The following is a 72,089-nucleotide window of genomic DNA, read 5'->3' on the forward strand; positions in this document are numbered from 1 at the left end:
GGCTTTGATGCCTCCTCCTGTGGCACCCGCACCCACACCAGTATTAAAAATAAAAGATTTACAAGATGCTTTACAAGATGCCTTAAAAACACAATCCCAACAAATAGCTGAACTTATTGAAGAGAAGAATACTGAAATAAGAGCAGACATCTTGGCTGCATTTCAAGGGCTTGCAGTTTGTACTGAGCGTTTGGATGAACGCGTGGAAGAGCTCAGTCAAAACAATATGAGATGCTAAAATGTTGGATGCTGAAAATGTGATGGAAAAGATTGATGATGATGTAGTTATGATACAATATAGGGATATAGAGTTTGCTGTGAGGATTAGAGGTTTTAAAGAAGATCCTAAGGAAGATTTGAAAGAATTATTGGCACAAGCCCTTGAACCGGTTTTGGAGCATCCAGCAGAAGATATTATGGGGGATATAGACAAAATATTTCATGTTAATTCTTGGATTGCAAGACAAAGAAAGTTACCTAGAGATGTGGTGGTTTATTTTACAAATAGATCAATTAGAAATGTGGTCATCCAAGCTTTTTATAACAACAGATTTACAGTTGCTGAGCAAGAAGTTTTAATTGTGAAAGAGATTCCTCCAAGAATTTTACGGAAAAGAAAAGATTTGCTTTCTTGGCAGATGAATTAAAGAAACGGCAGATTCAGTTTAGATGGGAGATTCCAGCAGGCATGGCGGTGATGTATGCAGGCACGAGATATCGTCTTAACACAGTTTTGCAGGCACGAGATTTTTACTCTAATATTTTGAAGGCAGGCTCTCCGCCATCTTCAGAATTTAAAGGAAGGAATGGTGAAGGAGAGCGTCAGTCACGTATGGAGAGTATACAAGGAGCTGAAGGAGCTACTCTGCAGAAGGATAAAGAATCCCAGCAAACTACAGGAGTGGATCAGACCCAGGTGCCAATAGAAGAGGTTAGAGAACAAAGAATGACACGGGCGGCAATGAGACGAATGAGACAAGAACAAGAACAACAGAAAGCTACAATTATATCTCAAAAACCTTCTTACAGTGAAGCAGTGGGAGGAGCGAAACCGAAGAGGTGCAGGTGGTTTTGGAAGAAGCGCTCCGAAAGCTTCAGGTCGCAAAAGATGGCAACAAAGTTTCTAACTTGGAATGTAAATGGATTAAACTCTCCGCACAAGAGAAAGAAAGTATTTCAGTATTTAAAACAATTTAGAAATGACTTCCGGTGGCGGCGCGGCGCCGGAGACAGCCGTTTTCGGGCTGCCCGCTGCTCAGCTGTGTTTTTTCACCCGAAACAGCGCCGATCAGCTCTTCGGGTGGATTTGAAGCCCCCTCCTCGGGAGAAGAGGAGGGGGTGAGGCCCCAGGTAGGGGTTGAGTTCTCCGGGGCCGCCTGAGCTTGAAGCTTGGGCGGCTGAAGGATTGAACTCCCCCGCAGCCTGGGTTGCTCCCAGCTGTTCAGCGTCTCTGCTCCGGGATTCTTGGAGCAGAGCCAGGCGTTTGCGACCACCCCTGCCAGAAGGAAAGACCCTGGAATAAAAGGAGCAGGCAGAGCAGTGCAGGAGGCCAAGGTGAAGAGGACTTTTATTTTTACTCTCTAGCTCAATGGACTTTATAAACTTAAAGTGAAAGTGCGCAACAAGTGAAAGTGAAAAGATGGCGGCTAAACCTCCCTCAAAAACTCTTCGGAGTGCTGGAACTTCCCCGGTGCTACAGACATCGTTGCAAGCTTTGCTTCCTCCTGCTGCATTGACATCGAAGGATTTAGAAGATGCTTTGGAAAAACAATCCCAGGTAATATCAGAAATACTGGGTGACAAGTTGGCAAAGGTGGAGGACAAATTGGAGGAGAAATTGGAGAAATTGGAGGAGAGGATGGAAGAGAAGTTTAGTGCGATGAGGGTAGACATTTTGTCCACAGTGCAAAGCGTGGCTGAATGTGTGCAAAGTTTGGATGAAAAAGTGGAGGACCTGAGTCAAAAGAATGCTATATTAGAAGTAAAGGTACTGGAGAATGAAGATTTAAGGGATAGAATGGACGGAGAATTGAGTCTTGTTCAGTATTACCAGATGTAGTATGCTATCAGAATAAGAGGTTTAAAAGAGAATTCTAAAGAAGATCTAAAGCAGCTGATTTCTGAGGCTCTGGAAGCAGTATTGGATCAGTCAGCATCTGAAATAAAGGGATGCATGGATAAAGTTTTTCGTGTTAACTCATGGATTGCCAGACAGAGAAAGCTACCTAGAGATGTGGTGGTTTATTTCACAAAGAGAGAAACCAGAGATGAAGTTATACAAGCCGCTTATGATACTAAAGTTGTGATTGCTGACCAAGAAGTTTTGGTTTTAAAAGAAATTCCTCCAAAGATTTTAAGAAGAAGGAAGGATTTTGCATTTCTGGTGCAAGAACTTAAGCAACGTGAAATAAAGTTTAGATGGGAGATCCCTGTAGGATTGGTGATGATGTATGAAGGTAAAAGATACCGTCTGGTTACGGTGACACAGGCGCGTGATTTCTACAATAATGTTTTAAAAGCGACCCCACTATCACTTTTGGAAGCTGTAAAGGGATTTGGAGAAGCGAAATCTCAAGAGGCTGAAGGTGGACAGAAAGTGGAGAATGGTGCTGGAGGGGATCAAATTATAACCTCGTCGGCTGCTGCTGGAGAGCAGAGGGTGACACGTGCCGCTTTAAAACGAGCAAAACAATTAAAAGAGCAAGATCAACAGAAGTTTATGGAATTCTCAAAGCGTACATACAGCGAGGCAGTGGGAGGAGCAAGGCCCAAAGAAGATAGAGGGGCTATTAAAGATCTGCTCCAACAGCTTCGGGATGCCATGCATGGCGACTAAATTTCTAACTTGGAATGTTAATGGACTAAATTCACCACAGAAGAGAAAGAAAGTTTTTCAATATATAAAACAATTCAAGATTGATGTTATATGTTTGCAAGAAACGCATATTAGGACTATGGACCAAAAGTATTTATCCAACTCAAGATTGGGTACGCAATTTGTTGCTTCTGCGATGAATAAGAAAAATGGAGTGGTTGTTTATGTTAAAAGTGCTTTATCAGCGGAACTAATTGAAGCAGACAAGCATGGTAGATATGTTATGATAGATTTGCTGCTAGAAGGTAAAAAAACGCTTTTAGTTGGATTATATGCTCCTAATCAACAGCAAGCTGATTTTTTTACCTTACTTCATACAAAGCTTACTCAACTGGATTACAAATCGTTTATTTTTATGGGGGATTGGAATGGTGTTTTGGATGTACAGATGGATAAGGCTGGTCTTTTTAAACGCTCACCGAGTCATGCCAGATTGCCTAAATCTTTTTTTGAAATGAAGGATGATTTGGAACTGCGAGATATTTGGCGTGACACTCACCTGCATGAAAAGGATTATACTTTTTTTTCTGATAGACATCAATCTTTTTCCAGGATTGACTTTATTTTGTTGACTAACGACTTTTTTTCTAGGGTTAAGAAGGTAAAGATTTGTGCAAGAGCTATCTCTGACCATAGCCCAGTTTGGTTAGAGATCAATAAGGACAATAGAGATAGGCGCTCGTGGCACATAAATGAGAACTTGTTTAGAAATCAGAGAAATGTGGAAGAATGTAAACAGCGGATGAAGGATTTTTTTGAAATTAATATGAATAAGGATACTTCTATGGACATGGTTTGGGATGCTAGCAAGGCATACATGAGAGGGGTGTTGATTTATATGAATAATAAACATAGACGTACTTTGGAAGCCAGAAGGAAAGAATTGGAGAATGAAATTAGGGAAAAAGAAAAGGCCTTGATCTTGAACCCATTGGATGTGAAGACTAAGGAGGTTATTAAGCTGTTAAGAGGACAATTTGATAAATTAATGGCTGATCAAGTGGCAACTAATTTGCGGTTTGCTAGGCATAACACTTTTTGCAACGCCAATAAACCAGGTAGATGGCTAGCTTACAGACTAAGGAAGAAGCAAAGGGCTTCTAATATAGATAAAATTGAACATAAGGGAAAGGTTGTGTTTCAACAGGATTTTATCAAGGAAGCCTTTTTGGACTTTTATTCTAAATTATATGCTAAGGAGAAGATTAATGAAAAAGATATTGATGTATATTTGGAGAATGCTAGCATCCCGGTTCTTACGCAGGTACAAAAAGAGGAGATTAACCAATTGATAACAGAAGAAGAAATTCTTACAGCAATTAAGGAATTGAAGTTGGATAAAGCGCCAGGTACAGATGGTTTGACTGCGGTCTATTACAAAAATTTACAAATGGAGTTGATAAAGCCGTTAAAGGAACTGTTTCAGATAATTCAGAGAGGGGGAAAGGTGCCTCCATCTTGGAGAACTGCTTTTATCTCTTTGATTCCGAAGGAAGACCAAGATGCTACTTAAGTAAAAAATTATAGACCGATATCGCTTTTAAATACAGATTACAAGATATTTGCTAAGGTGTTGGCTAATAGACTGATGAGGGTTCTGCAACAGGTGATTCATGGGGATCAAACTGGGTTTATTAGTGGCAGGCAAATGAAGAATAATGTGAGGCATATAGTTGATGTGTTAGAGTTCTTGGAAAGGAACAACCAGATCTCTGCGGCGCTAATCTTTTTAGATGCTGAAAAAGCCTTTGATCAATTGAATTGGCAATTTTTGATGAAAGTTTTAGATAAAATGAACTCTGGGGATAACTTTGTGCAACCAATTAGGGCATTATATCAAAAACAAACTGCCCGAATAATAGTTAACAATAGTTTGACTGAAGCTTGTAATATTGAGAAGGGCACAAGGCAAGGGTGTCCGTTATCGCCTTTGTTATTTGTGTTAACATTGGAGATATTATTGATAAAAATACGGAATTCGGAAAGAATTAAGGGTATACAAATTAGAGATCAGGATTATAGATTGAGAGCGTTCGCAGATGATCTGGTTGTTACGGTGACCCAGCCGGAGAACTCTGTTGTGGACCTGATGGAGATAATAATGCAATATGGGAAGGTTTCTGGATTTAAAGTTAATGCACAAAAAACTAAAATTCTAGCCAAAAATATGACAGCATCGCAAAAGGCCCTTTTAGAAGAATTAACTGGATTTGAGACTGTTAAAAGGGTCAAATATTTGGGGGTGTTTTTGTCACCCTCTAATACAAAGTTGTATAAAAATAACTATGAAAGATTATGGGGAAAAATTCAAAAAGAAATGGAAAGCTGGGAAAAATTGCAATTGTCTTTGTTGGGGCGAATCGCAGCAGTGAAAATGAATGTCCTGCCTAAATTTTTATTCTTATTCCAAATGATACCGGTTCTTAAGAAAGACTCTAATCTGGAGGAATGGCAACGAGGTATCAACAAATTTGTCTGGGCAGGGAAAAGGCCGCGAGTTAAACTTAAGATTATGCAGGATACTCGTGAAAGAGGTGGTCTTAAAATGCCCAATCTTAAATTATATTATGAAGCTGCTGCGTTAGCAGGAATAAGTGATTGGATTAATTTGACACAAGAGAGATTATTAAATCTTGAGGGCCACGACTTGTTGTTTGGTTGGCATGCATATTTGTTGTATGATAAGAAGGTAGATAATGTGTTTAAAGTGCATATTTTAAGACAGGCATTGTTGAGAGTCTGGAAGAAGTATAGACATAAGTTAGACTGTAAGATACCATTGTGGGAAATCCCAAAACACGCAATAGAAAATATACATGCTGGTTTTAAACATGATGTGACTACGTATAAAGAGATTTTAAGTTTGGAAAGAAATGTTTGGTGTCTGAAACCGTACAGCCTCTTGCGAGATGAGAAGATTATTCAAACTTGGTTTCAATATATTCAGCTACGGGCCAGGTGGAAAGAAGATCAGAAAACTGGCTTCACAATGACTGATGAAAATCTGATAAAGCAAATTAGAAATCAGGGTCCGGCACATATCAAACGGATATATCTTGCATTGATAGAAATTGACTCAGAAACAGAGCTTGTTAAAGATTGTATGATAAAATGGGCCCAAAATATTCAAGAAGTTATTACAATGGACACGTGGGAAAAGATTTGGGTGAGGAATGTAAAATTTACACAAGCTCAAAACTTAAGAGAGAACTTTTATAAAATGTTTTATAGATGGCATTTAGATCCTAAAAAGCTGGCAAGTATGTACCCGAACTATCAGCCTAAATGTTGGAGGTGCGGTGATGAAGATGCAACATATTTTCATATATGGTGGACTTGTAAAAAGGTTAAGGCTTTTTGGATAAAAATTTGGTGGAACATGCAGAAGATCTTTAAGCAAAAGATAAAGTTTTGTCCGCAATTCTTTTTGTTGGGTATAATTACAGAAGCTACTGTTGTGGACACTAAGTTGATGTTGAATTTAATTACAGCAGCAAGACTTCTAATAGGTCAGTATTGGAAGAAGGAGGAATTGCCGACTATAGAGGAATGGACTTTAAAGGTTTCTGACCTGGCAGAAATGGCAAAGATCTCGGCTTATTTGAAAGATCACTCGCAAGAACGCTATATTATGGAGTGGAAAAAATGGATTGAATATATCCAGAAGAAATATGGGACTAAAAAGTTTCACTTAGCATTTGAATGAATCTTCCTTTCTTTTTTTTCTTTTTTTTCTTTTTATATGTAATATTAATATTGTTTGTAGTTATTTTATATGAGTTAGAGGGCGATAGATTTAAGAGTTTATTGTTGTTAGCATATGGATGTTTATGATTGTTTTCTGTTTTTATACCTTGTACTTAGCTCTGGGAAGTCGGGGGGGAGAGGGGGGAGGGGTAGGGAGGGATAGGTAGGGGAGGGGGAGGGAGGGATTGTTAAAGATAAAATGTATTTTAAAACTTTTCAATAAAAAAAACAATTTAGAAATGATGTTATTTGTCTACAGGAAACGCATATTCGAGCAGCTGATCAAAAATATTTGATAAATTTTAGGCTGGGTACACAGTTTATTGCGTCTGCTCCTGACAAGAAAAATGGAGTAGTTATTTACGTTAAGAATAACTGAACAGCTAATTTAATTGAAACAGATAAACAAGGAAGATATATTATAATTGGACTATTAATAGAAGGCAAGAAAATACTTTTGGTTGGATTATACGCTCCTAATCAACAGCAAGGAGAATTTTATAAACTATTACATAGCAAGATAACTCAATGGGATTATAAATCTTGTATTTTTATGGGAGACTGGAATGGTGTTTTGGATGTACAAATGGACAAAAAAGGCCTTTTTAGAAGTATACCAAGTCATGCCAGATTGCCTAAATCTTTTTTTGAGATGAACGACGATTTGGAATTGAGAGATGTTTGGAGAGAAAGAAATTTGCAAGAAAAAGACTTTACTTTTTTTCCCGATAGGCATCAATCTTTTTCCAGGATTCATTTTGTATTAATTACTAATGATCTTTTTTCTAGGATTAAGAAGATTAAGATATGTCCAAGAACTATATCAGATCATAGTCCAGTATGGTTGGAAATAGAAAAAGACAATGGAGACAGGCGATCTTGCAGACTAAATGAAAATTTGTTTAGATATCAAGAAAATATGGAAGAGTGTAAAAAACAGATGAAAGAATTCTTTTATATGAATATGTACAAGGGTACTTCTATTGAAATGGTTTGGGATGCAAGCAAAGCTTATATGAGAGGAGTGTTAATATATTTGAATAATAAGCATAGATGCAAACTGGAACATAGGCGAAAAGAATTAGAGGAGGAAATTAAGAGGAAAGAGAAGGCTTTAATTTTGAATCCATCTGATGGGAAGATTAAAGAGATAATTACTTTATTAAGAGGTCAGTTTGATATGTTGATGGCAGATCAAGTGGCAACCAATTTGCGGTATGCTAAACATAACACTTTTTGTAATGCTAATAAGCCGGGTAGGTGGTTAGCTTACTTGTTAAGGAAGAAACAAAGGTCACGTAATATAGATAGAATAGATTACAAGGGTAAAGTGGTGTTTCAGCAGAATCTTATTAAAAAGGCCTTTGCTGATTTTTATTCTAAGTTGTATCTCAGGGACAAGATTCAAGATGTAGATATAGATAGATATTTACGAGAAGTTAATATCCCTGTTCTTACACAAGAGCAAAGGGAAGGGATGAATCAATTGATAAATGATGAAGGAATTATTTTAGTAATTAAGCAATTAAAGGTGGGGAAAGCTCCAGGAACAGATGGTTTGACTGCCATCTATTATAAAGATTTACAGTCAGAAATGGTGGAACCTTTAAGAGAATTGTTTAGGACAATTCAATTGGGAGGAGAAGTGCCTCCATCATGGAAAACAGCCTTTATATCGCTGATTCCGAAGGAAGATCAAGATATTACTCAAGCCAAAAATTATAGGCCAATATCGCTTTTAAACACTGATTACAAGATATTTGCAAAACTTTTAGCAAATAGATTAATGAAGGTAATGCAGCAAATGATTCATAGTGACCAAACTGGATTTATAAGTGGTAGACAAATGAAGAATAATGTGAGACATATTGTAGATTTATTGGAATTTTTGGTAGAAATAACCAGGTTTCTGCAGCGCTGATCTTTTTGGATGCTGAAAAAGCCTTTGATCAATTGGATTGGCAATTTTTATTTAAGGCATTGGAGAAAATGGAGTTTGGGGAAAAAATTTTTACAACCTATTAGGGCAATATATCAGAAGCAAACAGCTCAAATAATAGTTAATGGTAGTTTGACAGAAACATGTAATATTGAAAAGGGTACAAGACAGGGGTGTCCGTTGTCACCTTTGCTGTTTGTTTTAACGTTGGAAATATTATTGATTAAAATACGAGATTCAAATAAAATTAAGGGAATTAAAATAAGAGATCAAGATTATAGATTGAGAGCGTTTGCGGATGACCTGGTTATTACAGTAAGTCAACCGACTTACTCAGTTGTAGAATTGATGGAGATAATAACGTCATATGGGAAAGTTTCTGGATTTAAGATAAACACGCAAAAAACTAAAATATTGTCTAAAAATATGACTATAGAACAAAAGGTTGTTTTAGAAGAGTTAACGGGATTTGAAATAGTTAAAAAGATTAAATATTTGGGGATATATCTTTCAGCTTCAAACGTAAAATTATACAAAAATAATTATGAACTGTTATGGTTAAAAATACAAAAAGAGTTAGATGGTTGGAAAAAATTACAATTATCCTTATTGGGAAGAATTGCAGCAATAAAAATGAATGTTTTGCCAAAATTTTTATTTTTGTTTCAAATGATACCTATACTTAAAAAGGATTCAAATTTGGAGGAATGGCAGAAAGGTATTAATAAATTTGTTTGGGCAGGGAAAAAACCACGAGTTAAATTTAAGATAATGCAAGACATACGTGAAAGAGGTGGTTTTAAAATGCCTAATCTTAAATTATATTATGAGGCTGCTGCTTTATCATCAATTAGTGATTGGTTTTATTTAACACAAAGGAGATTATTAAATCTTGAGGGTTATGATTTGTTATTTGGTTGGCATGCATATTTATTGTATGATAAGAAGGTGGATAATATTTTTAAGATACATATATTAAGGTATGCTCTTTTGCGAGTATGGAAAAAATATAGACATAAGTTAAATTATAAAATACCAATTTGGGCAATACCTAAACATGCAATAGAAAATATAAATGTTGGATTTAAACATGATGTGATTACATACAAAGAAATTTTAAGGATGGAAAGGAATGTATGGCAATTAAAGCCATATAATATTTTAAAAGAAGAAAAGATTGTACAAACTTGGTTTCAGTATGGGCAGTTATTAGCAAGATGGAAAGAAGATCAGAAAGTTGGTATTTCGATAACTTATGGAAATTTGGTAAAACAAATTAGAGATCAAGGCCAAGCTCATATAAGAAGGATATATAATGCACTGATAGAAATTGACTCAGAAATGGAACTTGTTAAAGATTGTATGATAAAGTGGGCTCAGAACTTTCAGGAGGTTATAACAATGGATACTTGGGAAAAGATTTGGGTCAGAAATGTAAAATTCACACAGGCTCAAAATTTAAGAGAGAATTTTTATAAAATGTTTTATAGGTGGCATTTAGACCCTAAAAAATTAGCAAGTATGTATCCGAATTGCCAGCCTAAATATTGGAGGTGTGGTTGTGAGGATGCAACTTATTATCATATATGGTGGACTTGTAAAAAAGTTAAAGCTTTTTGGATTAAAATTTGGTGGAACATGCAGAAGATATTTAAGAAAAAGATAAGTTTTTCTCCACAGTTGTTTTTGTTGGGTATTCTTACAGATTTTACGGTCAGAGATACTAAATTGATGTTGAATCTAATTACGGCAGCAAGACTTTTAGTAGCGCAATATTGGAAGAAGGAGGAACTGCCTACTATAGAAGAGTAGACTTTGAAAGTTTCTAACTTGGCGGAAATGGCAAAGATTTCAGCATTTTTGAAAGAACAATTGCAACAGAGATATATTGTGGAATGGAAAAGATGGATCAAATATATTCAGAATAAATATGGGACTAAAAAGTTTCATTTAGCATTTGAATAAGTATTGGTTTTATATGATGTATTATTAGTTATTTGTTATTTGTTAGTAATATAGTTATGTTTAAGGGGAGTTAAAGTGCGATAGAATTTAATGTTTTATTTTAGCTTGTTAGCATATTTTAGCTTAGGTTTGTAAAGTTTATACCCTGTATTCAGCTCTGGGAAGTCAGGGGGGGAAGGGGAGGGTAAGGGAGGGGAGGGGGGGAGGGGAGGGGAGAGGGGAGGGGGAGGGAGGGAGTTTTTCTTTTTAAAAAATGTACTGTAAAACTTTTCAATAAAAAAGGAGATATGGTAAATTTCTGTTGCTTTGTTTGGTGGGAGAATGAGAAAGTAGAGTGGCCGCGAATGGGAACTAACGATTATTTCGCGTGCCAAAATTTATATGATTATGTGCAGAGAAAAGTGTGCAAGTCATTAGATAATGAGTTGGATTATGCTTTAACTTGGAATCCAGATAAATGGATCTCTGGGATAGATGGAAACAACGCCCCAAGAATCAGTTTTGTACAGGAGCCATTAAAGGCATCTGAAGTATGGGCCTTTAAAAAGGAATTGAAAAATCTAATTGAGGACCCGCTGGGGCCTGCTGAACAGTTGTATAACTAACATTTATACCTGGGATGAACTGACGGCTATTTTAAATGCTTTATTTTCGGCCTAAGAAAAAGAATTAATTAGAACTGCAGCAGCAGCAATTTGGACTAGGGAACACGCGAATGGGGCGGGGCCAGCGGCAGACGTAAAACTTCCTCTGGCCAGACCAAATTGGGGTAACAATGATTTGGCCGAAAGACAAAATATGGAAGACATGAGAAATCTTATAATTAGAGGAATGAAAGAAGCTGTACCAAAAGCTCAAAACATGACCAGGGCATTGCAGGTAGAACAAAAGAAGGACGAAACCCCAGCTGCCTTCTTACAAAGACTAAAAGATGATATGCATAAATATACAGGGATGGATCCAGATGCTGCTGCCAATGTACCACTGGTCAGAGTTCAATTTGTTACTAAATCCTGGCCTGATATAAATAAAAGGTTGCAGAGATTGGATGATTGCATAACCAAACCAGTAAATGATTTGTTGAAAGAGGCTCAGAAAGTGTATGTTCAGAGGGATGCAGAGAAAGTAAGGCAGAAAAGTAAGATGATGGTAGCAACAGTACAGCAAGTGATGAAGCAGGAAAAACCTCCTAGAAGAGAGTTTGGGGATAAGCAAAGTCCCTTTGAGACAAGATATAGGAGGGATGAAAGGAACCAGTACGTTAATGGGGGTAGAGGAAGAGGATTTGGAGGATATCGGGGTGGATACCAGAATAGGGAGAGAACATCCTTTGGATGTGGAATGAAGGGCCACTTTAAAAAGGATTGCCCTAAACTCCAGAGAGAGCAGCAAGTTTACACAGTGGTGGAAGAAGAAGATAGTTTCTACTAGGGTTGTGAGGGGCAGTTTATTTTTAGGTCCCACAACGAGCCCTTGATAAATTTAGAAGTGGGACCCGAGAAGGAAGAGGTAGTGTTCTTAATTGATACTGGGGCAGCGCACACCTTAGTGTCAACATTAACACCTACTATGAAGATTAGTCAAAATCAAATTAGAGTGTCAGGAGTGAAGGGAGAGGGATTTTATGTAAAAGAATTGGAGGAAATTCAAATTGGGCAAGAAAATGGAGAAAATATAAGGGCAAAATTATTGTATATACCGAAGGCAGGTGTGAATTTGCTAGGGAGAGATGTGTTAGGAAAATTGGGACTTACAATTACATTTAAGAAAGAAAGAAATCCTCTTTTTGTATTAACAGAAGAAGATGAAAAGAGGCTAAACCCAAAGGTGTGGGTTGGAGAAGGAAACGGGAGGTTTGCAAATTGTACCCCTAAAAATAGAATTAACAAGTCCAGATAAAGTAGTAAGACAGAGACAATATGCATTTTCAATGGAGGGCTGGAAAGGCCTACAACCTGTAATTGATGGACTAGTAAAAGATGGGTTATTAGAACCTCCCATGTCACCGTTTAATACACCTATGCTTCCTGAAAAGAAAACGGATGGAACGTATAGGTTGGTGCACAATCTTAGGCTTTTAAACAAAATTGTGAGGACTAGACACCCTGTAGTCCCAAACCCATATACTTTGATGGGACACATTCCACCTGAACACCAGTGGTTCAGTGTGGTAGACTTAAAAGATGCATTTTGGGCTTGCCCCTTAGCAGAGGAATCTTGCCCATTATTTGCCTTTGAATGGGAGAATCCCTTTACAGGAAGGAAACAACAATATCAATGGCCTGTGCTTCCTCAGGGATTTACGGAATCTCCAAATATGTTTGGACAAGTGTTGGAACAGGTATTGGAACAGTTCCAGGTCCCTGGAGAAACATACATGATACAATATGTAGATGATTTATTAATCTCAGGAAAGAAACAACATCAAGTAAAGGAGGCAACTGATAAATTGTTAGTATTTTTTGGGGGGGGAAGGGTTGAGGGTTTCTAAGAAGAAATTACAATATGTTGAAAAAGAGGTGAAGTATTTGGGACATTTAATAAGTAAAGGCAGTAGAAAAATAACACTGGATAGAATTGAAGGGGTGGTTAAACAGCCTCTTCCTAAAGATAAAAAGGAGTTGAGAAAATTCCTAGGTTTGGTAGGCTATTGTAGGTTATGGATTTACAACTATGCTAGTCTAACTAAACCTTTATATGCTAAATTGATTGAATCTAAACCATGGGATTTGGAGTGGGAGAATCAGGAAAAAGAAGATTTTAAACAAATTAAAGAAGCTTTGACCCAAGCTCCTGTGTTGAGTCTTCCGAATCTAGACAAATATGGACGATCAACAGTAAAGGGAAAAAAACTAGTACATGAAGAATTAATTAAGCAAGTGTTAATGTCCTTAGAACAACCTAAAAGAATTGCAGTAGTACATGTTAATGCACACCAAAAAGGAAATTCTTTTGCAATAATTGGAAATTGATTGGCTGATGAGGAAGCTAAATTAGGAAGCAATGAAGTTATTATGAACACATTGATACCAGAAGTTAAAACCAAGATTGAAGTCCCAATATTTAATGATAAAGAAAAAAAGCGAATATGACAAGAGGGGAAAGATGGTGTTTGGCATCTACTGGATGGCAGACAAATATTTAATAAAGTGATTGCTAAAGAATTAATAGCATATTTGCATGAAGGAAGCCATTGGAGAACACAGGCTCTAGTAGATTGTATTCTGAAATTGTATGCTTTGGGATTTATACAGTTGCAGCACAAGTGGTGGAATCATGTTTAGTCTGTAAGAAAATAAACAAACAAGCTTTAAGAAACCAACCAGCAGGGGGAAGACCTCCAACATTTAAACCATTTCAGTGTGTACAAATAGACTATACTGAACTACCTAAAGTGGGTAGCTATAAATATTTCCTTGTAATCATTGATCATTTAACAGGATGGATAGAGGCTTTTCCCACCGTGAATGCTACAGCTAAAACAGTTACTAGAATCCTATTGGAACAAATTATTCCAAGATAGGGACACGGTGGCTCAGTGGGTTAGGACGCTGAGCTTTGTCGATCAGAAGGTCGGCAGTTTGGCGGGTCGAATCCCGAGTGCCGCATAACAGAGTGAGCGCCTGTTACTCGTCCCAGCTTCTGCCAACCTAGCAGTTCGAAAGCACGTAAAAATGCAAGTAGAAAAATAGGGACCACTACGGTGGGAAGGTAACAGCGTTCCGTGTGCCTTTGGCGTCTAGTCATGCCGGCCACATGACCACGGAGACATCCTTGGACAAGGGCTGGCTCTTAGGCTTTGAAACGGAGATGAGCACTGGCCCCTAGAGTTGGAAACGACTAGCAAGCATGTGCGGGGGAACCTTTACCTTTACTTTACCTTATTCCAAGATATGGATTGGTAACCCAAATTGATAGTGATCAAGGTAGTCATTTCACTGGGAAAATCCTACAAAATATTGGGGAAGCATTGGGAATAAACTGGAAGTTTCACATACCTTGGCATCCGCCCTCTAGTGGTAAAGTGGAAAGGGCTAATGGAAAACTAAAAGAAGGAATCAATAAACTAATCTTGGAAACAAAAATGCCCTGGATCAAGTGTTTACCTTTGGCTCTTCTAAGAATTAGGACTCAGCCAAGGAAAGACATAGGACTATCACTGTTATATGGAGTGGGATTCCCACCTGGAGAAGTCTGTATGGATTCATTATGTACTAAAGATGAAGTGATGAGAAATTATGTGCATAAACTGTCCCAGTATCTTGATCATTGCAGGAAGCAAGGATTGCTGGCGCAGACGCCGCCTCTGGAGTTTCCTGTCCATAAGATCTGTGTGGGGAATTGGGTCCTGATCCGCAGTTGGAAGGAGGAAAAATTACAACCTAAGTGTGATGGGCCATTCCAAGTGTTTCTGACCTCTGAAACCGCAGTCCGGATGGCAGAAAAAGGGTGGACCCACCACACACGAGTGAAGGGACCAGTAGCTGAACCAAAAGAACAGTGGACCTGTGTTCCAAATCCAGAACCTTTAAAGATCACTCTCAAGCGACAGTAACCAAATGTCCAAACCAGATTTATATGACTGGGTGGGACTAGGGTTTGCTATCTTTCTTTGTCTCGTAGGAGCCGTAATTGCATGCCAGACCAGGAACGAATTTACATCCATATTGTGCCCGGAATCCCAACGGCCTCGAGAGATTCAAGAACTTAATCTTTTACCTGATGTGTTGGTTTTGTGATTGCAAATGTCATTGTGATTGTTGTTGTTCTCATTGTATCAATTGTGTTAGATGTACAGGATGCAAAATAGAATGTGATATCAAAATTATAGAACAGTTACTACAACCTTATGAGGTAGAGGGTCGTGGTGATACTTTCTATTATACTCTAAAAACTTGTCCAACAACTCAAGAAATTTATGATAGACAGAAACAAGAGGGAAGGTCTGGAAATTTGTTGGAAACATGGGAAGACTTATATTCATATATGTGTACCACTTGTACTTGGTTACAGGAGCCAGTGCTGAATTGGCAGGACAGAATCAGATTACACAGTGTACAACTTGCATCAGCCAGACCAGGACGGGAAACCAAGTAGGACAAACTCTGATATATCATACAGAATATCATTGCACCGATACCATAGGCCAGTGTATTTTTAATGGTACTCAGTACCAAACATGTACTAATAAAAATAAAAAGGTGATTTGTTATGATCCAAGAGAAGATCCACGGAGATGGGCTTTACAAATTAAAACACATAAATCAAACGGACACGAACGAAACCAAATAATATTAGGGACTTCCCAATGGAAGAAATCCTTGACTGAGTCCTTTGCTGTGACATTTGATGTATGTAAAGCTGCCAATCATTGGGCAGCGGTAGATGGTTGGGGAATCAGTTGGGTTCATACATATGCATCAAACCATAAATATCTTTGTCGTCCAGATGAATGTACTGTATCAACTATACGATGTAAATGGTGGTCCTGTATAAAATGGAACACTGAAAGTCCAAAAGAATATTTGAATATTCAACTCTTAAAAGTACCCACAAAAACAACCACTTGTGGAAGTGATAACTGTAACCTAGTAAATCTGACTATCAGCAATGGCAGTTGGTACATGCAACAAACTGAATGGAAAAATAAAAATTGGATGCTTGGCGTAGGAATAAATGGAAAAGAAGCAGACCCATTGTCTGAAGTAGAAATACAGATCATACCTAAACCTCTACAACCTAAGAAACAGTCCTTATTTTACTCCTTTTACAAGGAAATGGAAAAGAACAAGGATAAAGGAGTCACTCAATTAACTACAAACCTTTTTATTGATTTAGCTGAACGAATTGCCTCTACCTTGGGAGTCAAAAATTGTTATGTATGTATGGGTACCAATATGGGAGAGCAGTGACCCTGGGAATCAAAAGAAGTAGTAATAACTAATACTAATGTAACCAAGAACTGGACCCGAGTGGAACAGACAGAAAATGGGCCTTGGCAACATCGATTATAGGTCATAATTGTTTTCATAAACCATGTGAAAAGAACCAATTGTCTAAAGGTGATCTGGTGTGTGAAGGCCAAAGAATATATAACACCAGTAGAATAGATAATTGGGGTACAATGGAAAACATTTCAAGCAATCCTTTTGAAAATACTATTATAAAGAAATATTGGTATAATACTAGTATCGATTGGCCTGCTCCAGAAAGGTTTTACTGGATATGTGGTAAATATGCATATACAAAATTACCCAAAGGTTGGTGTGGATCATGTGTATTAGGCAATATCAAACCCAGAGTTTTTCCTATTACCAATAAAACTGGAGAAAAATTGGGATTAATGGTCTATAAAGAGAAAGGGAGGGATAAGGGAACAAAAGGTCAATAACAATTTCTACAAAACAGTTTTGGAAAGATGATGAATGGCCCCCAGAGAGAATAATACAGGTATATGGACCAGTTACATGGGCTGAAGATGGAACTTGGGGTTACAGAACACCAATCTACAGTATATGTTAAATCGTATTATTCGTCTACAGGCTGTAGTAGAGATAATCACTAATGAAACATCACTAGCTTTGAATTGATTGGCAAAACAAAATAAATGAGGCCAGCAATATATCAGAATAGTTTAGCACTAGATTATTTGTTGGCAGAAGAAGGAGGTGTGCATGCAAAATTTAAATGTTGTTTGCAAATAGATGATAATGGAAAAGTTATAGAAGAAATTATTGACAGAATGCAAAAATTAGCACATGTCCCTGTACAAACCTGGACTGGAATATTGGATGATAATGGATTTTTAGGGGGAATTTTTAGAAATTGGAAGCAAGCTTTATTTATGCTTGTAATAATCATTATGGGATTAATGTTTTTACCTTGTCTCATCCCTCTCATTAAGAATATTGTTCAGAGTACTGTGGAAGGAATAATACAAATTAATCAGATAGCGGTTTGTGTGGGGTTTTTTTATGGTAGAAAACCAAGGAGTATACGAAATCCCATGCACCACCTGCCCCACCACATACATCGGACAGACCAACAGAAGAATAAGTGCACGCATTGAAGAGCACAGGAACTCACTCAGAAAGGGAGAACAAACTTCATCCCTGTTCCAACACTTTAAAGCCATGGGACATGAAATTGACTTTAAAAAAACCAAAACTATCGCCAAAATTGAACATTTTAACAACAGAATAATCAGAGAAGCCATTGAGATAGAAAAACACCCCCACAGCATGAACAAACGAGATGATACCTCTCGCCTACCAGCCATTTGGAAACCCGCCTTGATTGACAGACGAGTCCCAACCACCAAGAATGATACCAGACCCAAACTCATGATAACATCACATGACATCACCACCACACAACCATTCAAAAAGCAAATCCGAACCCACAACGATAACAACACACAACCACAAAACAGAAACCTAACCACAGCTGCAACATCAGCCACTTTAAACCCCTCCAAACCACACAATAAGCAAACTGACACCCACTATAAAAACATGGCACCACCACAAACACGGAGCCGAACAAAAGCAGCACAACTCACCAGTTCAGGTCTAAGGCTGGCAGCTGAGACCAGCCCATCCACTCAAAACACACCCCCATCCAATCAGAACACAGCCCCCATTCAAAACACACCCCCACCCAATCAGAACACAGCTAACCCCCCACCCAATCAGAGCACACCTCCACCCACAGAACACACCCCCTCTGGCAGTTTAAAAAAGAGGAACAAACAGCCACTACCACACACTTCTCCCAGAAGAACGAAGCTGAAGCCACCAGCTTGAGGATGACGGATGAGATTTTGTCGAAACGTTGCTTCAATTCTACGTGGGAAACAACCCGAATGACCAAAGATCCATATATACATATATAGTATATATGTGTGTGTGTGTGTGTGTGTGTGTGTGTGTTTTCTGAGGTTTTCGCGGGTGTTTGTATGTAGATCTTTGGTCATGCTTTTAGTATTATAATATAATCATTGTTATATTTTATAATTATTATTTTATAATCAATGGCCTGAGTAGATGCTTTGACTATATGAGGAAAATGCAAGCCTCAAGTAGAGGGAGGGGGAGAACAGGAGTTACAATGGGGCCCAGTGTGAGTCACCATCTAGGAATTGTTTTTAAGTACCTTCTGGTGCCTGGTACCCCTACTTAATCTGACAGGTGTGAACGATGGAAGACATCTCTCCTTTAGGATTGATAAGCATGTACATATATGTTCTGAGTAAACAGGATAGTAGGGGAGGGATCTTATTAGTATAATGTAAGCAAACAGGGGCGGAGATAATGTATTCTGTTTAGGCGCTTCTGATAGATTGTAACCTCCAAAGCCTAAGCCAATGGGGCCATGGGGGAGGGAATGTGGCGTCGCGATAGGATGTATAATAATATGTGATTTTGAAACTTGGGGTCTGGTTCAGTGATTGGCTACATTGCATTGTTTGCCTTCCTGAATCCACCACGCTTTGCAAACCGTTACTTTCTAGGCTTTGTTGTGAAGTCTAATAAACTTCTTTTCTATTTGTAACTCAAACAGAGTGGATTTCAATTTGTGTCTATTTTGTGTCCAACAATTTGCTAGTCAGAGTAGCTATGGCTTTGCTGCTTGATCTTTTGAGCTAGCTGGCCAGTGTATTTGCTTCCTTGCCTGTTATTCTTTTTCTGCTCTTTCCCAAGACAAAAGGTATTGTTGAAAGAAAAATCTTCATCAGGGTCCAGTCCAAGCCGAGAATAAACAAAATGGAGACTACTTTAGAAAGAAGGTTGTAGTTTATTGAAGAGCAGAACCACAAGACATGACCACATGTAGCTGGGAGTGGTGGGTTTTTATACCTTCTTGGGCTTTTGTGTTTGGAGTTGTTACCTGTTCCTGTGGCTTTGTATTTCCTTTTTTAATTTTTTTAATTTTTATTTTTTACAAATTTTATTGATTTTCTAATATTCCATTAACATATTTGAAAAGCAATGTGGTGACTGAGTATTAGTAATTCAATTACATACAGATATCATTATTACAGATTTCAAATTTCTACCATAAACATTTCCTCTCTTTTTCCCTTCATATATACTGTCTATTTGTAGATTTAAAGACAAGTTTTATCCTATCAATCACATAGAAAGTAACTTTCTTACATATATACATAGTTTTTAGTTTACACATATTCTAATTGTTTTAACATACAATCTTTTAGACAATCAATGACCTAATAGATTTTTCAATTTTAATTTCCACTAACACAGGGCTTTTCAACCGGTGGTACATGTACTACTAGTGGTACGTGAGCACCTGGCTGGTGATACGCGTAGGACAGGTTGAACAGTACTGTAAAAAAAATGTAAAAAACCCCCTTTTTTACTAACCTGCTTTCAGCTGCATTCCGTTGCTCCATTCACTTCTCAGCCTTCACCACGCATTTGTGGGACAAACAAAAAAAGTTCCATGAGACTTTCTAACTTCTCGCGAGATCTCGCGAGAAGTTAGAAAGTCTCATGGAACTTTTTTTCTTTTTTACCGATAGTCCCAAAAACACGCGGCGAAGGCAGACAAGCAAAAAGAGAAACGGAATGCAGCTAAAAGACAGGTAAGCAAAAAAACGCTTGTGGGAGGTGAGGGCATCTGGGCAGGGGTGGGAACCTTACCCTGCATGGTGGCAGGAGGGTTAACGGGTGTGGGGGACCCAGGAGGAGCAGCGCAAAGCAGGTGGAGGGGAGGCTGGGCAGATTGCGGGCGCCGTGTTCATCCCTGTGCGCGAGCACGCCCCCGCCCTGCCAGACAAGCAGAGCCACGGCGCTCTTCAGCAGGCACGAGCAGCCCCAATCCCAGCACAGCCCCTCCCCACTCTCCTCCTCCTCCCCTCGGAAGAGCTGCAGGGCTCAGGAGCTTCCCCCCATGCCCCCCCACACATGAGGGAAGAGATGCAGCAACTGGATTGAATTCTTCTCGTGTGTGCAGGCCAGCAGGATCCATGTCGCCCTTCCCCCCCTCTTCTTACTTCACAAGCAAGCGCGAGCCTGATGGGGGACAGAGCCATCCACTCCCTCAGCAGGAAGGGGTTTGAGACCGCTTGCGTCGCGGTCCTGAGCGCCAACATCACAACCACCCCCTCCTTTTCCCCCTTCTCTCTCTCTCTGTCACTTGCATCCTCACTCTTCCATCTTCCTCCCCCCCACGAGCTTGTGATACCCCTCATGGCCCTCACGTTGCCTCCTGGGGCTTGAGACTTTTCCCCCTCTCCTCTTCCTGAGGTGCCCGACTTTACAGAGGGGAAAGCAAAGCGGCCAGACAGTGCACGCCATCCTGGAGGACTCATCCCGCGGCAGCAGGTGGGAAACAAGGCCCACATTTGTTTTGCTGACGTGTGTCAGGTGAAGCCAACAGAACGCGGGTGTGGAGGGAGAAATGCACCCTCCTGACTCCCTCCCCCCACTGTTTCGCAGCATTTAACCCTTCCCCATTTCCGCGATGGCCGGCCTGCCTGCCCGCCAGTCAGTTTCCCCTTCCGGGCCAGGAGAACTGCACGCCATTGCCTGTATCACAGGCTTAAAAGTCTGAAACAGCTGGGCTTTTGGCTGACTGATCGCCTTTCTCCCCCCTCCCACAATCTTTTTGGTTGTTTTTTTTTAACTCGCTGCTTTAGAGGCAGTGTAAAGCCAAACTCCGGGAGGCGTGCACAGGATGAGTGCGTTGGTCGCCTTCCTCCCCCCCACTCTGCTTTTTTTTCCTGCCCTTTCTTCAATGGCCTTGAACGGATGCTGAGGAGGAGCAGGGGTGTCCGGCCATTTTTTTCTCTGCTGCCGCCGCCAGTGCCATGCTAAAAGAACCATTGCCACTGCCCTTCCCTCAACCTGCTACGCCTTCCTCGGGCCCCCCTCCTCCAACGACGCCACCGCCGCCGCCTGTTTTCCACAAGCGAGGTGGGCAGGAGCCCAGGCGACACCGGCGCTTGCGACTTTCCTGCAGCACAGACCTGAGGGCTGCTTCGTTCCCGCTCAGCCTCTCACAGGACCCGGGTTGCCTGTACTGGTGGGAAACACGGCACTTCTTTTTCCACAGTGGTGGAGCGCAGGCGTTGCTTGGCGCCTTTGCAACGGCTTTTACCTTCTGTTAGAAATCGGAGGTTTGAAAGGCAAGCTGCTCCCGGGGCGTAAAAGTAGAGGGTCCAAAAAACGAGAGTGACTCAGCTCTCTGACTCTCTGCTTCAGGCTGAAACAGTCTCAAAGGTGGGAACCGGAGATTACTTCGCCCAAAGGAAAGGTGACTTGGTGGCAATGCGGGTTTGTGTCCCTTCCTTTGGAGGAGGGAGAAAAGCGTTGCTCTCTTCCTTCAGGTGGGTGCAAATGTACAGTAACTTAAGAATGGTAGCAATGCAGCCAGAAATGGGTATCTCTCGACAGCACTGGAGAGAGCTATGGGGAGAACGATGTACACAGAGAGGATCGGGGAACCTGGCTCAAACGCTGGGCCCTGGTAGGGGAAAAATGACTGGGAGAAGTAGCCGATTCGTAATGTACGTGCCTGAAAACAGGAGGTGAACCAGCGATATCCCCGCCCTGCCTGTGCGCGTGCAGAGGCTGAGGTGTATACACTCTCCTCTGCCTCTGCGCGCACACAGGCAGGGCCATGATGTCGGTGGTTTACTTCACCCAGCCGCTCCGTGTGGTTGAGAATGCACTGCTGCCTGCCAAAACCAGGCTGGGATCTGGGCGGCGTAGCACAGGACAATGGGAGGGAAGGAAGGAAGGGACAAAGGGAGGGAAGGAAAGGAAGGAAAGAAGGAAGGCACCCACCCCAGTCCCACCCACCCCCTCCACCAGAGACCCACGGATTCCCCCCCACAGTCACCCCACAACCTGAGTGATGAGTTGGCCATGCCCCCTGGCCATTTATCACATGACCCTGGGACACTGTGACCATCATAAGTATGAATCAGTTGCCAAGCATCCGAATGTAAATCACATGACCCTGGGGATGCTGCAACGGTCATCAGTGTGAAAAATGGTCATAAGTCACTTTTTTCAATGCCGTTGTAACTTCGAACAGTCAGCGAATTGTTGTAAGTCGAGGGCTACCTGTACTTTATCATTTTTTCCTCTTTTTTTTTGGTCCAGGTTTTGACACCTTTTGGGCAGCTGGTGGTACTCGGATATTGTCTTATCCTAAAAGTGGTACAATAGGTGAAAAGGTTGAAAAGCCCTGCACTAACATTTAGATTTAACATTTGATATTTATCATTCCCAAGATTTTTAGTATACTCCCAATTCATCTATCACCATTCCTCACAAAATCTAATATTCAAAATACACATCCCATTTACTTAACTTCTCATTCTCTATGTCAACAAATTAAGGATACAATATGATATCCTTTTTGCTATTTTTCAGTTGTTTTTTAAGTAGTAATCAAAATTTCTTTTTATTTCAATATTTAATACTTCCTCTCTTCCTCTTTGTATCTGCTATCTCTTGCTTAAACTGATAATTTTTGGTTTTAACATTCCATATAGACCTATTTATTACTTTCAACAATAAGTTTTTAGCTTATCTACGTTATTCCCCTTTACATGAACTTTATGCACAAATCAATATTCAAATTAGCTATTAGTATTTATACTGCTAAATTTTAATGACCAAAATTTTTTCTTTAGCTCAGTTCATAACAATGTCTTGTGTTCAACATACACACCTTATCTATTTAAGTACATTCTGTTTCAGATTTCAGTAAGATGGTCAAAACTCCATTCTTCTTGAGTCTTATTCTGGTTCTTTTCCTTTGCCAAATCATCTTCCATGTCCTTGTTTTTGGGTCATCGAACCAATCTCCTTGTAATACCATGTATATTAATTCATATTGGCAAAACCATCCGATTGCCATTTTTTTGAGAGGACTTGTAGGTCTAGTGGGTCATCTTTTTATTCTTCCATATCAAGAAGCTTGGGAAATTTTGAAAAGTGAGATAATAAAGGCCCAGTCTAGTACAATACCAACAAAGAAGAAAAATAACAGCTCTCAAAAGAAACCAGCATGGCTGCATAAAGAACTCTCTGATAAATTGAAAGATAAAAAGGACAAGTATAAGAATTGGAAAGAGGGGCACATAACTAAGTCAGAATATCAGCAAATAGCCCGTACCTGCAAAGATGAAGTGAGGAAAGCTAAGGCTCAAAATGAACTAAGGCTTGCGACCAAAGTCAAAAATAACAAAAAAAGCTTCTTTCAACATATAAAAAACAAGAAAAAAGTTAAGGAAATGATTGGTCCATTAGTGGGGGAAAGTGGCAAGAAGGTGACAAGCAATAGGGAGAAAGCAGAACAATTTAATTCGTTTTTTGCATCTGTCTTTACACAAAGGGAAAAAACAGTCCAACCTACCCAAACTAGTGCCATAAAAAACAGAATAGAAACGCAAGTTAAGATAGACAAGAAAATGGTAAGTGAGCACCTGTCCAGCCTAGACGAGTTCAAATCACCAGGACCAGATGGATTACACCCCAAGGTTCTCAAGGAACTGGCAGACGTGATCTCAGAACCACTGAACTATATTTTTCAAAGATCCTGGAGCACTGGGGAACTACCAGAGGACTGGAAGAGAGCTGATGTAGTTCCCATCTTCAAAAAAGGGAAAAAAATAGATCCAGGAAACTACAGACCTATCAGCCTGACCTCAATACCTGGGAAGATTCTGGAAAAGATAATCAAACAACAAATCAGCGAACACCTTGATGCAAACAAAGTCATCACTAAAAGTCAACATGGGTTTGTCAAAAACAGATCATGCCAGACAAATCTTATTACATTCTTTGACCAAGTGACAAAATTAGTGGACCAGAGGAACGCTGTAGATATAATTTACTTGGACTTCAGTAAGGCATTTGATAAAGTAGATCACAACCTACTACTTGATAAGATAGAAAAATGTGGGTTAGATAGCATTACCACCAGATGGATTCGTAGCTGGCTGACAGGCCGTACTCAGCGTGTGGTCCTCAATGGAACTGCATCTACATGGAAGGAAGTGTGTAGTGGGGTGCCCCAGGGCTCTGTTCTGGGCCCAGTGCTCTTCAATATCTTCATTAACGATTTGGATGAGAGGATAGATGGGGAACTCATCAAATTTGCAGATGACACCAAGCTGGCAGGAATAGCCAATACTCCAGAAGATAGGCTTAAGATACAGAAGGATCTGGACAGACTCGAACACTGGGCACTATCTAACAAAATGAAATTCAATGGTGAAAAAAGTAAGGTTCTACATTTAGGCAGGAAAAATCAAATGCATAGGTATAGTATAGGTGGTACCTTGCTCAATAGTAGTAACTGTGAGAGGGATCTCGGAGTCTTAGTAGACAATCACTTCAATATGAGCCAGCAGTGTGCTGCAGCTGCCAAAAAAGCCAACACAGTGGTAGGCTGCATTAACAGAGGGATAGAATCAAGATCAAGTGAAGTACTAATACCACTTTACAATGCTTTGGTAAGGCCACACCTGGAATACTGCATCCAGTTTTGGTCACCACGATGTAAAAAAGATGTCGAGACTCTAGAAAGGGTACAGAGAAGAGCAACCAAGATGATTAGGGGGCTGGAGGCTAAAACATATAGGGAACGGTTGCTGGAATTGGGTATGTGTAGTTTAATGAAGAGAAGGGTGAAGGGTGACATGATAGCAGTGTTCCAATATCTCAGGGGCTACCACAAAGAAGAGGGAGTCAAGCTATTTTCCAAAGCACCTGAAAGCAGGACAAGAAGCAACGGATGGAAACTAGTCAAGGAGAGAAGCAACCTAGAACTAAGGAGAAACTTCCTGACAGTTAGAACAATTAACCAGTGGAACAACCTGCCTCCAGAGGTGGTGAATGCTCCAACACTGGAGGTTTTTAAGAAGAGACTGGACAGCCATTTGCCTGAAATGGTATAGGGTTTCCTGCCTGAGCAGGGGGTTGGACTAGATGACCTCCAAGGTCCCTTCCAACTTTATATTATTATTATTATTATTATTATTATTATTATTATTATTATTATTATTATTATTATTATTATTATTATTATTATTATTATAACGTAGTTGTTCTGAATTCTTTGTCTTCTCATCCAACTGTTCTTTTTCTAGATCCTTTAGTTCCTTCTGAGTTGTATAATAAGAAACCTTTTCCTTTTTCCAAGTTGTCAGTGTCTTTTCTGGATTTTCAAATATCAGTATTTATTTAATAGTAGATTCTTCTGTCATCGTACTTGAATGTTTCATTTTTTCTATTGTATTTTGTATAGATGATTCTTTAGTTGTGGTCAAAGTTTGGGCTTTCATATCTGGGCTGTCTTGTTCCTTCACATAGCCTCTTAGTATTTCATTCGTTGTAGTAAGAATTTGGATTAATGTTTTCAACATAGCGAGAGTTTGTTGATCTTCATCCATAAATAAAATTTGTTCCTGGTCTTCTTCCATATTGGTATTTTAAGCTAAAGGTTTTACACTTAGAAAATCCAAAAGAGAGTATTTTTTTTCTAGGTAGGGAACACAAAGCCTTTCACAGCTGTTCTTTCAAAGTTCTCAAGGTTATGTACCTTATCTATTTCCCTGGGCAGTCAGCCAGGCCCCTTTTAAAGTTTCCTTTTGAGTCCCAAAGTTGTCTTAATCTTTTCAGTTTTCTTTTTTTTTTTCATAAGAAAGAATCCAGATTTCCAACAGAAGTAGACAATGGAAAATAGGAAATAAAAAATCTTTCAATCCACATGCTTTGAGAAATAAAGTTCCAATTGGGATTCAGTTACTTTTTCAACGTTTAAAATGCCCCTGGGTATTTAGTCACCGCTCTTTCTGGAGGGAGGGCAAAAGTCCCCCTTCCCTCACTGCAGAAGGGAAAATGCTTAGCAGCTTAAGGACGTACAGAAAGTAATTAGGGTGTAAAAGAGGTAGATCTCACCCAGTCTTCCATGCTGCTTGAAGAGTTGCCTGGTGGAAAATGTGACTTCGGCTGTTCACATCCTAGGGACGAGCCATAATGGCCAGTCCTTTCATCCGCCGGTTTGGAGGGATCGCCAGGTCTAACGGGAGAGTTGCGGCGATCCAGCGAGCACCCCTCCTTGCTGGTCGCCTCTTTGGGGTGACTTTCGGCCCTTTTCAGGGGCCCCCAGCGATGCAAAACTGGACGGGGGAGAGAGAGCAAGTCTCCCATCCATCCATAGCGGCTGTGTGACAAACCGGAAACCGGCTTTGTATTTCCTGTGTCATGTACTTTGACCTGAGTCTGAGTAGTGGTGGGTTAATCCTATTATGTCCTAAAGGTCATGTCCTACTTCTTTGGAGCTGTGGCTTATGGCTATGTCCTGTGTTGAATTTTTTGGGTGAGGGGTTGTTGGTTCTAGGGATCTTTGTCTTTCTAATCCCATCAGCTCCAAGCTTCCTGGCTCCAGCCTTTCTGAAAGGATGATCAAATCTGCATTTCTAAAAGCTGGCCTGCTTGGTTTCTGCTTGGAGGAGAGAGACTTGGGGCTGTCTTTGCCTAAGATTTGTCATTATTAATTTAGGGAAATATAATATTCTGTCCTTTTTAATATTCCCCACAAAATATTTCCTAGGAGTGTGGGTGAGTGCTGACTTCTAACAGTATGATATGGTGAAAGCACAAGGGAGGGGATTTTTATAGAAAAACTGAATGCTGGTTAAAATGGAGTATTGAACATAAAAGTAGAGCATTGTTACAGTAGACTCCAAAATTGTTTATATTCCCTCATGTATTATCTATAGCCTTAAAATGAAGGAACAGTAAAATATGAGAGACAGTTTGGTGTAGTGGTGAAGGCACAAGCCTAGAAACCAGGAGACAGTGAGTTGTAGTCCTGCCTTAGGCCTAAAGCCTACATATGTAATGAACACTTGTGGGAACTGGATATGTCTAGTCTAATGAAGAGAAGGACTAGGGGTAACATGATAGCAGTCTTCCAATATTTGAGGGACTGTTACAGAGAAAAAAAGGATTGACCTATTCTCCAAACCACCTGAGGGCAGGAGACAAAGTAATGGATGGAAACTAATCAAAGAGAGATCCAACCTAGAACTAAGGAAAAATTTCCTGTCAGAACAATTAATCAGTGGAACAGCTTGCCTCCAGAACTTGTGGGTGCTCTATCACTGGAGGTTTTTAAGAAGAGATTGGACAACCATTTCTCTGAAATGGGTATAGGGTTTCCTGCTTGACAAGGTCCCTTCCAACTCTGTTATTCTTTCTCAACTGACTTCCTGTGAACATTATTATTATTATTATTATTATTATTATTATTATTATTATTATTATTATTATTATTATTATTATTATTATTATTAATTTAATTTCTATACCGCCCTTCTCCCGAAGGACTCAGGGCGGTGAACAGGGCAATACATAAAAACAAGATACAAAAATTAAAAATTATTAAAAAGTAATTAAACAGTGCCCATAAATTAATACAGATTAACAGTTAAAATCCATTTATAAAATCCAACACCATCCCATCAGGCCAGGCCAGCTTGTTCAAAGAGATGGGTTTTAAGATCGCGCTGGAAGGAGCGGAGATCGGGCGCCATCCGGAGCTCGACCGGAAGATGGTTCCAAAGATCCGGTGCACCCACAGAGAACGCCCTCCCCCTGGGGGCCACCAGTCGGCATTCTTTGACCAGTGGCACCCTGAGGAGGCCCTCTCTGTGGGAGCGTACTGGGCGGAGGGAAGTTGACGCCGGCCGCAGGTGCTCCCCAAGGTATTCCGGACCCATGCCATGTAGGGCTTTGTAGGTCATTACTAACACCTTGAATCTCACCCGGAAGACAACTGGTAGCCAATGCAGCTCGTGGAGCAGAGGTGTGACATGGGAGTGTCGGGAAACTCCCAACACAACTCTCGCGGCTGCATTCTGTACCAGTTGGAGCCTCCGAGTGGTCTTCAAGGGTAGCCCCATGTGGAGAGCGTTGCAGTAGTCTAGCCGGGAGGTCACGAGCGCATGGGTGACTGTGCGTAGGGCATCTCGGTCCAGATAGGGCCGCAACTGGTGCACCAGGTGAACCTGGGCGAAGGCCCCCCTAGTCACAGCTACTATATGGTCTTCTAGGGAAAGCTGTGAATCTAGGAGGACTCCCAAGTTGCGAGCCCTATCTACGGGGGGTAATAACTCACCCCCCATAAAGAGGGGTGGAATATCCTGAATGTCCCGAGATGCCGGTACGCACAGCCACTCAGTCTTGTCAGGGTTGAGTCGAAGCCTGTTCCTCCCCATCCAGACCCGAACCGCCTCCAGGCAACGGGACATCACGTTGAGGGCATCACTGGGGTGGTTTGGGGTCAAAATGAAAAGCTGGGTATCATCAGCATACTGATGATACCCAACTCCAAAACCACGAATGATCTCACCCAGCAGTTTCATGTAGATGTCAAACAGGAGAGGCGAGAGGACCGACCCCTGAGGGACTCCACAAACGAGAGGCCTCGTGGTCGACCTCTGCCCCCCTGCCAACACCGACTGCAAGCGTCCCAGGAGATAGGAGGAGAACCACTGAAGGACCATGCCTCCCACTCCCAATCCCCTGAGGCGCCGCAGCAGGATACCATGGTCGATGGTATCGAAAGCCGCTGAGAGGTCTAATAGGACTAGGACAGAGGAATATCCCCTGTCCCGAGCCCTCCAGAGATAATTCACCAGTGCGACCAATGCCGTCTCCGTGCTCTACCCGGGCCTGAAGCCCGATTGGTACGGGTCTAGATAATCCGCTTCATCCAGAACTAGAGGGAGCTGATGCGCCACCACACTCTCAACAACCTTCGCAAGAAAGCGAAGGTTGGAGACCGGACGAAAGTTATTCAACACAGCTGGGTCCAAGGCAGGCTTCTTGAGGAGAGGTCTCACTACCGCCTCTTTCAAGGCGGCGGGGAAACTACCCTCACTCAAAGAGGCAGATATAACCGCCTGGAACCAGCCTCGTGTCTCCTCCCGGGCTGCATAAACCAGCCAGGAAGGGCACGGGTCCAATAAACATGTGGTGGAGCTCAGCCTCCCCATAAACCTGTCCACTTCCTCCGGAGTTACAGGATCGAACTCCTCCCAGATAACATTGACAAGACCACCCGTGTCCTGATCGTCCGACTCTGCCCAGTCGGAGTCCAAAGCGGTCCGAATCCGAGCGATTTTGTCCAACAGATGTTGACTAAACTCCTCGGCACGCCCCTGCAAGGGTTCCTCACTGACCTCCTGATTAAGGAGGGAGCGGGTCACCCTAAACAGGGCGGCCGGGCGATTATCTGCGGACGCGATGAGGGTAGCGAAGTAATTAGACCTCGCCACCCTCATCACTGCGAGATAAGACCTAATATGGGTTCTTAGTCGCAATCGGTCGGATTCAGATCGGCTGGACCTCCAACCGCTCTCTAGGCCCCGTCTCCGACGCTTCATCTCCCGGAGCTCCGCAGAGAACCATGGAGCCCACTGGGATCTGCGCCAGGTAAGGGGCCGCAAGGGTACAACTCGGTCAAGTGCCTTCGTGGCCGTCCTTTCCCAGGCTTCCACTAAGGCATCTGCCGAGCTGTGAGCAGAGGAGGCAGGTGGTGACCCCAGCGCTGCCTGGAACCTCTCAGGGTCCATTAAGCACCTGGGGCGGAACCATCTAGTTGGCTCAGCACCCCCACGGTGGGGAGTGGCAAAACGGAAGACCAGCCGCAGGAGATGATGATCGGTCCATGACGGGCATAACAATTGGAGAGCCCCCACCAAGATCATCTAACCACCGTCTAGATAGGAAAACCAAATCCAGGGTGTGACCTCCCACATGAGTCGGTCCATGAATTACTTGCGTCAGGTCCATGGCCGTCATGGAAGCCATGAACTCCCGAGCTAACTCAGATGCTCCTCCCAGGGATGGTAGATTGAAGTCACCCAAAACCATGAGTTTGGGGAACTCAATCACCAGCCCCGAGAGGATATCGAGAAGCTCAGGCAAGGCTGCTGCTGCGCGACTAGGCGAAAGGTACACCAGCAGCAAGCCCAACTGCGCCCTAGGACCACACCTCAGTAAGAGAGATTCACACCCGACTATCTGAAGAACGGTGGCCTCCTGCGGACATAAGGTCTCCCTCATAACCACAGCCACTCCCCCACCCCTACCCTGAGTCCGAGGCCGGTGTAGCACCCGGAAGCCTGGTGGGCAAAGATCAACCAGGGGGATACCACCCTCTGGGCCCAACCAGGTCTCCGTGATGCAAGCCAGGTCCGCATGCCCACCCTCGACCAGATCCCGGACGAGAGGAGCCTTATTAACGACGGACCTGGCGTTCAGGTATACTAGCCGGAGCTCAGGTGGCTGCACATCCTCGCTCCCGGAGCCTTGGGGTGAAAACAGAGGGTCGGAGCGCCTCACCGCTTGTAAATAGCGGGGATGCCCTCCCGGATGTCGATACGGCCCTCTGTTCCTACACCTGCTGCCATTCCCTAATGTCGTGGGAATAGGTAGTCCCATGACCCGCTCCGGAGGCAACCGACCCCCGCTCCCCCCCTACGCGATCAATCCCGGACCTGGCCCTCCCCCTTAACCCCTTAAAATATTTTGCTAAAAAACAGATCAGGGGTCTCTTCCTAACAATAAACTGGAGACCCCAATCCATACCTGACCATCTCTCAGGGTCCCAACAATTGGGCCCGTCATCAAGAGGAAAGGTAAAAAAGAAGGCGGGACGCACCCAGGAGGGGGGAGTACCCCTGAGGGCGTATAAGTCCGTGTCAGAATAACGTAAGCGTGCCATAACTGGCCATGTGAGTTCGGGAAGTGGCAGTCAGATGTTGAAAGATGATGTCATATCAGGAGGAGTATATGAGTCTAAAAACTGCCAGTCCAGCACCACTCTCACTTGTGCTGGGTACCCCAGAAACAGTCAGCAGTCGATCTCTCACCCCGACCTCGAGGCTGATCTGGGAGGCAGATGGAAAACCCATCCAGGGAGAAAGAACATACCCTCACGGATTTCTCACATCCGGAGAGGTTGTAGATGAAAAGAAACTGAGCCGCCCTCTCACAGCGACTCTTCACCCCGGGTCCTCCTGAGTCTATGGGGGATGGGAGAAATAGCATGCAAGAGTCCATCTCCATATGGGTGATAGGCAAGCCCAGCCCAACTTGGAAGCCGTAACTCCAGGCCATGATTGAAAGCTGCCTCAGATCTCTTAAGGCAGCAAGTCTTAATCAACATAGGAGATCAACACCGTCCTGATCTTTCCCTCGGCAATCTCCAATGGCTGCTTTAAACCAGCGGGGGGTAGATAGCAGCAGGTAGCAGCTAGGAGCAAGCAAGGAATCGATGGAAATATCCCAGCTCCTCCAACAGCATTCACCCATGCCGCGGTTTCTCCGGTTAATCCAGCCATTCGGAGCCGTGGCTCTATCTGCCCCAAAACTGGGGTGTTTCAAGCCGTGGCTCCTCCGGCAACAGTCACTTAACCTACAGTTCATCCGGTTCCCCCAGCCTTTCCAAATATTCCAGGCTGGAGCATTCACTCCCTCCGAAGTTCCTCCAGCCATTACGAGCCGTTTCTGGTTAAGTTCAAACAAATACAAGCAGATTCAAGCCGTGGCTCTTTCTGCCCCGAAAATCAGCTGATCGGGCGTTTCAAGCCGCGGCGTTTCAAAACGGCCACAATCTCCCGGCAAGACCTCCTCTGCAGTTCCACCAGCCATTACAAGACAATTCTGGTCAAATTCAGGCCGTTTCGGTCTAATTCAGACAGATGCAAGCAGGTTCAAGCCGCGGCTCTTTCCACCCGAAAATCAGCTGATCGGGCATTTCAAGACGCGGCGTTTCAAAACGGCCACGATCTCCCGGCCAGACCTCCAGCTGCCTCTCGACGATATGGAGGGCACCAACGCCCCCAAAAACAGGGATGACAAGGCAGTCTGATCATCCAGCCCTAATATGGAGGCATTATGCACTCCAAGGGCGCCCCCAAGACCACCAAACCACACCAAACTCACGGAGCTCACGGAGCTCAGCTCGACACGTCCGCCATCTTAGTTAGCCACATTGGCTAACAGAGGATAAGCTCAGAGAGAGGCTTTTCTCTGGATTTTTGTTTTTTCAACTTACTAATGCAAGGATCTGGCATTCCTTCTGTTTATATCTCCTGGGTTAGGGACAATCCTAGAATCACCCCACAGATCTTCCAGGATCTGCAAGAAGCTTCAAGAGCTGTGCTTCAGAGCACCTCGTAAGCCATTCAGCTGGGTGAGGATTGCAATCACTTTGTTGTTGAAAAAGCAGCCGTTTTGGAATTTATTTTTCAAATGGACAATAAGTCGTGCCTTACATTTCCTAACCAATTTATGAGATTATCTGTGTTAGCTAAAAAAAGCTGTCTTCAGTCACAGCCTGTTACCTCTTTTTGAAGCTATGTGTCATTTTTGAGAATTCTTTATTGTTAAACAAGCTAAAATAAAGAAGTGTGCAGTACCTTTTCTTTTTAATTTTGATGGAGAAACAAAAGGATAGAAAGCTGTGGCTTTTACTATGTTTAAATAATTGGTTTGCTTTGTTGAAGGTGGCTGAAATTCTCCAATTTTTATGAATTCTGATTGGCCTGGGGAAAAAAAAGAAAATATTTTTGACCACTAAAGGGAGCTAAGAAGATGGCCAAGTTTGAGCACATTATTAGAGAGGTATTTGAAAATTATCTACAGAAAACTATTCATTTTATAGACCGATCATGTTCTGAAATATAAATGATAGATAAAAGAAGAGCAAGAGGTGCAATCGTGTAGAAAGTTATCAAACCACTGAATATCTGACAGTGTAAAGGACTTAACTGCAACTTTGGAATACAAGCCTGACACCAATTTTTATTATGGTTTGAATACAACCCTCTCAGCACAATTAAAACATGAGTTTCAAGCAAATTCACAACTCTCAAGAGGACAATTTTGGAACTTTTTCTTCACGGATGCCAACAAGGTTGAGAATTCTTTGAGAAAGAGAGACTCAATAGACATTCCAGAAAAGATTTTATTCTATGAGGAAGAGCTCCAAGCAAATTTACAATTCTCAACAGAACATGTTTGAAATCTTTTCTTCATGGATATTAACAAGGTTGAGAATACCCAATGAAAGGCCAACCCCCACTGAGGGAAAAAAGAATTCTAGAAATAAACCACTGGCTAAAGCAGTGGTGGCGAACCTTTTAGAGACCGAGTGCCCAAACTGCAACCCAAAACCCACTTATTTTCCGCTGGGTGCCAGGTGGGCATGGCCCACTGGGTGGGTGTGGCTGTGGTGGTCATAGAAGATTGGGTAGGTGTGGCCAAGGTGAGTGTGGTCACCTCAATGTTGCTCGTGGGGAGGGACACCTGTGGTGGGTGGGCAGGGTTGGGGGAGCTCCAGGAGGTCTCTGGCAGGTGGGGCGGTAGGCAGGAGACTCATCCCGTTGGGTGAGGCGAGGCAGGGTGGGGATGCCATTGCCATGGGGCAAGGGAAGAGCTGGGGCAGCTGCTGCCTGACACCATCGGCCCCCGCACACAGAGGCCACCGAGCGCATGGGGGCCAACGGTGTCCGTCAGTAGCCACAGCCTGCTGGCCCCTCGACAGGCGCAATCTGGGGCTCCACAGCCCGTCGCCAGCAGTTCAAAGAAGCCGCCTCTGAGATGGATGGTCGGCCAACAGCTTAGGAGGTGATGCAGTGGGTCGTGCCTGGAAAAAGGAGAGCATGCGAGGCCAGCAGGGACGGGATGAGGGGGAGGGAAACCAGCCGTGCCAGGATGCATTCAGCCACGTGGGATCTCAGCGAGTTAGCAGGCGGCTGGTTGAAGAGGGACAGTTGCCACCTCCGTGGCATGGTGCGGGTACCCACAGAGAGGGCTCTCAGTGCCGCCTCTGGCACCCATGCCATAGGTTCGCCACCACTGGGCTAAAGGGTTGGTGTCGCCAAGAAAACTTTGGTTTCCTGGATCATGGACTGCATTTCCTACACGAAGGACTCTTGGCAAGGGATGGGCTGCACCTCACTAAAACGGAAAAATGTACTTGGAAAAAGACTGGCCCAACTCATCAGGAGGGCTTTAAACTAAAATTGAGGGGGAAAGGTTACCAATCTTTAGAATCTCTAGAACAGGCATGTCCAACTTGTGATGTCACATGACTTTTTCCCCATTGCTGGCAATGGGGTGGGCACGGTTTCGGCGTGACGCATCTGGCCCGCGGGCCGGCAGTTTGACATGCCTGCTCTAGAACACAAAACCAGTCATAAATCTTAAGAAAACAAATCAAACAATGAGGTTTGGAGTGATGAGAAAAAAAGAAAAACCTCCAACAGCAATCAGGAGATGCAAGAAACATACCCACGGACAAGCAAATAGGTCTTAAATGCTTATATACAAATGCTCAAATCTTGGGGAACAAACAGGGTAAACTAGAACAAATAGTACATGAGGGCAGGTATGACTTAGTTGACATTACAGAAACCTGGTGGGATGAAACCCATGACTAGAATGTACTGATGGATGAATACAAATTGTTCAAAAGAAATAGATCTAAAAAAGAGGAGGTAGCCAGCTCTATATGTAAGAGAACACTACATATCTACAGAAATTCACATGATCAAAGATAAAATCCCTCCGGAATGAATATGGGTCAGTATAAAAGGAAAAAAGTGACATTGCCATAAGTGTATATTACAGGCCACCCAACCAATCAGAAGAAATACATGAACTCTTTGCCAACCAGTTAACAAACGTATGTATGAAGCATACCACAGTAGTAATGGGAGACTTCAACTATCCAGATATCAACTGGGAGACAAACTCTGCAGCGAGTGGGACATCAAACAGATTCTTAACCAACCTAGCCAACAACTTTATCATCCAAAAGGTAGAGGAGGGAACTAGAAGTCAAGCTATACTGGACCTAATCCTTACTAATCGAGAAGAAGTGATAGAGGGAGTTGAAGTTGCCGGAACCTTGGGTGAAAGTGACCATGTCATGCTAAAATTCAATATAATGTAAACACAAACAATAGAAAATAATCCAACCAGAGTCTTAAACTTCAAAAGAGCTGATTTTAACAAATTCAGAGAGAACCTAGGAAAGATCCCATGGATGAAAATCCTAAAGGGGAAAACAACCCAAGAAGCATGGGAAACTCTGAAAAATGCGATCATAAAAGCCCAGTCCAGCACAATACCACTGAAAAAGAAAAACAAGAAAGGCAAGAAGAAAACAGCATGGCTGCTCAAAGATCTATCTGACAAACTGAAAGACAAAAAGGACAAATACAAAAAATGGAAAGAGGGAAACATAACTAAGGCTGATTATCAGCAGACAGCCAGAACATGCAAAAATGAAGTCAGGAAAGTAAAGGCTCAGAATGAATGAAGACTTGCAACAGAAATAAAGGACAATAAAAAAAGTTTCTTTCAACATATTAATAACAAATAAAAGTCAAGGAAACTGTAGGTCCACTAAAGAAAGAAGATGGCAAGGACGTAACAGGCAGTAGGGAGAAAGCAAAACTGCTTAACTCATTCTTTGCATCAGTCTTCACACAAAAAGAAATTATAGCCCAACATATACCCAAAAAACTACTGCAAAAGACAAACTAGAAATAAAAATTAAAATAAGAAAATGGTAAGAGAACAGCTATCCAACCTTGACGAATATAAATCAACAGGACCCGACAGATTACATCCCAGAGTTCTGAAGGAGCTGGCAGATGTTATCTCAGAACCATTGTACCATATCTTTCAAAAATCCTGGAGCACCGGGGAAGTACCTGATGATTGGAAAAGGGCTGATGTGGTTCCCATCTTCAAGAAGGGGAAAAAAACAGACCCAGGAAACTACAGACCAATCAGTCTAACATCAATACCTTGGAAGATCTTGGAAAAGATAATCAAAAAACAGATCTGCAAACAACTAGAAGCAAAGTTATAACCAGTAGCCAGCACGGGTTTGTCAAAAACAGATCATGCCAAGCCAATCTTATTTCATTCTTTGATAACGTGACCAAATTAGTAGACCAGTGAAATGCTGTGGACATAGTATACTTAGACTTCAGTAAGGCATTTGACAAAGTAGACCACAACTTGCTGCTTAGTAAGCTAGAAAAAAGTGGAATAGACAACAACACCATCAGATGGATCTGTAGCTGGCTGACAAATCGTACTCAGCAAGTAGTTCTCAATGGTACTACATCCACATGGAGAGAAGTAAGCAGTGGGGTACCACAAGGCTCCATCTTAGGCCCAGTACTCTTCAATATCTTCATTAATGACTTAGATGAAGGAATAGAAGGGGAGCTCATCAAATTTGCAGATGACACCAAACTGGCAGGAATAGCCAACACCCCAGAAGACAAGCTCAGGATCCAAAAAGATCTTGACAAACTTGAACAATGGGCCCTATCCAACAAAATGTGGAGAAAAGCAATGTTTTACATTTAGGCAGGAAAAATCAAAGGTTTAAGTACAGATTAGGCAAGACCTGGCTTAAAAACAGTAACTGTGAGAGGTACCTTGGAGTCCTAGTGGATGATCACTTGACTATGAGCCAGCAGTGTGCAGCAGCAGCCAAAAAAGCTAATACAATCCTGGGCTGTATAAACAAAGGCATAGAATCAAGATCACACGAAGTATTAGTACCGCTTTATAAAACCCTAGTAAGACCACACCTGGAATATTGCAACCAAGTTTGGTCACCATAGTACAAAAAAGATGTTGAGACCTTGGAAAAAGTTCAGAGAAGAGCAACTAAAATGATCCAAGGCCTGGAGACTAAAACATATGAAGAACGGCTGCAGGACTTGGATTTGGCTAGTCTAAAGAAAAGAAGAAATAGGGGTGACATGATAGCTGTATTCCAGTATTTGAGCAGCTGCCACAAAGAAGAGGGGGGTCAAATTATTCTCTAAAGCACCAGAGCGCAGGACAAGAAACAATGGGTGGAAACTGATCAAAGAGAGAAGCAACCTGGAATTAAGGAAAAACTTCCTAACAGTGAGGACAATAAACCAGTGGAACAGCTTGCCTTAAGAAATCGTGGGTGCTCCATCACTGGAGATTTTTAAGAAGAGACTGGACAGTCACTTGTCTGAAATGGTATAGGTTCTTCTGCTTTAGCAGGGGGCTGGACTAGAACAGGGCTTTTCAACCTTTTTACCCACTGTACCACTTTTAGGATATGCCAACATCCGAGTACCACCAGTTGCCTAGCAAGGTGTCAAAAACTTGATGACCAAAAAAAAAAGGAAAAAAGTGATGAAGTACAGGTAGTCCTCGACTTACAACAGTTCACTTAGTGACTGTTTGAAGTTACAATGGCACTAAAAAAGTGCCCCCCAAGCCACAGCCGAGCAAGACACCTGCCTGCCCGCCCGGCGGCACTCTTCCTCCTGTCCGAGGTTTTCATTGTTGTGAGCATTTCTGTTGAGGATTGGCAGCAGTGGTGGGGTGGGGGGGGGTGTTTGGTTTTTATTCCCCCCATCTGCTGGGTGATTGCAGCAGGTTTTGGTCACTTCACATGACCTTGGGACACTGTGACCGTCATAAATATGAAACAGTTGCCAAGCATCTGAATGTAAATCACAAGACCCTGGAGATGCTGCAACATTCCAGCTGATCGGCGCTTCTTCTAGGCTCAGCAGAAGTGCCAGGATCAGCACCGAGTTCCAGCTGGAGCCTGGTGCTGATCCTGGTGCTTCCTCTGAGCTCTGACAGCCCTGTAGCTCCAGCCATCTCTTGCCCAGGCTTCTGCGGTGCTGCCACTGGTTTAGCTCATTCCCCTCCCCCGCTACCACCTTTCTAGGATGGTCGCGTACCACCTGCCAGGTGCCAATGTACCACAGGTGGTACCCGTACCACTGGTTGAAAAGCCCGGCTTTAGCTGACTGCTGGACAGGGCCCTTCATTGTTCTTCTTGCTACCCACATGGTGTTCAAGGTTGCTGGACTTCATGCTTGGATTCGTCACGCTCATCTTCGCTCTTCTTCACCACCTTCTGATACTGAGGACCGAGTTGCTTGGACTGTGGCCCCTGGTGCTGAGGAAGACCTTGGGCTGAAGCTTCTGTTTGAGGGCCAATGCTGATCTGTATGCTGGGATGTTTTGGTCATTGTAATACCTGTGCCTGCTGGGCTTCTACATGGGCGATTTCTTCTCACCGGCTTCCTGCTTACTTACATCGCGGGCGTCACTTCTCTCTCTCTTGGCTGACATCTGGTTTTTTGTTTGGGTTGTTCATCCTTTCTTTTTTTAGTACTCTGTCTTGTTTTTCTTTTCCTACTCCATGCTCTCTTTTGCAGGGGGGGAATTATGGGCGGTGGTCAGGTTCAATTCTGGGAGGTGGTCCCCAATTTCCCAGTCCCTCTTTGGGGACCTGGGGCTCCAACACCCATATACTGGATATGCAAGCATGGATTCAGCTTTTGAACATAACAGATTGCTGAATCTGCGCACTTATGTCCCCCACTGGTATACATGGATTGGCCATGGAAACTACACCCTTGGAAGACTTCATGTTCAGCATGGCCAATGTAACAAGGGGCTGGACTCTTCCTGTGTTTGGGGCAGGAAAAGTCTTCTTCCAGAGATACGTTAGGGATCTATACACCTTGCACAGTCACATGGAAGGTCAGTACTGGCATGTGGGATGGTTGGCATAGATGTCATCAGACCTTTGGCCTTGAGTAGAAGAAGGTCCCCTCTGCTCTTTGTAGTTCGTTTGCAGCAATGGGACTCATGACTTACATGTCTGGTATTAGAGCTTATATGCCTAAGGGGTTGGAAGGCGAACCAGGCATTTATCTTGCTAATCACTCGGACTGGTGGTTCCTTTGTGATCGGTTTGCCTGTAAGTCTTTGCCAGCTTACTGATCTGCTACATGTACCATAGGGATTATCTTTCCTTCTGTTCATATTATCCAACACAAAGATACCATTCATCTCATGGAGGAAGGAATTAGGAATTACCCTAAAAATCAGAAGATTTCTACTGATGCTGTATGGGGATGGTTTAGGGAATTATTCTTGGTACTCTTTTTGTAGTATTCCTTGTTCTTGTATCCTGTTGTGTCATTCACTGCTTGCCCCTATTCACCTCTGCCTGTCCTCAACAATGTGGCCCACATACTACAGAAGCCTATCCCGTGTTCATACGTTTGCGCACTGCTCTAAGTATGAAAGGGGAGATTATGTTGACCCGGAATTAGGGGACAGTATAGGAAATATCAATTGTGAATGTGCAGATGGCCCTACTGTCTTTGGGCTCTTGCAAAGTCCTGGATGCAGGGTCATGAAAGGCCAGCAAGGAAAATAGTCAATGTCCTAACCCACCCAAGAACATACAATATCTTTAGGGAAACACCCAAAAGGGAACATGTTTGTTACTTCTGCTCTCTTATCTACAGTATGCCAGACTTACTGGGTGAAATCTTTATAATATGCGTGTCAGCTTTGCTGGATGGCTTGCTTATGTAACCAGAAAGAATAAATACAAGGATTTGTTGTCTTTCAGGGCTGCTCTCATTTAGAGGAGCCCATCTTTTTGTTCAGCTGAATAAAAACGTAAAGCTTGAATTCAACTTCTGGTTTCCTGTATTTTTTACCAGCAAAACCTCAGAACCTGCATATCACACTAATAAGTCACAACCCCATTTTTTCAGTCTTATTCTAGCTTTCTTTCTATAATAATAATACGTGTTCCAGTATATCGCCCAAATCAGGAACACAGTTTCAAGTTTCCGACGTATGGGCTTTTCAAGTGACACTGAGGCATTGTTTACCTTAAAAGTCCTTTATTTAGCCTAATACTCTGGCAAATGCTTGCTCGAAGGAAGCTGGAATCTGAAATCTCCGCCCCTTGCACAATATATTAAAACACAATTCTCCACCTTTCTAATTTTGTCATTAATCATATTCTCCAATTAATTTAAAGAATCAGTTTCCCTTCGGTTAGAAAACCCACCAAGTTCTTATCTTCTTTAATTTCAGATGGCCTTGAGGTACAATCCTCCTCTTCCCCCCCTCCCAACCTTAAACCAATCTCTTAAAGCAATACACAAGTTTAACATATGAAATGGCTACTTCTTCATCTCTTGTCAAGCAATAACATTCGATGTTAGCAGCATTGACACACGGACAAAGACAATTAATTGCGCTTCACCAGCAATGTCAGTGCTTTCATCCAATTGAAATGCAAATTTTTCTGCTGCTGTGATCTTTTCCACCACTTGTTGAATAACATCTGTGGCCATATCTTGTATTCATCTTTGGACGGTGTTATCAGAACATGGAATATTACGAATAGCATCAGTCATTTTTCCATCAAAGAGAATTGAGGAAATTGCAATGGCAGAGGGAACCACAACTTCTTTTTTTAAAAAACAAATTTTATTGGTTTTCCAGTTTTACATTTAAATATTTGGAAAGCAGCGTGTTGATTGGGTAATTGATAGTTCAATAACAAAATCTTTAGTACATATCTCAGGTTGCATCATCAAAAATTCCTTCTCTATTTCCCTTAACATTTGCTATATCATCTTTAAGCTAGTACATTTCTAGTTATAGCACGTTCAGTTAAAACATTTATCAATATATTTTTACTTATACATATCCATGTCCTGTTTTTAAATTTTACCTAATTTTCCATTTTTAATTACAGTATTTCAATTTAACCTTTAATATCGATAGTAAATTTCGGGTAACCTAAATTTCCTTTATTTCACTACATAAAAATTATCATATCTAAAATACACATATTACTTACTCAAATACATTCTTATTTTATTTCATAAACATTTTCTATTTCTCATCCTAGTACCTCACCACTTACTAATAAAATATCCGTTATTGTCTCAGTCCATCTTTTATATTATAGTTCAAAACTGTATCATAATAGTTAATTTTTGTTTCCCTTATAAATCTAAATCCTAAATATTAAGCCAATTAGTCTCTTTTTTATCATTTTCTATAATATTTAAATCTATATTCATTTTTCCCTTTATCTCAAAATATCCCTTTAGCCCATTAATTGAGACTTTTGGCTCTTCTATCATAAATCGAAAAACCCCATTTTTAAAATCTAACTCTAGCTTTCTTTTTATGCCAAGCAGGCTTCCATACCAGTGCCTTTAAATCATCAGATGGATCTCCCTTCATTCCTGTACATGTTACCTGAATCAAAGGAGACCATCTAGTTATCAATTTTCCAAAGGAACTGGCCCATTTATAATCATTAAATTGCTGCCCTGGTAGTTCCCCAATGGCATTTAGAGTCTTTTTCCAAATTCAAATTAGGCTTTTATCCAATTTAAATTCTTTTTCAACTTTTAACAAGTAGATAAGGTAATAGGTCCCCGTGGAAATAGGAACTTTTTGGGACCCCAAATATCAAAAGTGCAAGTCCAATTGTAGTTGTTCTTTTAGTTGTCTTTTTAGTTGTTTTAGTTGTTCTTTTCAGGGCTTTATTTCCCCAAGGTAGTCAAACGCCACCATTTTAAAGTGGGGGAAGAAGTTTCAAGAAGGTTTTACAGGAAAATACTTGGGATACAAAGAAGGTAAGTTCTCACCCAATTCCTCCGCGGTGCTTTCGTTGTGCTTGGTAGTCGTTTTGGCCACGGCTGGTAGTGGCTTAGTGATCGGCCATGTTAATGGTCGATCTTTTCTCCGTCGGTCCGAAGAGCTGCCCCTAATCAAACAGAAGGGCTGCCGCCCTTTCGCGATCAGTCAGGGGGGATCGTCTTCACACTTGTCGCCCCTCCAGGGTGACTTTTGACCCTTTTCAGAGTCCCCTCGTGAGAGAAAACAGGGCAGCGGAGAGAGTAATCCCCTTGCACATCCGCTGGCACCGCGATTGCAAATCAGAATCCAGAACCACGACTTCTTCAACGATTGCGTGAGGCTTATTACGTTTAGCTGCTATCAAGGACAATTCGTAAGATGCTTCCAGTCATTTTTTAGAGATGGTAGTGGACTTCATGAAAGCAGCACGGTGTTTTATAAATTCATCTCTCTTCTTCACAAAAAATGCTACTGGCTTTTCAGTGCTCTTTATGTTTTGTTGTAAAATGTCTCTGGAGCAAAGAAGGCTACATGGAATGCTTGGATAATACTTCATTGGAGATAACACAAACAGGAAGCTGCTGATAGTTCTCTTCCAGGAAATAAAATCCAAACTTCAAATAATCTTCACTGTATTTTCGATTTGGTGCCAGTTTTAATTTCTTCGGTGGTGGTTCCTTTGCTGAATCACTTTCCTTTTGCACTGATGAACGTATGATGAATTTCTCCATATTAATATGCACTACTACCTTGATGGTCAGGTGGCTGGTCGGCTGTTCTTCCTCTCTCTCTCTCCCCTACTGTAATAATTAAGATGAGCAGTGTTAAGTCCAATATAAAGGAATGACTAAATCTCTTGATACAGGAACAGTTGCAAAAACTGCATGCCAAGATTCTGGTGCAAGAAATCTCAGCCTTTGTGTAAGAACTACAATCTCCCATAAAAGACACCCCAAAAGTTGTTACTATTGTGAGTGGGCAGGAGGGAAACCAAATTTTCAATAGGCATGTTACTGTTTATACTCTGAAGGGAAAATATGGTACTTGCTCAGTGAAGCCCCAGTATCAGAGGGCTACAGGGCGGAGGTACAAAAACTATCCATATGGTGTTGTAACAACAACTTGCACCTGAACATCGGCAAGACAAAAGAGATGGTGCTAGATTTTCTGGAGGAAAAAGGAGGAACCTGCCCCACTTTACATCGGGGAGGACTATGTGGAGAGAGTTTCCTCCTTTAAATTTCTGGGAGTCTATCTCTGCGAAGATCTTACCTGGAAAGTTAATGCAACCCAGGTGGCCAGAAAGGCCCAACAGAGACTTCACTTTCTCAGGGTCTTGCGGAAGAACAAGGTAGAACAACGGCTAATGACCCTCTTTTACCAGTCTATTATAGAGAGCGTCCTCTCGTACTGTATTGTGGTTTGCTATGCTGGTCTGACAGCCACGGATAGGAAAGCATCACAGAGGGTGGTGAACACAGCACAAGACATTGTGGGCTGTCCCCGTGACACCACTGGATGACATCGCCAGGGCTCGCTGCCTTGGAAGAGTGAGGAAAATTCTCAGGGATGACTCACACCCTGAACGGTATCTCTTTACTCTCCTACCATCGGGTAGGAGATATAGGAGTATAGCCAGCCGTACCAACAGGCTGAAGAACAGCTTTTATCCATGGGCTGTTAGGGATATAATTTTGAATGGGATATAATTTTATAAACTTTATGTATGATTGACTTGCGAGGCCGGTGTGTTGTACAATTAGCTCACATGGTATAATAAGATGGAGGGTTTGTGTCACTGTAAGTTGGGGGTGGAGGCACGAAGGGAGGCTCAGCCAATCTCAATGTATACATGGTTGTACTTTGACAATAAAGGTTCATTCATTCAGCTGATACAGCTGTAGCCCAGTGCTGATCCTGGGGCTTCACTTAGCAAGCAGCATATTTTCCGCGAGTGGGGCAGGAGCGTGGGATCGGCGTGTGCAAGTACAGCTGAGCTGCGCTCATAAACACCGATCCCACGCTGCTGCCCAGTTTACTTCTTGCTTTCCGTTTGCTTTCTGCAAGCGAGCGAGGCAGGACTGTGGGATCAGCATTTCTGAGTGCAGCTCAGCTGTACTTGCACACGCTCATCCCACGCTCCTGCCCCGCTCACTTGCTTATGGAAAGCAAGCGGAAAGCAAGTCAGGGGCAGGAGCGTGGGATCGGTGTTTCTGAGCCCAGCTCAGCTGTACTTGCACACGCCGATCCCGTGCTCCTGCCCCGCTCACTTGCTTACGGAAAGCAAGTGGAAAACAAGTGAGTGGGACAGGAACATGGGATCGCTGTTTCTGAGCGCAGCTCAGCCTTACTTGCACATGCTGATCCCGCGCTCCTGCCCTGCTCACTTGCTGAAAGCAAGCAGAAAGCAAGCGAGTGGGGCAGGAGCGCTGGATCGGTGTGTGCAAGTACATCTGAGCTGTGCTCAGAAATGCCAATCCCACGCTCCTGCCCAGCTCACCTCTTGCTTTCCGCTTGCTTTCCACAAGCGAGCGGAAAGCAAGTAGAAAGCAAGCAAGCAAGCGGGGCAGGAGCGTGGGATCAGCGTTTCTGAGTGCAGCTCAGCTGTACTTGTACATGCCGAGCCCGTGCTTCTGCCCTGCTCACTTGTGGAAAACATGCTGCTTGCTACATGAAGGCCCAGGATCAGCGGGCTACAGCTGATACAGCCGTAGCCCAGCACTGAACTTGCGGCTTCACTTAGCAAGCAGCATGTGTTCTGCAAGCAAGCTGGGCACAAGCGTTCACTTGCTAGCCCTTCCCCCCCAAAACACAACACTTGCTCACTCACCCTTCCTCGCTCGCTACTCCTCAGAAAACAGGCCGAGCCAGTCTGCCCCTTTTATACCTCTTCTTCTCTTTGCCCTCCTCCTTTTTTCTTCCAGGTGCACCGGAAGCTCCAGTCCAATTAGTATGTCGCCACAGATCCTGGGGATTCAGGCAAGCTGTGCAGCTCCAACTGATCTCCTCCAGGTCTGTGCGGCTCCGTTTTAATTGGTTCCCTCTCCCACTCCAATTAGCTAGGGCTCGCGTACCACCAGCCAGGTGCTCGCGTACCACTGGTGGTATGCGTACCATGGGATGAAAAGCCCTGGCTTAGACTACCATAAAATTGTTATCATTAAGGTCACAGTAGCAAAGTATAGCAATACTGTATACTGTGTTGCAAATAGGATACTAAAACAACTGCAATATAATTTAATTTAATTTAATTTAATTTAATTTAATTTAATTTAATTTAATTTAATTTAATTTAATTTAATTTAATTTAATTTAATTTAATTTAATTTAATTTAATTTAATTTAATTTAATTTAATTTAATTTAATTTAATTTAATTTAATTTAATTTAATTTAATTATGGGACTTATATGCCGCCCTATCTCCCGAAGGACTCAGGGCGGATAACAACAATAAAAAAACAATAAAAACAATGAATACAAATATTAAAAGAAATTAAATTTTACAAAGCCCCACTAAAACCTGTAAAAATTAAAAACATGATTAAAACCCCCAACATCAGTTGGGGTCGGCCAGTTGGAAAAGGTATGTCTTTAGGTCGCGACGAAAGGACCGGAGATCTGGGGCCATCCGAAGTTCTCAGGGGAGCTGATTCCAAAGGGCAGGCGCCCCAACAGAGAAGGCCCTCCCCCTGGGGGTCGCCACCCTGAAGAGACCCTCTCTTTGTGAGCGCACAGGGCGATGGGAAGTCGTTCCTGGCAGCAGACGGTCCTGCAAATATCCAGGACCTAAGCCATGTAGGGCTTTATAAGTAACAACCAGCACCTTGAACCTCACCCGGAGGGCAACCGGCAACCAATGTATTGTTCTTCAGGATGTGTATTGTCTGAACTAGGATTTATAAGGGAATCAACCATTCTAGCGTGCTCTGTTTAGCCCAATGTGAACCAAGACAGACATTTCCTGTTTCTATAATTCACTTGCCTTCATCTTCAGCTCTGGGCAGTTCTCCTGTACAGAGCACAACACTTTCTACAGTGGGAGCCTGATGTGGTCCACCTTCCAGTAGTCTCATTTGCTTTCTTATGGCACAAGTTTCCTGTTTAACCTTTTCATAACAATAGCCTCAGAGAACATGCTTCTTTTTCAAGTGCCCACATTCAGGACAGATATCTATGTTTTTCTAAAAGAAAAGTCTTAAGCACTGACTTACAACTCTCTTTAGCACAGTAGAAGATAACACTACAGTCTCAATGTTTTACTTTTATACAGTGCTTTTTTTGTAAAAGAAAAAGGTGCCAGAACTCACACATGTCATACAACCCGCCTTGCCTACCCTACAAGGTTCCATCCAAAAAAAAGGTGCCGGAACTCCGTTCTGAGTGTTCTATGACAAAAAAGCCCTGCTTTTATACAATAGTATATATTAGCCATTTCTATAACAACAAACCTATCTAATCAGCAAAACCAAAATCAAAGTTTCATTTTCCCATCACAAGGACAAAATCTAGAAACAATTTCCAAATGGAAACGAGAGATGTTTTTTTCTTTGAATAAAATAATTTAACCATCTCTACTTTTTTCTTTTTGCTGTAGAAAATAATATAGTCCTTTTCTAACCATTTGTACTTTCAAATTTACTTTCAATAATATTTTACAAACTTTAGAAATTACTCAAACATTGTATAGAGAAACAACTTTTTCAAACTCATTTTATAAACACAAAAGATTAGAAATTTCTTCCAATTATATATATCAGACTTATAAAACGCCATCCTAACGCCAATTAACTCATTAAATTTAAGTCACTCTCTCCAGCTTATCCTCAGAGAATTTTTTTTCTTCTCTAGAATGTCTATCAAGTCTCTTTTCCTCAAGGTAGAATAGAATAGAGCTGGAAGGGACCTTGGAGGTCTTCTAGTCCAGGGCTTTTCAACCAGTGGTATGGGTACCACCTGTGGTACATTGGCACCTGGCAGGTGGTACGCGACCATCCTAGAAAAGTGGTAGCGGGGGAGGGGAATGAGCTGAACCGGTGGCAGCACCACACAAGCGTAAGTGAGAGACGGCTGGAGCTAGGCGACTGGTGGTACTCGGATGTTGCCATATCCTAAAAGTGGTAAAATGGGTGAAAAGGTTGAAAAGCCCTGTTATATGAGACTTTGGCAGATGCTGCAAAAATAATAAATTGCATCAAAAGCCAGCCATTGAATGGACGTTTATTCCGGCAATTATGCAAGGATTTGAATTCTGAGTACAGCACTCTTTTCTTTCATACAGAAGTACGTTGGTTGTTAAGAGATGAAACATCGAGTTTATTCGAGCTATGAGTTGAAATGCACCTGTTCTTGACAAATGTTTCATCACCAGCAGATGAAACTAGCAGAAAAGTTTGAAAATGTCTTCTGGGTATCCTGCCTTGCCTATTTGGCTGACATATTTAAAAAGCTAAATGAACTTAATCGGTCGCTGCAGGGCCACAGTCATAACGTGTTTGTTATGGAAGACAAAGTTTGTGCCTTCCACAAAAAAATCTCCCTGTGGATAGGACAAGTAAAAAAGGAAATATTGCCTCATTTCCCAATGTATCAGACTTTATTGAATTGAATTCTATTGTTAACACTGAGGGCATTGAAACTACCATCAAAAATCATTTGGAAAAATTACACACAGAGTTTGCGTTGTATTTTCTATTCGTGTCAAGAGGATGTGATATTAGAATTTGCTGAGTTGCATCACCCTTCATCATGGGGAATGTTGTGAACTCTGACCTTTCCTCTCCAGAGCAAGAGGCACTTCGGGAATTGACATGAAACCGCAATTTGAAGGAACATTTTAATGAAAAAACACTGACCGAGTTCTGGAGCCAAGCTGCAAAACTATACCTGGAATTGGTGGGAAAGGCTATCGCAGCCTTACTGCCATTTGGTTCCACATACTTGTGCGAGAAGGCATTTTCTTCCTCAACATGTATAAAAACTAAGGAAAGGAATTGCCTTCAGCTGGAATCTGACTTAATTCTGTCAGTAAGCACTCTCCAGCCACGACTGCAAAGATTAATGGCAGAGAAGCAGGCACAAGTTTCCCATTAAAAGTGTGGTAAATGGGTACACTTTTTTCCTGGGTTTTTTTTTTTGGTCATTAAGTTTTTGACACCTTGCTAAGCCACTGGTGGAACTCGAATATTGTCATGTCCTAAAGGTGACACTCTCATCTGCCACTGCATGCGCACAGGCAGGCCCGTGATTTTTGCCGGTTCACTTCGCCCGGCCGCTCCGTATGGTGAGAATGCGCCGCTGCCTGCCAAAACCAGGCTGGGGTCTGGGTGGAGTAGCGCTGGACAATGGAAGGGAGGGAGGGAAGGAAGGGGCAAAGAGGGGAGGAAGGGAAGGGAGAGAGGGAAGGCACCCACCCCAGTCCCACCCCCTCAACCAGAGACCCATGGATTCCCCCCCACAGGCACTCTGCAACCTGAGGGAGGGAGGGAGGGAGTGAAGGACAATGAGAGGGAGGGAGGGACAATGGAAGGGAGGGAGGAAAGGAAGGAAGGGACAATGGGAGAGAGGGAGCGAAGGAGGGCACCCCCCCAGTCCCACCTCCCTCCACCAGAGACCCACGGATTCCCCCCCACAGGCACCCCGCAACCTGATGAGCTGGCCATGCCTGTCCCCCGGCCATTGACTTTACTTGTCAAAAAGTTGCAAAAGGTGATCATATTATTATTATTATTATTATTATTATTATTATTATTATTATTATTATTATTATTATTATTATTATTATTATTATTATTATTTAAACTTGTATACCGCCCTATTCCCGTAGAACTCAGGGCGGTTTACAGGGAAAAATTAAAAATACATAACATACCAAGTTAAAATCGATTAAAACTAAGATTAAATTAAGTCCCTGAATTTAAACTAAAACCCCATTAATAAATAATTAAAACCCCTCAGTCTGGGCCAGACAGCTCAAAAAACCAGGTTTTCAAGTCCCTGCGAAATGAGCGAAGGTCGGGGGCAGTCCTAAGCTCCGTGGGAAGTTGGTTCCAAAGGGCTGGCGTGCCCACAGAGAATGCCCTTCCCCTGGAAATAACCCACCGGCATTCCTTGACCGGCGGTACCCTAAGAAGGCCCTCCCTGTGGGAGCGCACAGGACGATGGGAAGTTGATGCCGGCAGCAGGTGTTCCCTTAGGTAATCCAGACACGAGCCATTTAGAGCTTTATAGGTCATTAGCAGCACCTTGAATCTCACCCGGAGGGCAACCGGAAGCCAATGCAGCTCACCTAGAAGAGGTGTTACACGGGAGTATTGGGAGACTCCCATAACAACTCGCGCAGCTGCATTCTGCACTAGTTGAAGCCTCCGAGTGGTCCTCAAGGGCAGCCCCATGTAGAGAGCGTTGCAGTAGTCTAGCCGGGAGGTCACGAGCGCATGGGTGACTGTGCGTAGGGCATCTCGGTCCAGATAGGGCCGCAACTGGCGCACCAGACGAAGCTGGGCAAAAGCCCCCCTGGTCACGGCTCCTATATGGTCTTCAAAATTGAGCCGTGAATCCAAGAGGACGCCCAAGTTGCGAGCCCTATCGACGGGGGGTAACACCTCACCCCCCATCATTAGTGGTGGAACAACCTGGTTTATCCGAGATGCCGGTATGCACAGCCACTCAGTCTTGGCAGGATTGAGACGAAGCCTGTTTCTCCCCATCCAAACCCGGACCGCTTCCAGGCAACGGGACATCACCTCGAGTGCATCACTGGGTTGGTTCGGGGTGGAGAGAAAAAGTTGGGTATCATCAGCGTATGATACCCCACACCGAAACCATGAATGAGCTCACCCAGCAGTTTCATATGACCCTGGGACACTGTGAATGTCATAAGTATGAATCAGTTGCCAAGCATCCGAATGTAAATCACATGACCCTGGGGATGCTTCAACAGTCATAAGTGTGAAAAATGGTCATAAGTCACTTTTTTCAGTGCCGTTGTAACTTCGAACAGTCACTAAGCGAATTGTTGTAAGTCGAGGACTACCTGTACTTTATCCATTTTTTCCCCTTTTGGGGGGGGTTAAGTTTTTGACACCTTGCTGGGCAACTGGTGGTACTTGGATATTGCCTTATCCTAAAAGTGGTACAATGGGTAAAAAGGTTGAAAAGCCCTGGTCTAAGCTAGTCATCATTTGAAGAAGTGGGATGTAAGTGCATACAAAGGTATATTTTATGTTCTTTCAACATGCATTTAAAATGTATTAACAATTAAAATGAAGCATATTGAGACTTCCGGTTTGCCGACGTGGCCGCCATGGACACTTGGAAGTCGAGCTCCGTCTTCCTCGTTCAGTTTCACTTCACTGGGGGACCCTGAAAAGGGTCGAAAATTGCCCTGTAGGGGTGACCAGCAAGGAGGGGCCCCCACTGGATTGTGGGAGAGCAGTAGCTCTTCTGCTAGATCCAGCGCAACCCTCCAAATTGGCGGACAAAAGACCGGCCATAGCAATATGGCTCGTCACTAGGCTGCAGACAGCCGAAGTCACACTTACCACCAGGCACCTACAAAGCAGCGCGGATGAGACTGGGTGAGATCTACCTCGCTTAAATCCAATTATCTTTTTTACCTGCATAAGCTGCCTAAAGCACTTTCCCCCCTGTAGAGAGAGGGAAGGGAAATCGTACCCCACCCTCTAATAACAGCAGCAACTGACTATCCAGGGGAGCTTAAAACATTGAAAGAATAAACTGATTTTAACTGGACTTTTATTTTCCTAAAGTTTGAGGACTAAGAGATTCCTTATTTTTTACTCTATTTTTATTGAAGATTTGGGTTTTTATCTACAAAAAGAAGTAAAATTCCTAAGTGGTATGGGTGACACCTTGTGGCTAAACCTGATATTACAATTTGTTATTGCCTAACAGACTTGGCTCGCAGCCCAGACTATAGATAAGATTTCTGTAAACCTGGAAGATATTAGCTCTGAGAAGCCCAGCTGTGTTTTACACTCAGTGATAAAACTACTCTTACTTTCTGACTGTAAAACTTTTAATTTTACATACTATTAAAAAAACATGGATGAAGATCAGGAACAGACTCTTTTTTTGATGAGAGCACTTATTAAAACTATACTCACAGCTACTGATGAATTAAGAGGCTACAGAAAAGAACAAGATGTCAGCCCAGATGTACAAATTCAAACTTTGACTGCAATTAAACAATCAACTACACAGAATATAATAGAAATGGAACAATTAAACACTATTACAGAAAGCTCAATTGATCAACAAATAGACTTAATGGAAAACCCAGAAAAGAGACTGACAATATGGAAAATGGAAAAGATTTTCTATATAAACCAGAAGAAGCCTGAAGAACAAGAAGAAGAACAGATGGAAGGGAAGATAAATATTTCAGGACAACTATGTCAAGACAAAGAGAGACGTTTTGTTAGCACGTCCACAAAAATGACAATTGGATGCCCCGTTTTGTTTCAAATAATATGTATAATAACAGAGGGAGATCCATTTGATGATCTGACAGTATGGAGATGGAAGGCAAGCTGGCAAAGAAAGAAAGCTAGAATAAGATTGAAAAAAATTAGGGTTGTGTCTTGGTGTGATATGCAGGTTCTGAGGTTTTGCTGGTAAAAAATACAGGAAACCAGAAGATGCCTTCAAGCTTTACGTTTTTATTCAGCTGAACAAAAAGACGGGGTCCTCTAAAAGAGAGCAGCCCAGAAAGACAAGAAATCCTTGTATTTATTCTTTCTGGTTACATATGATAAAGATTTCACCCAGTAAGGCTGGCATACTGTAGATAAGAGAGCAGAAGTAACAAACATGTTCCCTTTTGGGTGTTTCCCCAAAGATATTGTATGTTCTTGGGTGGGTTAGGACATTGAGTATTTTCCTTGCTGGCCTTTCATGACCCTGCATCCAGGACTTTGCAAGAGCCCAAAGACAGCAGGGCCATCTGCACATTCACAATTGATATTTCCTATACTGTCCCCTAATTCTGGGTCAACATAATCTCCCCTTTCATACTTAGAGCAGTGCGCAAAAGTATGAACACGGGATAGGCTTCTGTAGTATGTGGGCCACATTGTTGAGGACAGGCAGAGGTGAATAGGGGCAAGCAGTGAATGACACAACAGGATACAAGAACAAGGAATACTACAAAAAGAGTACCAAGAATAATTCCCTAAACCATCCCCATACAGCATCAGTAGAAATCTTCTGATTTTTAGGGTAATTCCTAATTCCTTCCTCCATGAGAGGAATGGTATCCTTGTGTTGGATAATATGAACAGAGGGAAAGATAATCCCTATGGTACATGTACCAGATCAGTAAGCTGGCAAAGACTTACAGGCAAACCGATCACAAAGGAACCACCAGTCCGAGTGATTAGCAAGATAAATGCCTGGTTCGCCTTCCAACCCCTTAGGCATATAAGCTCTAATACCAGACATATAAGTCATGAATCCCATTGCTGCAAACGAACTACAAAGAGCAGAGGGGACCTTCTTCTACTCAAGGCCAAAGGTCTGATGAGGTCCCTGAGCTCAGGCTGGTGTACCTTAATGCCAGATCCGTTGTTAATAAGGCTCCCCTCGTTCGTGACTTGATTGAGGAGGAAGGCGTGGATCTGGCATGCATTATGGAAACTTGGTTGGGCTCAGAGGGAGGGGTCCCTCTGATCAAGTTATGCCCCCCAGGTTTCCGTGTGCTACACCAGCCACGGGCTCAGGGTAGGAGTGGTGGGGTGGCGGTGGTTATTAGGGAGACTTTATGTCTGCGGGAGACCACCATTGTCCAGATTGGCGGGAGTGAGTCCCTCCTCCTGAGATGTGGCCCTCGGGTTCAGATGGGCTTGTTGCTCACATACCTGGCACCCAGCTGTGTGGCAACAGCCCTGCCCGAGCTGCTCGACACCCTCTCAGGGTTGGCGGTGGAGTTCCCCAGGCTTATAGTGCTGAGTGACTTCAACCTGCCTTCCCTGGGAGGGTCGTCGGAGTTAGCCCGGAAGTTCATGGCTTCCATGACGACCATGGACCTGACCCAGGTAATTCAAGGCCCGACTCATGTGGGGGGTCACACTCTTGACCTGGTGTTCCTGTCTGGACAGTGGTTGGATGATTTGGGAGGGGGTTCACCGGTCGTTGTTCCCCTGTCATGGTCCGACCATCATCTCCTGCGGCTGGTCTTCCATTATGCCACCCCCCGCCGCTGGGCTACGGAACCGACCAGATGGTTCCACCCCAGGTGCCTAATGGACCCAGAACGGTTCCAGATGGCGCTTGGGTCTATACCCATCACCCTCACTCACAGCCCAGTTGATGCCTTGGTTGATGCCTGGGAAAAGGCGGCCACTGAGGCACTCAACTGTGTTGTACCCTTGCGACCTCTGACCCGGCGCAGAACCCGCTGGGCTCCATGGTTTTCTGTGGAGCTCCGGGAGATGAAGCGTTGCAGACGGGGTCTAGAGAGCGGTTGGAGGTCCAGCCGTTCCGAATCTGACCGATTGCAGCTAAGAACCTTTATAAGGTCTTATCTTGCTGCAATGAGGACAGCGAGGGCTAATTACTTCGCTGCCCTCATCGCGTCCGCAGATAATCGCCCGGCCGCCCTGTTTAGTGTGACTCGCTCCCTCCTTAATCAGGAGGTGAGAGAGGAGCCTTTGCAGGGGCGGGCCGAGGAGTTTAGTCATCATCTGACGGACAAAATCGCTCATATCCGGGCCGGTTTGGACTCTAAGTGGGCAGAGTCGGATGTGGAGGAATCAGACGGTCTTGAGCATGTTATCTGGACTGAGTTCGATCCTGTTTCCCCTGATGATGTGGACAGGATTATGGGGAGGCTGAGTTCCACCACCTGATTATTGGACCCTTTTCCCTCTTGGCTGATTTATGCAGCTCAGGAGGAGACACGAAGCTGGTTCCAGGCAGTAATATCTGCCTCTCTGAATGAGGGTTTCTTCCCCGCCGCTTTGAAGGAGGCGGTGGTGAGGCCCCTTCTCAAGAAGCCTGCCCTGGACCCAGCGATTTTAAATAATTATCATCCTGTCTCCAACCGTCGCTTTCTGGTGAAGGTTGTTGAGAGTGTGGTGGCGCATCAGCTTCCTCTGTTCCTGGAGGAAACTGATTATCTGGACCCGTACCAATTTCAGGCCTGGGTACAGCACAGAGACAGCATTGGTCGCACTGGTGAATGATCTCTGGCGGGCTCGGGACAGGGGTTGCTCCTCTGTCCTAGTTCTATTAGATCTCTCAGCGGCTTTTGATACCATCGACCATGGTATCCTATTGCGGCGTCTCAGGGGGTTGGGAGTGGGAGGCACAGTTTTGCAGTGGTTCTCCTCCTATCTCCTGGGCCGTTCGCAATCAGTGTTGACGGGAGGGCAGAGGTCTGCCTCAAGGCCTCTCGTTTGTGGAGTCCCTCAGGGGTCGGTTCTCTCTCCCCTCCTGTTCAACATCTATATGAAGCCGCTGGACGAGATCATTCATGGTTTCGGGGTGGGGTATCATCAGTACGCTGATGATACCCAACTTTTTCTCTCCACCCCGAACCAACCCAGTGATGCCCTCGCCGTGATGTCCCGTTGCCTGGACGCGGTCCAGGTCTGGATGGGGAGAAACAGGCTTCGTCTCAATCCTGCCAAGACTGAGTGGCTGTGCATACCGGCATCTCGGACTAACCAGTCTATTTCACCTTTAATGATGGGGGGGTGAGGTGTTACCCCCCCATCGATAGGGCTCGCAACTTGGGCGTCCTCCTGGATTCACGGCTCAGTTTTGAAGACCATATAGGAGCCGTGACCAGGGGGGCCTTTGCCCAAGTTCTCCTGGTGCACCAGTTGCGGCCCTACCTGGACCGAGATGCCCTGCGTACAGTCACTCATGCGCTCGTGACCTCCCGATTGGACTACTGCAATGCTCTCTACATGGGGCTGCCCTTGGGGACCACCCGAAGGCTTCAGCTGGTGCAGAATGCAGCCGCGCGGGTTGTGATGGGGGTTTCCCGATACTCGCATGTAACACCTCTGCTCCGTGAACTGCATTGGCTTCCGGTTGCCCTCCGGGTGAGATTCAAGGTGCTGGTGATGACCTATAAAGCCCTAAATGGCTTGGGTCCGGGATATCTGAGGGAACACCTGCTGCCGGCATCAAGCTCCCTTCGTCCTGTGTGCTCCCACAGGCAGGGTCTTCTCAGGGTACCGCTGGTAAAAGATTGCCGGCGGACAATACCCAGGGGGAGGGCCTTCTCTGTGGGTGCGCCTGCCCTTTGGAATCAGCTGCCTGTAGAGCTTAGGACTGCCCCTGACCTTCTTTCATTCCGCCAGGACCTGAAGACCTGGCTCTTTGAGCTCTCTGGCCTGGTCTGAGAATATTAATTGGGATTTTAACTGTATTTTAACTGGGGTTTTATTGCAAGGTCTATATAATCTTTTCAATTGATTTTGAGTTTTGTAATTGTTGTATTGTTTTTAAAAAAAACCTTGTGAACCGCCTTGAGTCCTACGGGAGAAGGGCGGTATATAAATTGAATAAATAAATAAATAAATATGCCAACCATCCCACATGCCAGTACTGACCTTCCATGTGACTGTGCAAGGTGTATAGATCCCTAACGTATCTCTGGAAGAAGACCTTTCTTGCCCCAAACACAAGAAGAGTCCAGCCCCTTGTTACATTGGCCATGCTGAACATGAAGTCTTCCAAGGGTGTAGTTTCCATGGCCAATCCATGTATACCAGTGGGGGACATAAGTGCGCAGATTCAGCAATCTGTTATGTTCAAAAGCTGAATCCATGCTTGCATATCCAGTATATGGGTGTTGGAGCCCCAGGTCCCCAAAGAGGGACTGGGAAATTGGGGACCACCTCCCAGAATTGAACCTGACCACCGCCCATAATTTTCCCCCCTGCAAAAGAGAGCATGGAGTAGGAAAAGAAAAACAAGACAGAGTACTAAAAAAAGAAAGGATGAACAACCCAAACAAAAAACCAGATGTCAGCCAAGAGAGAGAGAAGTGACGCCCGCGATGTAAGTAAGCAGGAAGCCGGTGAGAAGAAATCGCCCATGTAGAAGCCCAGCAGGCACAGGTATTACAATGACCAAAACATCCCAGCATACAGATCAGCATTGGCCCTCAAACAGAAGCTTCAGCCCAAGGTCTTCCTCAGCACCAGGGGCCACAGTCCAAGCAACTCGGTCCTCAGTATCAGAAGGTGGTGAAGAAGAGCGAAGACGAGCGTGACGAATCCAAGCATGAAGTCCAGCAACCTTGACCACCATGTGGGTAGCAAGAAGAACAATGAAGGGCCCTGTCCAGCAGTCAGCTAAAGCAGGGCTTTTCAACCAGTGGTACGGGTACCACCTGTGGTACATTGGCACCTGGCAGGTGGTACGCGACCATCCTAGAAAGGTGGTAGCGGGGGAGGGGAATGAGCTGAACCAGTGGCAGTACCGCACAAGCCTGGGCGAGAGATGGCTGGAGCTACAGGGCTGTCAGGGCTCAGAGGAAGCACCAGGATCAGCACCAGGCTCCAGCTGGAACTCGGCGCTGATCCTGGCACTTCTGCTGAGCCTAGAAGAAGCGCCGATCAGCTGGAATGTGAGATGGTCTCATGAGGTCAATGGATCGTTAAGGTGCTTCCAAGTGAAAGGCAGAACGCAGAGATGCAATCATATATATGAAGCTTTATTCAACAATAGATTAGAGAGAAATAATTACTTGGCATGGAGGCATCCATGCCTGCGTGTGAGAGAGAACAAAAGAACAGAACTAGACTAGAAGAGACAAGAACAAAGAACAGCCCCTTGAGCAGAGGTATTTATGGGGGGTCTCAGCCCCTCCCTAACCATAAAACTCTCTCGCCAATGGGGCTGCAGGGGCCGGGGACCCCTGACCCACCAGTGGAAGCAAAGAAGCCTCTTTGCTCCCATCTGATGACCTTTTTGGGTAACTGCCATGGCTGGCACAAAACATCTAACAATTCCGCTTCTGGATGGCAAGGCGACGCCGGAGGCAGCCATTTCTTGGCTGTCAGCCTCGCGGCTCCGTAGAGCCGCCAAAAACAGCGCCGATCAGCTGTTTGGCGGCTCGGAAGCCCCCACCTCGGGAGAAGAGCAGGGGGTGAGCGTCCAGGTAGGGGTAGAGCTCTCCGGGGCCGCCAGAACTTAGAGTTCTGGTGGCGGAAGGATTGAGCCCCCCCGAAGCCTGGGCATGCTCCGGACTTCGAGGCGTCTCTGCTCCGGGTTTTTTGGAGCAGAACAGGGCGTTCACAACCATCCCTGCTAGCAAGGAAGAGCTTTTGAGAACGAGGACGCAGGCAGAGCGATGCAGGAGATTTTGGTGAAGATGATGTTTTGATCTTTAACTCAATGGACTTTGCTGAATTTGCAAGTGAAAGTGCGTAGTTAACAATAGAGGGTGAAAATGGCGGCTATATCTTCTAAAGTTCCTGCCCTGAGGCAGCAGTTTTCGGTGAAAACTTCATTGTCCTCTGCATCTGAATCTGTATCAGCTTTTACAGTAAAAGATTTGCAGAGTTTGCTGCAAGAGACTATGGAAAAGCAAATGCAACAATTTGTTGAGATAATGGAGAAAAAGCTGGAGAAGTTTACAGAGAAATTAGCAGAAATGAGAGCAGACATCACATCTGTAATGTCAAATATGGCTAAAAGCATTGAGATTTTGGATGAAAGAGTGGAAGATCTTGTTTAAAATGATATTAGAATGGAGCCAAAATGACAGAAACTGAAAATGTGATAGAGAAAATGGATTATGATTTGATTTCGACACAGTATTCTCAGATGGAGTTTGCTTTGAGAATCAGAGGCCTAAAAGAAAATCCTAAGGAAAATTTGACGAAAATGGTTTCTGAGGTTTTGGAAGGGGTGTTGGAGCGACCAGCAGATGAAATAATGGAAGATATAGATAAAATCTTCCGTGTTAATTCGTGGATTGCAAGACAAAGGAAATTACCCAGAGATGTGGTGGTTTATTTTACAAAGAGAAAGATTAGAAATGAAGTTATCCAGGCCTCCTATAATATTGATTTTGTAATGGATGAGCAAAAAGTTTTGATTTTAAAAGAGATTCCTGCAAGAATTTTAAGAAAAAGGAAGGAATTTGCTTTTTTGACACAAGAATTGAGACGATGTGATATTAAGTTTAGATGGCAAATACCAGAGGGTATGGTGGTGACTTATGAAGGTACGAGGCATTGTCTTACCACGGTGATTCAGGCACGTGACTTTTACAGTAATGTTTTAAAAGCAGTCCCCATACCGTCTTTGGAGTCTACAAAGAAAAAAGGTGACAGAGAGCCTCAACGTTCTAGAGAGACTCCACAAGATGTTGAAGGGTTAACGCAGACAGATGTGAAAGCTACAGGAGTGGGTCAAATTTCATCACCACGGGAGAAGGCCAGAAATTGGAAGAGGTGTGCTGCTTCTGGAAGAATGAAGCAAACCTGAGGATTTAGTTGCATAATTGCAAGAGATAATAATGTAATAAGGATGCTAAAAGGATTAAGTATTTGGGGATTCATTTTTCACCCTTATAAAATAATTATATAATATTTTGTGTTGCTTTAGTTTTAAGATGATTATGAAAATTTAATTGGGAAGATGTGTAGTAGTGTTTATTGATATTCTGTAGGTTATGCTTTGTTATTTGGATGGAAAGTTTTAAGCCTGGAAGGTAATGTATGGTATTTTAAGCTGTATAATACATTAGGAGAAGGAAAGGTTGTATAAACTTGGTTTTAGTATGTTAAAGTTTAGTTGGATAGAAGAATAGTTTTATAAAACTGATATAAATTGTTTTATGTGTGATTGAAATTAATTTGTAATACTTTTATGGGCAATATTGGAGTAGGTAATAGAATATAAAAATATAAGAAAGATGTGATTATATAAAAAAAATTAAGTTTGGAAGTAATCTATGGTATTTTAATTTGTATAATATATCAGGATAATATGAATTTAAAGCTTAGTTGGGAAGAAGAACAGCTTTAGACAATTGATATAAATTGTTTTATTTGTGATTGTTTTTATTAGGTAGATTGAAAAGTATTATCTTGTTTTTGAATAATTATTGATATGATGTATATATATATATGTTTGGAGTTTATCTATATGAGTTAAAGTTCGATAAAGTTTCCCCGACTGCTTGAGACCATATAACCCTTTGTGGAGTAACCATGTATTTCCCCTTTCCTGCTGGTAGCCAGGAGGGGCCCTCACGTAGATCTGCCGGTCCAGGTTGGCGTGGAGGTAAGCCGTCTGGATGTCGAATTGGAAGACTTCCTCCCCCAGAGCGGCTGCAGTTACGAGGGCGGCCTTGACGCTCTCTGCCCGGACGGTTGGAGAGTAGGTCTCCCCGTAGTCGTCCATGTAGCGCTGAGCGAACCCCTGAGCTACCAAACGGGCCTTATACAGGTAGAGGCCATTGGCAAGTGGTTTGGCCTTGTAAACCCACCTTGTGCCAATGACTTTCCTCTCCTTTGTTGGTTGCTGGGGGGGTGAAGACCTTGAGTCTTCTTAGGCTGTCCATTTCCTTCTCCATCGCGAGCTGCCATTTCTCCTGTTCTTCGATGGGCAGCTCCTGGATGTCAGAGAAGGATTTTGGGGTGACCACAACACTGTTGATGGACGCGATGTGCCCAATGTCAATTCTCTTTGGCGGGATCCCTTTGTTGGACCGCTTTGACCTCCTTACCTTCTGCCACTCACCGCCCTTTTCTTCCGCGGGTCCCTGAGGCGTCGCTGGGGGTGAAGACGGCGTGTCTTCCCCCATGGGACTGGACGGCTCATCCTCCCCATCTGATCCAGGTAGGATGACATCTTCATCTTGTTCCTCACTCTCGTCGGTGGCAGGGTATGTGGTCGCCTCAGGTGATGTCATGGTTGGTGTGTCCTTGCTGGGTCGGTTGACATATGGGCTCAGATCATTTGAATGGATCTGGGTCCAATTGGAGTCTTCTTCGAAGGAGGCAGATTGGGAAGTCACAGTCCTGCCCCCTTCTCCCAGGAAATGATAGGGCTTGGAGCCAGGAGCATAGCCCAAGAACCTCAGTCTCTGGGAGACAGATCTCCCCTTCTTCCGCAGCTGCTTGGGGATGTGCACCCATGCGTAAGAGCCAAACACACGTAAATGTCCCAGACTTGGTTTCCTACCGTGGACCAGGAAATATGGGGTCTGGTCCACAACACTGCTCCAGGTGCGGTTTAAGGTGTAATTGGCGTAGTGCACCGCCTCTGCCCAGTATGATTCCACGACCCCAGCGTCTGCAATCAGACTACGCATCCGGATGGCGCCCGATCTTCGCTCCTTTCGTCGCGATCTCAAGACGTTTCTGTTTGTTCAAGCTGGCCTAGCCTGATGGGGTGGTGGGGTTTTTATTCTTGTGTTTTAATTTTAACTTGGCGTTTTGAACTTGATTCCAACTGTTTTAATATGGGCAATTATTTAATCTTGTTTTAACGTTTGTATTTAGTATTTTATTCTGCCCTGTGAACCGCCCTGAGTCCTCAGGGAGAAGGGCGGTATATAAATATTATTAAATTAAATTAAATTAAATCATAGTTTGCAGGATTCCATTTCTTTTCTCAGCCACGCCATTCTGAGCAGGAGTGAATGGCGCGGTAAGGAAATGGCGGATGCCCTTACGCCTTACCCAGTCCTGGAATTTTCGGGACATGAACTCAGCCCCGCGATCGCTCTGCAGTTGTGCGATCTTGGTCTTGTACTGGGTCTCTACAAAGTTGTACAGTGACTTTATGGCGTCAAAGGCTTCGGATTTTTCTGTGAGGGTATACACATGGCTGTATCGTGAAAAATCATCAATGGCAGTGAGAAAATACTGTCTTTTCCCTAGGGATGGTGTGAAAGGCCCAACCAAATCAACATGTACTAGTTGGTACGGGTATTGGGCCTTACGCAGTGACACCTTAGGGATGGGGGCAGCCTTCCTCTTTGTCTTCTTGCAAATGGCACAGTCCAGGAACACCTCACAATCCTTGAGCTGGACTCCCTCAGCAAATTCTCCCATCTTTTTAACTACAGGGAAGCTTGCATGACCTAATCTTCTGTGTAAGAGATGGGCACACTTATCGTGGAGCGGCTTCCCCACTGACACCCTCTTGGCTCTGGTTGCCTTGAGCGGTGCTGGCGCAGGTGGCTTGGGTGCAACCGCTTCGGCCTTGCGCTCCTTAAACAGCCTTGGGGCTGGCTGTGGGGGCTTTCTATAATTCCGTGCGCAGGCCCCTTCTGAGGTGGGTGGGTTCTCAGGGGAGAAGTATGGCAAACCATTTATGATGGCAATACTCCCAATGACCCTCTGGTTCCGGGTGACATGACCTCCCCCTTTGCGAAATAAAACTTCCACCTTGTCATCGTCACATAATTTGATAAAGCTTGTTGGCAATGGAGGGAGCATGCAATACCCCTTCAACTTTTCCCAGCCCAGGTACAGAAACAGTGCCCTCCCCAACAATCAAAGCCTTATCACCATTTGCCACCTTGACAGATGAGTTAATTTTCTTTAACCTTTTAAACCCTTGACTCATATTGGTAATGTGAGATGAAGCTCCAGAGTCCAGTAACCATAAGTCAGTGGGGCTGTCAGCCTTTATGGTGGGGGTGAGAGAACAAGTATGCACAAAATTGCCCTTGGCACTACCTCCACCCCCGCCACGCCCCCTTCCATGCCCCTTGCCCCTTCCTTGATTGGGGCCGCGCTTGGGGCCTTGTTGGTGATGGGGGCAGTCTTTCTTCAGATGTCCCTCAGAGCCACAGATGAAACACTTAAGTAGAGCATTAACCTGCTCTGAGTTGTGGCACCCCCTTCTGGCTTGCTGAGTGGTGACTCTGGCGTATTCTCCTGCATCTCTTCACCTTCTATCTTCTTCGATGAGTCTCCCTGTGAGGTAGGACAGAGTCATGGCTTCCTTCGTTGTCCCCTCCAGTGAAACAATGAAGCTGCTCCAACTTCTGTCCAGGGAAGCCAGAATGATGGCGACCATGTTCGCATCAGTTACAGGGTGGTCTCTGGGCATCAGTACTGCCCTGAGTGTTTTCAATTTTCCAAGAAGTTCAGGCATGCTAGCTCCAAACCTCAGTCTGGAGGAGTAAAACTCAGTTGTAAGTCTGGTGATCGAACCGATTCTGTCGCTGTTGAATAAATTGTATAATAACTGCCAAACGTCACCAGCTGTGAGTCCATCTGGAATGCTGGAGAACAAGTTGCCATCCAGTGAGCTCAGCAGAGTGGTGTATGCTTGTCTATGACGCCACTCTTCTCGGGGTCCCCAGGGAAGAGGTAGGGGATTCAGAACCATCTCTAGAATCCCATCCTTTAATAGACATACCTGCACATCTCTATTCCAACTGTTGTAATTCTCCCCCCCCCCCAAGTTGCAGTTTTTAAAAATCATTTGGGAGGGGAGAGGCAGGTAAAAAAGAGTTCTTGTTGGTCCTATCCCCATTTGCAAACATCTGAGAGCTGTCCATTGAGATGAATGGTAGAGGGATCCCTCTGGTGGCAGTTGGTGGCATTTTTCTCTGATTTTTGGACTGCCCCTGCTCAGGGCTGAATGGCCCTGACTGGGCATGCTCGGAAATCATGTGATCCGGGGGAGGGCGGTGCCCAAGTCTGCCAGCCGGTAGAAGCCCTGAAGATTCTTCCAGAAGCTCCCCCGGCACTGGAACACTCACCGGAGGGCGAGGATTGCAAGATGGGGTAGGGATGGCCCAGAGATGCCGTGGATTGCCTTGAGAAGCCCATCGCTGGTCCTGAAGACCTGAAGAGAAGGTGGGAGGCCCCGGGGGTTCATAGTTGGGAGGCTCCAGGCTGGACCCCTCCCGGCAGTTAGGCCCTGGGGAGAGGATTGGAGGCCTTGGGTGGCTAGGGAGGCTGGCTATCCCCGATGTTAAGGCTGCGGTCGTTTTGGCCTCCAGAGCTGCAAACAGGGTTCGGATAGTTGCTCCAATCTCTGCTATAGCAGTCTCGGCTGGGCAGGCATTGGGGGCATCAAAAGCCTTGAGGCTTTCCGGTGGGGAAGACCAGGCGGTTTCCGTGCCACTTTGGCTGGATGCTATAGATTGCTGGGCCTCCAGGCTTGGTTGAGGCCTATCTTTATTAGACCATGTGGGTGTACTGGGGGCCACCATATTGTTTCCGGTATCGGGCCATGTGGTTGTCCTGGGGGCCGCCATCTTGCTTCCGGTTGCCCCAGGAAGCTGTAGGTCACAGTTTGGCGGGAAATTTCGCGCCAAAAGCTCTGGGGTCCCGGGGTCACTCAGGGTGGCCGTCGCCATGTTGGGGGGCCTCGTGGGCGCTGGGGGAGGACTTACCCGGCATCCAGAGTCCCTCTGCGCTGGTATCCCTGGTGGAGGGGCTTGTGGCGTCCTTTGTGCTGTAAGGAGTGTTAAGAGCAACTCCTCGCATTCCTGTTCAGTCATTTGGCCCACATGGCGTTTGGCTTGGGCCCGGGCCGTTTCTGCTGCATCTGGGCAGTCTTGGGTAGACTGCAAGCCTTCCATGCTTCCCTCTGTGGCATCCAGAGGGGTCCCTGGCGCCACATCTGTGCTCTCACCTGGAGCGGAGCTCGTATCAGGGGGTGGATGCTGGGCTGCTGTCTTTGATTGAAGACTTCTTGTCACAATCGGGGACCTCCTGCAGTCCGTTTCAAATGGGTTCTTGCTGGAACCTTTAGACATCTTGCAGTAGCCGCTGGCTTGGAAGCGTTGCCTTAAACCATCCTCTTGCTTCCAATTTGTGAGATGGTCTCATGAGGTCGATGGATCGTTAAGGTGCTTCCAAATGAAAGGCAGAACGCAGAGATGCAATCATATATTTGAAGCTTTATTCAACGATAGATTAGAGAGAAAGAATTACTTGGCATGGAGGCATCCATGCCTGCGTGTGAGAGAGAACAACAGAACAGAACTAGACTAGAAGAGACAAGAACAAAGAGCAGCCCCTTGAGCAGAGGTATTTATGGGGGTCTCAGCCCCTCCCTAACCATAAAACTCTCTCGCCAATGGGGCTGCAGGGGCCGGGGACCCCTGACCCACCAGTGGAAGCAAAGAAGCCTCTTTGCTCCCATCTGATGACCTTTTTGGGTAACTGCCATGGCTGGCACAAAACATCTAACATGGAATGTTGCAGCATCTCCAGGGTCTTGTGATTTACATTCAGATGCTTGGCAACTGTTTCATATTTATGACGGTCACAGTGTCCCAAGGTCATGTGAAGTGACCAAAACCTGCTGCAATCACCCAGCAGATGGGGGGAATAAAAACCAAACACCCCCCCCACCCCACCACTGCTGCCAATCCTCAACAGAAATGCTCACAACAATGAAAACCTCGGACAGGAGGAAGAGTGCCGCCGGGCGGGCAGGCAGGTGTCTTGCTCGGCTGTGGCTTGGGGGGCACTTTTTTAGTGCCATTGTAACTTCAAACAGTCACTAAGTGAACTGTTGTAAGTCGAGGACTACCTGTACTTCATCACTTTTTTCCTTTTTTTTTTGGTCATCAAGTTTTTGACACCTTGCTAGGCAACTGGTGGTACTCGGATGTTGGCATATCCTAAAAGTGGTACAGTGGGTAAAAAGGTTGAAAAGCCCTGTTCTAGTCCAGCCCCCTGCTAAAGCAGAAGAACCTATACCATTTCAGACAAGTGACTGTCCAGTCTCTTCTTAAAAATCTCCAGTGATGGAGCACCCACGATTTCTTAAGGCAAGCTGTTCCACTGGTTTATTGTCCTCACTGTTAGGAAGTTTTTCCTTAATTCCAGGTTGCTTCTCTCTTTGATCAGTTTCCACCCATTGTTTCTTGTCCTGCGCTCTGGTGCTTTAGAGAATAATTTGACCCCCTCTTCTTTGTGGCAGCTGCTCAAATACTGGAATACAGCTATCATGTCACCCCTATTTCTTCTTTTCTTTAGACTAGCCAAATCCAAGTCCTGCAGCCGTTCTTCATATGTTTTAGTCTCCAAGCCTTGGATCATTTTAGTTGCTCTTCTCTGAACTTTTTCCAAGGTCTCAACATCTTTTTTGTACTATGGTGACCAAACTTGGTTGCAATATTCCAGGTGTGGTCTTACTAGGGTTTTATAAAGCGGTACTAATACTTCGTGTGATCTTGATTCTATGCCTTTGTTTATACAGCCCAGGATTGTATTAGCTTTTTTGGCTGCTGCTGTACACTGCTGGCTCATAGTCAAGTGATCATCCACTAGGACTCCAAGGTACCTCTCACAGTTACTGTTTTTAAGCCAGGTCTTGCCTAATCTGTACTTAAACCTTTGATTTTTCCTGCCTAAATGTAAAACATTGCTTTTCTCCACATTTTGTTGGATAGGGCCCATTGTTCAAGTTTGTCAAGATCTTTTTGGATCCTGAGCTTGTCTTCTGGGGTGTTGGCTATTCCTGCCAGTTTGGTGTCATCTGCAAATTTGATGAGCTCCCCTTCTATTCCTTCATCTAAGTCATTAATGAAGATATTGAAGAGTACTGGGCCTAATATGGAGTCTTGTGGTACCCCACTGCTTACTTCTCTCCATGTGGATGTAGTACCATTGAGAACTACTTGCTGAGTACGATTTGTCAGCCAGCTACAGATCCATCTGATGGTGTTGTTGTCTATTCCACTTTTTTCTAGCTTACTAAGCAGCAAGTTGTGGTCTACTTTGTCAAATGCCTTACTGAAGTCTAAGTATACTATGTCCACAGCATTTCACTGGTCTACTAATTTGGTCACGTTATCAAAGAATGAAATAAGATTGGCTTGGCATGATCTGTTTTTGACAAACCCGTGCTGGCTACTGGTTATAACTTTGCTTCTAGTTGTTTGCAGATCTGTTTTTTGATTATCTTTTCCAAGATCTTCCGAGGTATTGATGTTAGACTGATTGGTCTGTAGTTTCCTGGGTCTGTTTTTTTCCCCTTCTTGAAGATGGGAACCACATCAGCCCTTTTCCAATCATCAGGTACTTCCCCGGTGCTCCAGGATTTTTGAAAGATATGGTACAATGGTTCTGAGATAACATCTGCCAGCTCCTTCAGAACTCTGGGATGTAATCTGTCGGGTCCTGTTGATTTATATTCGTCAAGGTTGGATAGCTGTTCTCTTACCATTTTCTTATTTTAATTTTTATTTCTAGTTTGTCTTTTGCAGTAGTTTTTTGGGTATATGTTGGGCTATAATTTCTTTTTGTGTGAAGACTGATGCAAAGAATGAGTTAAGCAGTTTTGCTTTCTCCCTACTGCCTGTTACGTCCTTGCCATCTTCTTTCTTTAGTGGACCTACAGTTTCCTTGACTTTTATTTGTTATTAATATGTTGAAAGAAACTTTTTTTATTGTCCTTTATTTCTGTTGCAAGTCTTCATTCATTCTGAGCCTTTACTTTCCTGACTTCATTTTGCATGTTCTGGCTGGATAATCAGCCTTAGTTATGTTTCCCTCTTTCCATTTTTTGTATTTGTCCTTTTTGTCTTTCAGTTTGTCAGATAGATCTTTGAGCAGCCATGCTGTTTTCTTCTTGCCTTTCTTGTTTTTCTTTTTCAGTGGTATTGTGCTGGACTGGGCTTTTATGATCGCATTTTTCAGAGTTTCCCATGCTTCTTGGGTTGTTTTCCCCTTTAGGATTTTCATCCATGGGATCTTTCCTAGGTTCTCTCTGAATTTGTTAAAATCAGCTCTTTTGAAGTTTAAGACTCTGGTTGGATTATTTTCTATTGTTTGTGTTTACATTATATTGAATTTTAGCATGACATGGTCACTTTCACCCAAGGTTCCGGCAACTTCAACTCCCTCTATCACTTCTTCTCGATTAGTAAGGATTAGGTCCAGTATAGCTTGACTTCTAGTTCCCTCCTCTACCTTTTGGATGATAAAGTTGTTGGCTAGGTTGGTTAAGAATCTGTTTGATGTCCCACTCGCTGCAGAGTTTGTCTCCCAGTTGATATCTGGATAGTTGAAGTCTCCCATTACTACTGTGGTATGCTTCATACATACGTTTGTTAACTGGTTGGCAAAGAGTTCATGTATTTCTTCTGATTGGTTGGGTGGCCTGTAATATACACTTATGGCAATGTCACTTTTTTCCTTTTATACTGACCCATATTCATTCCGGAGGGATTTTATCTTTGATCATGTGAATTTCTGTAGATATGTAGTGTTCTCTTACATATAGAGCAACTCCCCCTCCTCTTTTTTAGATCTATTTCTTTTGAACAATTTGTATTCATCCATCAGTACATTCTAGTCATGGGTTTCATCCCACCAGGTTTCTGTAATGTCAACTAAGTCATACCTGCCCTCATGTACTATTTGTTCTAGTTTACCCTGTTTGTTCCCCAAGATTTGAGCATTTGTATATAAGCATTTAAGACCTATTTGCTTGTCCGTGGGTATGTTTCTTGCATCTCCTGATTGCTGTTGGAGGTTTTTCTTTTTTTCTCATCACTCCAAACCTCATTGTTTGATTTGTTTTCTTAAGATTTATGACTGGTTTTGTGTTCTAGAGCAGGCATGTCAAACTGCCGGCCCGCGGGCCAGATGCGTCACGCCGAAACCGTGCCCACCCCATTGCCAGCAATGGGGAAAAAGTCATGTGACATCACAAGTTGGACATGCCTGTTCTAGAGATTCTAAAGATTGGTAACCTTTCCCCCTCAATTTTAGTTTAAAGCCCTCCTGATGAGTTGGGCCAGTCTTTTTCCAAGTACATTTTTCCGTTTTAGTGAGGTGCAGCCCATCCCTTGCCAAGAGTCCTTCGTGTAGGAAATGCAGTCCATGATCCAGGAAACCAAAGTTTTCTTGGCGACACCAACCCTTTAGCCCAGTGGTGGTGAACCTATGGCATGGGTGCCAGAGGCGGCACTGAGAGCCCTCTCTGTGGGCACCCGCACCATGCCACGGAGGTGGCAACTGTCCCTCTTCAACCAGCCGCCTGCTAACTCGCTGAGATCCCACGTGGCTGAATGCATCCTGGCACGGCTGGTTTCCCTCCCCCTCATCCCGTCCCTGCTGGCCTCGCATGCTCTCCTTTTTCCAGGCACGACCCACTGCATCACCTCCTCAGCTGTTGGCCGACCATCCATCTCAGAGGCGGCTTCTTTGAATTGCTGGCAACGGGCTGTGGAGCCCCAGATTGCTCCTGTCGAGGGGCCAGCAGGCTGTGGCTACTGACGGACACCGTTGGCCCCCATGTGCTCGGTGGCCTCTGTGTGCGGGGGCCGATGGTGTCAGGCAGCAGCTGCCCCAGCTCTTCCCTTGCCCCATGGCAATGGCATCCCCACCCTGCCTCGCCTCACCCAACGGGATGAGTCTCCTGCCAGAGACCTCCTGGAGCTCCCCCAACCCTGCCCACCCACCACAGGTGTCCCTCCCCACGAGCAACATTGAGGTGACCACACTCACCTTGGCCACACCTACCCAATCTTCTATGACCACCACAGCCACACCCACCCAGTGGGCCATGCCCACCTGGCACCCAGCGGAAAATAAGTGGGTTTTGGGTTGCAGTTTGGGCACTCGGTCTCTAAAAGGTTCGCCACCACTGCTTTAGCCAGTGGTTTATTTCTAGAATTCTTTTTTCCCTCAGTGGGGGTTGGCCTTTCATTGGGTATTCTCAACCTTGTTAATATCCATGAAGAAAAGATTTCAAACATGTTCTGTTGAGAATTGTAAATTTGCTTGGAGCTCTTCCTCATAGAATAAAATCTTTTCTGGAATGTCTATTGAGTCTCTCTTTCTCAAAGAATTCTCAACCTTGTTGGCATCCGTGAAGAAAAAGTTCCAAAATTGTCCTCTTGAGAGTTGTGAATTTGCTTGAAACTCATGTTTTAATTGTGCTGAGAGGGTTGTATTCAAACCATAATAAAAATTGGTGTCAGGCTTGTATTCCAAAGTTGCAAAGTTCCAAAGTTTAGATCTATTTCTTTTGAACAATTTGTATTCATCCATCAGTACATTCCAGTCATGGGTTTCATCCGACCAGGTTTCTGTAATGTCAACTAAGTCATACCTGCCCTCATGTACTATTTCTTCTAGTTCACCGTTTGTTCCCCAAGATTTGAGCATTTGTATATAAGCATTTAAGACCTATTTTCTTGTCCGTGGGTATGTTTCCTGCATCTCCTGATTGTTGTTGGAGTTTTCCTTTTTTTCTCATCACTCCAAATCTCATTGTTTGATTTGTTTTCTTAGGATTTATGACTGGTTTTGTGTCCCAGGGTCATGTGAAGTGACCAAAACCTGCTGTAATCACCCAGCAGATGGGAGGAATAAAAACCAAACACCTCCCCACCCCACCACCATTGCCAATCCTCAACAGAAATGCTCACAACAATGAAAACCTCAGACAGGAGGAAGAGTGCCGCCAGGCAGGTAGGCAGGTGTCTTGCTCGGTTGTGGGCTGGGGGGTACTTTTTTAGTGCCATTGTAACTTCAAACAGTCACTAAGTGAACTGTTGTAAGTTGAGGACTACCTGTACTTCATCACTTTTTTCCTTTTTTTTCCATAAAGTTTTTGACACATTGCTAGGCGACTGGTGGTACTCGGATGTTGCCATATCCTAAAAGTGGTACAATGGGTAAAAAGGTTGAAAAGCCCTGAGCTAAAGGGCCAGAAGCAGTCCAGGATGTGACAAGCACCCAAACACCAGGAAGGAAAGGATGGAGTGGATGATCCACCCCTGGACGATGGAGGGCTTGAACAGCTTGAGAAAGGGAAGAAACATCATTAGCAAGAGAGTGTATGCATCCTCTGACGGCCTGGTCTCCAGCAACAGTGAGGGAAGTGGATAAGGCAAATGAGAAAGAAAGGGCTGACCATACAGCATCCACAAAAACCTGCAAGTAGCTAAAACCCCGTGTCCATGGCAACTCAGTAAAATCAATTTCCCAAAAACTAGCAGGATCCTGGCCAGCCCCAAGCCTCCCCAAGGGGGAACTTAATAATTTCCACAGGTCATTACATCCACAAATCACACATCACCTGATCATTGTGAGGGCCCTGTTATAGATCCGTGTTATAGTCCATTATAAGAAACTCAGCCATGGCCTTGTAACCTCAATGAGTGCTGGCATGCAAGTTTCGCAAGAGGGCCCATAATGCATGTTTTGGGAGAAGGCACTTCCCATCCTTCTCCATCCTACGTCCACGATAAACAGCACCTAGTTCAGAAGCTCTGTGCCCATCCGGTGTATATATGTTGGAGCCAGCAGATGCAAACGTGAGGGTACAAGTGCACCCATATACCAAGGGGACAGCAGACCTGATGCGGCAGACTTTAACGTGCAGTTGGCCAAGGCACTTCCTCTTCCATGTACAGAACCAACCCTAACATGGGCCCTCACATGCATGACAGCTACCTTATGTGGGAGCAAAACAACATCCAATAGCCTTAAAATGTCCCGTCCAAATTTAATAGGAGCGGTGATTGAACCACACTCCGTCTATAATGCCCCACATGCATGTATAACACAAACTTTCCCACAAATTTACTGTCTATAAATATATTAACTGCACCATCCGACTTTTCTTTTTTCTTTTTTTTTAAATATTTTTATTAAACAAATTTTAAATAAAAAAACAAGAACATTATTACAAAGTACTGAAAAGTGCATCAAATAGAAAAACACCAAGACATCCTAGACACCAAAAAAACAAGAACAACAACATTAGACTACCCCTAATTTCTTTTTCTCGTACATCCCAGGCTAAGTAACCTTTAATTACCAAATATTAGAAATCTATAATTGTATATATCTCCAGATTCTATACCTCAAATAATAATACACAATCATCTGGTATTTCCTCCGTTGGGATTAAATTTTGTAACCATGAATACCAGGAGTCCCAACTTTTATTGAAAAGTGATTCACTTTTCCCTTTGAGAATATATGTCATTCGATCTGACTCTGTGCATAGTAATACTTTCTCTATTACTTGATAGTCCATTGGGATTTCCATCGTCTTCCAATATTGCGCATAAATCATACGCGCCGCTGTTTTAATATGTATTATTAGATACCAAACATTTTTTGGTACTTCTTGTGGCTTCATCCCCAAGAGGAAAATAGCTGGGTCCAATTGAAGATCATATCCTGTTATTTGAAATAACCAATTTTTTATATTGGTCCAGTAACGCCTAACCTTTGGACAAGTCCACCATTGATGGTAGAAAGTGCCCCTGGCAGAATCACATTTCCAACATTTGTCATTTGCATTGGGAAACATTTTTGAAATTCGTGCGGGAGCTAAGTACCATCTATACAACATTTTGTACATATTTTCTTTAAATGCCGTTGCTAACGTTAATTTTATATTTTTCTTCCAAATTTGTTCCCACTCTTCTAATTCTATAGTGCGACCAATATTTCTCCCCCAGGCATTCATTACATCATTTATTGTTCCCCCTTCCATCCCATGGAACAAAAGTAGATTATAGGTCTTAGATAAAAATTTAGCATCACTTCCCCATAAAATCTTGTCTAATTCTTCTGGGATTATATTGATTCCAAATTCCTGCTTATCCCTATTAAACCTTGAGCTCATTTGAGAATACGACCACCAATCCAACTCTATACCCCCAGAATGTAACTCCTCCCTGGATTTAAGATTGCCTCTCAAATCTATGAGATCTTTATACCTATAGTTTCTGTCTGGATTGTGTAACGTTGAATAAGTTACAGCTTCCAAAGGAGTAAACCAGCCAGGTATCTTTGTATAGATCCACCCTCTCACCATACGCCAAGAGTTTATCAATACATCCCTAATATAATGATTAGAGAAAACTTTATATTGACTATCCTTCCTTGGCCAGAGATAGGCATGCCATCCCTGTGTTAAGTTATATCCTTCAATAGTTAACACCCTCCTTCTAGATAACACAACCCAGTCCCTAATCCAAGCCAAGGCAGAGGCATGGTAATACAGCTCCCAATGTGGGAGCCCCAGTCCTCCCCTTGTTTTGTG

This window comes from Vipera ursinii (assembly GCF_947247035.1).
Source record: "Vipera ursinii genome assembly, chromosome: W".
NCBI lineage: Eukaryota > Metazoa > Chordata > Lepidosauria > Squamata > Viperidae > Vipera > Vipera ursinii.